Raw genomic sequence first — 72,089 nt, forward strand, 5'->3', positions numbered from 1 at the left:
GTAGCTATGATCAACAACAAGGAATGTTACTGACCTGCTGCTTATGTCCACATAATATGATTTCATCTGCTTCTAGTCTTGGGAAACAGAAAACTTGACATGAAAATTACTTCTCCAATAATCATAGTTTTCACGTTTTAGTAGTGACTATCTGCAATGTCCAAATGGTATAGCACCCTCGATTACAATAGAACTTTCGAGCAGAGTAAAAAAATAAAAAATGAATCAGTGGGAGAAAATGCTGGTGAATTTTTTGCAGTACTACTTTTAGAGAACACTAGCGAATGGTGGACGGAATAAGTTTTTCTTTATATACATAATTCATATTTTGATTCAATGTGTCATGAAACGTGTAATCCAAGAGTCTGAGAGAGTCTAAAAACGTTCAAAACCTTTACTCGATGTCTACGTTTATTGCTGGAAATAACAGCAAAAAACGACCGAATATTTATTATTTCAAACCGGCTATATATATATATATATATATATATATATATATATATATATATATATATATATATATGTTGTTCTCAGTTTCAAACAGATTTTGTTCTTGTGTAGACGTGCATCCTTGAAAAAATTTGAAAAATTAGGACCTTTTTCCAGCATGCTGGGTGCCTCAGACCATATATTTCAATGAGACTGGAAATTCCTAAAGCATGACAATTTATGCTTCTATTAAAACGTATTTTTCGATTAACGAGGATAGAAAAACTGGATAATATTAATACTGAAATTTATCGACAGTATGTGTATTTCTATAATTATGTATTATGTGCTAAACAACCGTGGAAACTATTTCAAACTGTACAGTTTTTCAAACTGTCTGATCTTTATTGGAAATGTAAATGAAGAGCCTATTACATACACGATTTTATTTAGCTTCTTTTTGAAACTTTAAAAATACGTACAAAAACACAAATGGATAACAATGACAACCAGCAAAAAGCTGTAAATATTCAAAAAGTCAGAAACGATAATTAAATACACTGTCAAGAGCATAAGATAAATTACTCTTGCAAAGTTCATCCTACAGTAATCCAGATACGTTTCTACTGATGTCAAACTTTGTTGTAAATATTCTAGCAGCACGTATTAAGTCTATCTGATCGAACAGCAACTTGTCGACACTGCAAACTGTTACGTGAATGAGCCCCTCCCGTGTCAATGTTAAACGCAGCTAGTTCTTCAGTCGTCTTAGAACAGTAAAGTTGTGTTCAACGTTGGCAATTTATCTTCGAATTTCTTTTTTCATAGAGGCGAAACATCTTTTGTGTCTTTGAGGAATTTTACGTCGTATCGTAGATGAAAGAGATCAAATTCTGTTTTCAAAGATTAACAGTCGTCTGCCTTGTTGCCATTCCTGTAATGAACTGCAGGAAAACCTAGCGGATTCATGCTTATCTGCCCCGCTCCTATCGTAGTCGTACCAACACCATTCATTAAAACTTGGAATATTTTCTTTCTGATGAAATACACAGAGGTGACAAAAGTTATGGGATACATTCCATTAGCGCGTCGGAGCTCTTCTTGCGTGGATTAGTGTAGTAACTCGATGTGGCATAGAGTCAAAAAGTCGTTGGAGGTGCACTGCAGAAACATTCAGTCATGCTGCCTCTATAATCGATCCATAATTGCGAATTTGTTGCTGATGCCGGATTTTGTGTGCGAAGTGACCTCTGGATTATGCCCCACATGTGTTCGATGGAATTCGTGTCGGGCGTGCTGCGAGGCCAAATTATTCGCTCGAATTGTCCAGAACATTATTCGATCCACTCGCGAATAATTGCGGCCGATGAATTCCGCATTGTCATTCACAAAAATTCCCTAGTTGTTTGGGAACGTGAAGTCCAACAATGATCCCAAATGGTACCCAAGACAGTGATCAGTTCAGATGGTCCAGAGGACCAGTCTGTTGCATGTAAACACACGCCACACCATTGTGGAGCCACCACTGGCTTGCACAGTACATTATTGACAGCTTGGGTCCATGACTTCGTGGGATCTGCGCCACTCTAGAACCGTACCATCAGCTCCTACCAACTGAAATCGGGACTCAGTTTACCAGTCAACAGTTTTCCAGTCTTCTAGCATCCAACCGATATAGTCACGAGCCCGGGAGAGGCGCTGTAGGCGATGTCGCGCTGTTAGCAAAGGCACTCGCGTCGGTCATCTGCTGCCATAGTCCATTAACGCCAGATTTTGCCGCACTGTCCTAACGCAGACGTCCGTCGTACGTCCCATGCAGATTTCTGTGGTTATTTCACGCAGTGTTGCTTGTCTGTTAGCACTTACAACTGTACGGAAACGCCGCTGCTGTCAATCGTTAAGTTAAGGCCATTGGCCAGTGCGCTCTCTGTGGTGAGAGGTAACGACTGAAATCTGGTATTCATACCACTGACACTGTGGATGTTGGAATACTGAAGTTCCCAACGATTTTTTAAATGGAATGTCCCATGTGTCTAGCTTCTACTATCATGCCGCGTTGAAAGCCTGTTAATTCTTGTCGTGCGGCCAGGCCATAATCCCATCGGAAACCTTTTCATGTGAATCAAAAAATGGTTCAAATGGCTCTGAGCACTATGGGACTTAACTACTGTGGTCATCAGCCCCTTGAACTTAGAACTACTTAAATCTAACTAACCTAATGACATCACACACATCCATGCCCGAGGCAGGATTCGAACCTGCGACCGTAGCAGTCGCGCGTTCCAGACTGAGCGCCTAGAACCGCCAGACCACCACGGCCGGCTTCATGTGAATCACCTGATTATAGCTCCGCCAATGCGCTGCCCTTTTATACCTTGTGTACGCGATAATATCGTTATCTGTATATGTGCATATCGATGTCCCATGTATTATACTAAAATGTAGCGAGCCAGTGTGTGTGTTGGACCTTCCATCAAGCTACGGACCCCCTTGAAGATGTCTCCGCAGTCGGAGACGAAACGTTGGGAATCACCACAGAATTCATCAACCGACCACGGCATAACAGCCCGGATAATTATAATGGACATGACTGGTATTGGTTGGTTGGTTGGGGAAGGAGACCAGACAGCGTGGTCATCGGTCTCATCGAATTAGGGAAGGATGGGGAAGGAAGTCGGCTGTGCCCTTTCAGAGGAACCATCCCGGCATTTGCCTGGAGTGATTTAGGGAAATCACGGAAAACCTAACTCAGGGTGGCCGGACGCGGGATTGAACCGTCGTCCTCCCGAATGCGAGTCCAGTGTCTAACCACAGCGCCACCTCGCTCGGTCATGACTCGTATTACCTCAGCCTAAGTGATTTACTGGCATGTCAGCAAATCCTGTAAATTATTAGTTCTTGCTGGAGAAGAACTTTTAGTATGTATAAATAGCTAAGCTTGAATATATTCCTTCAGCAGTGTTGTTCTCTGTCAAATAAGACTAAAAATCTGAAACTGCTTTTCGAAAAATATTGGGGTGGGGGGAGGGGCTGGGTTATGCCACCTCCGAGGCACCCCTTTCGCCCTCCCCCTCCGGCAGTACCGCGCATACTTAGATGACAGACTTGTTTAGGCCCGCCGGAGTGGCCGTGCGGTTCTAGGCGCTACAGTCTGGAACCGAGTGACCGCTACGATTGCAGGTTCGAATCCTGCCTCGGGCTTGGATGTAACCTCAGCAGTTAAGTCCCATAGTGCTCAGAGCCATTTGAACCAACTTTTTTAGGGCTGACGCGAGACTGCTACAAACCGCCGAGGTGGCAACAAGTAGGTGGGTGTATTGTTGTTGTTGTTGCTGTACGGGGCTGGGGAGTGCGGGCGCGCCGTGGTGGCCTTGTAAGGCCGCGCCGCGTCATTAGGGCGGCTCATTAAGGGCCGAGGCCGGCCCCCCGCTGGGCAGGACAAAGGGCGGCACGGCGCCGCTGTACCTGCCGCCGCAGCCAGCGGGGCGTCCACGTGATGTGATGCGGGGCCCCAGACTGCGCCGGCCAAACCGCCGCTTGCTGGTCGCGGCGAGGGCAGCATCTCACGTACCGGTCCCTACTGCGGCCATACGTTTACTGCTCGAAATCTTAACCACAACCTGGCCACAGAAATGACGGTATAAAGTTCGCTGCAGTCCGTGCGCCAAAATTTAGCGATCATGCAAAGTGTGCCATATTGCAACCCAGTTAACAGCTGTGTCTGATGCCAAATGTGGGCGAATACGCTCTCTATGTTTGAAATCTTGTGTATGAATCGAATGTTAGGTATTATACAGGGTGATTCTGATTGACTTTTGAAGCCCCCTGAAGCGACGTAGATGACGCTGAGAGAAGTAATCTAATACGAGACACTCTGGGTCGCAATAGTCCGGAAACACCCCAAAAAGTGGATGACAAATGTTGAACATGTGAGGTCACCAGATGACGTACCTCTCCGCACGTGCTGTCAGTCGCACCTAGAGAGACTGTAGCGCCTAGAACCGGTCAACCACCCCGGCCGGCTATTAGTGAACAGTTGTTTGATGGACCGTAAAAGTAAAAAATATGTGTCAATATTTCAAGCTTTATCATTGTTGTAATGAGATTTCCCTCACAGAAAATTAACGAGCGGTTCCCACACAGCGGCTGATGGCAATACGTGAGAAAAATGAGTTTCCTGTTTTTCTTGCTGTAAACAATAAAAGCTCATTAACCGTAAAAAAATACTGTATTAAAATGAAGCAAAGCTATATCAACTCCTTAAGTTAGAGTTTCCTTTATACACTTAAAACCCGAATTCCTTCGAATATGCGTGTGCTGTTTACCACAGTATACAGTATAACGTTTAAAAACCCCTGAAGCGACGGAAATGACGCTGACACAAGTAGTTTAATATAAGACACATGGGCCAGCAAATGTCGGGAAATACCCCAAAACTGGTTGAGAAATGTTGAACATCTGACGTCACCAGATGACGTACCTCGCCGCACGTGCAGCGATTAGCCTTAGGCGTGAAGGAATGATTCTTCGATGCAACTCTTGTATTCGAGAAAAAGGTGCAAGTTTCGAACACCTTTTGTAAATGTGATCTGTTGTAAACGTAGAAATCACATAATCGTTGTTCTCGCTGTAAGCAAGTAAATGCTGTTTTTGTTTGGTGTTTCTACTCTTTTGTTTCTTCTGCCTTCATTTACAGACATTATGTAGTAAAGAAAACGTAGGTCGTTTGTTGGTGACGACGCCGTCCGGAAGCTTATATTCATTTGCTTGTGACGCAATAGGTATGTTGTACTGTGCTGCGCAGTGCACTAACGGAGACCGCGATACTGGTATATAAAATAATGCATCTTCTCTTAATGTAAACACATAATTACCTAACGCACCGATATTTACAAAACAAAAAACAATGATTCTCATCTAACAAGGAACCCCCTGAGTGCGGCCGGCCGGTGTGGCCGAGCGGTTCTAGGCGCTTCAGTCTGGAACCGCGCGACCGCTACGGTCGCAGGTTCGAATCCTGCCTCGGACATGGATGCGTCTGATGTCCTTAGGTTAGTTAGGTTTAAGTAGTTCTACGTTCTAGGGGACTGATGACCTCAGCAGTTGAGTCCCATAGCGCTCAGAGCCATTTGAACCCCTGAGTGTGAGTTCGCGAGCGTCCAATGACCTTTCCGGTGTTCGACGCCCCACATATTGTCTACCGTGCAACCACAATATTGCCTGCTAATGGCAACAGAGGGCGGGACTGGAGCACAGCACGAGGCTACGGAGCGTAGTTGAACTGCTTAGTCGACGAGTAATTAGTGCTACAACGCTAGTGGTGTTGATACACAGCACAGCAATGGCAACGATAAACAAAGCAAACATTGCGGTACATCGACAACAACAGTTGCCGAAGCTTGCATTGCGTCAGAAAGTAACCCAGGGAATTTCACGGAGTGAGAAAGAGGTGACAGACGATGAAATATTAGCGTTTCCGTAAGATGAGTTAGTGGAATGTGTGGTGTCGTATACGCTAAATTGTGCAGGCAATGTACATGAGGAGTAAAATGGTGACGATACGTGCTTAACAAGTGAAACTGAGACTAAGCCATGTAGTTCATCCTTGTCGGACTGGGAGCCACAAATCCCGCCTCCAGTGAGTAGTAGAGATAATCGTTGCCCATGGGGCGGGTACGAAACGTAATTACGTACATAGAACATAATCCACAATATAGTAAAACAAACAATGATGAATAGATTTGGAATATGTCCGCAGACATATAACTGTGCACTCCATAAAAAAAAAAAAAACTACGGATATTGAAGGAAGGACAAGGCGTTGTTACAAAACCTGGTGTTTGCGCGTTTCGAAGATGTTCGATACAGTTTACACGATGTGCATTATAGTGCTCAAGTTCAACTATCATCAATGCCGCAACACATTCCTATACTCGTACAATTATGCCGACTCTTAATCTGGATGGAAAACTGGCTGAAAAATTCTTCATTATGCTGCGAGAAATTGGTGGTATTCTGCTCTCTACGGTTCGTTCTTGTGTGCGTGATCTTGTAAGGGCAGGAGGCAGTATTTAAGTGAAATCGAGGAAGAGTGGGAAAATGGGCGTAAAAGAACTATAACTACAGTACGAGCGCCGATTTTGGCCAATAGCTGCTCAAACTAACTTACTTATTTTTATACGTCGACCAGGAATCATAGCCCTTTTGACCAAAGTGAAAAGTGAGTGACATTGCAGTTCATACTACCTGGAACCACTGGAAAAATTGTTATATTGTTGTTTTCCATGTCTTTAAAATATACTGTATTATCGCACTATCTGTAGTACGCCTTAAGGGACATCCAGTTCCACGACAAGCTCCACGACAGCATCGTATTCAGTTGCATTCCATCACATTCACTCAAGTTCTCATCACTCCATTACACCAATATGATTCTATATGCATTCTTTTGGAGCGGATAGCTAGCTGGATGTCCTTCACGGTTTGTAACTGCCAAAGAGTTCACCTTTGATCTTGATGGTGCGAAACTTTGTGATCACTGTGACGCGCCATTCACTGTGACGCGCCATTTTAATTCTGTGTTCATCGTTGAAGTTAATGGTTGGCTCTGAATATTTCTTGAATGTCTAAATGTCCATTGTGTGAAGTGTAATACATACATCCCATAAAATGCAATGCCAGTTCACAGCTTGCACATGTGAACAGTAATGAATATAAAACTTACCTGTTAAATTTTTAACTAAAGATTTATCACAATTTGGTTTATTACCGTTTCCTTTCGAAAATATTTTCATTTAGTCAGTCAGATTAGTTTTGTTTTATAGGACTGTCTGTTTCGAGCCGCAGAAGTAAGCAGCTATCGCTTCTCTTTATTCGGTTTCAATATGCCATCGAGCGCGTTTGACTTACTACGAATCAAAGGAACCGCAATCTGCTTTCCTTTCTGTTTACTGACTGTTGTGGGAACGGACTGTGTTCTCCATATAGTTCATCGGGTTCTAATATATAGAATTTTCGTTGTTCATTGGTGATACTCTGATTACAAGGGATAGTAATAAAGTTTTGGTTACTATAAGGAGTACTGCTGCTCTTGATATTATGACGAAGCGGTACAATAGTCCTTACGTATCGCTAGCTTCTGGAATTTTCGAAGCGCAAATTTGCTAGAAGGAATAATTAAGAGTTGAATGTGTCACGTCGTTTGGCAATAAACAACTGTGTAAGTACATCAACAATTTCGCGGAACTTCGCACGGTATTAGTTATGAAATTTACTGTATATCGCGTTTGTTAATCAGTAAGCTATGTGGAGGAAGATGTGGACAGTAGAAGGTAAATGAAAATGCTTCCATGATCAGTGTTTACCTGTTTAATAAATGTGGAAATACAATAAATCAACGGTTTCTGCACTACGAGCGTGAAATGAGCTTAACTCCTGACACAAGAAGGGTGAGCTTAGGCACTGTTGACAATAAACTGAAGTAATATTAATTTGTACTGTTATTATATCAAACTGACATTTTCCATTTTCAACAGAACAACTTAAATATTTTAAAAGTATAAGAGTCATGTGTTAGTATTAGCCGTATGCTCACGTTTATTTTATAACGGTTCTCTACGTAAAGCTCTCATAACAGAGTCCGATAGCCGGAAAAATTACTAAAGTAACCAAAGAGGGGTGGGGAGCTTCATATCTGTCGCCCAGATAGGGGCAGTAATCTTACAGTACCACCTTGAAAAAGTAAAGTTACCTAATTAATTTTTGTTATGTTGCAAGGAAATAATGGTGGCCTAGGTGCTGATTGAAATACCAGCGTCACACTACCGTAACATGCCGCTAGTGATACTGAAATACAACTTCGGAGAAAACTCATATCCCAGTGTATCGTGCGTAAATTGATGCCGCAGCCGAAGGGGGTCAGCACTGCAGCAGTCCATCCCGAGTCGGTGGAAGTTCCAAGAAGCTCCCGCCTCCACTAAACCTCCAGAAATGACTCAGTTTACCCAGTGAGTCCGTAGAGGATGGTACAAAAGACGTTCAGTATGACTGGTCGTGGCTTTCCGTAGTAGTTTTGCGGAGATTAAGGCAATCCTTCCCTGGGCTGTCTTGGACAGTCGTGTAGAATTCTTTCTACCTGTTTTGCCGAGAAGCTCTCAAAGCTTATGTCCCTCGGATTCTCTGTAAAGCTCTGTTCTACGTCCCATGATTCTAAATGATGAAACGAGAAGCTATTCAGAATAACAATCAAAGTGGATGCCATTACGATGTATTTAATTTAATAACCACTGGAAACTGATAATGTTGACCCATTAATAATGATTAATTGAAAACTAACAATTTCATGAGAGAATGGTCTTAACAGAAAACTAGGTCAGAAGGCATCCTATAAGCGACTGACGACTAACTGGGTGTACCTAATTTTTACACTCGTGATGTTTCGTACATGTTCGTACATTTTCCTTAGCTTAAAAATTATTCATTTATTTCTTAACTTGATTGATTACCGGAATTGTAATATTGTTGTAAGGAAGTAGTAATGACCTGTAGCCCTACCCTAATATTTGCGTTGGAAAAAGCGACTTTTATTAGCAAATATTTGTCGGGCAAAATTAATTGCTTCGCGTCAGAATAACTGTTTTTCCCTGTATATCTCGCTGCTGACGTAAGGAGCGTTCTCAGGTCTAGCCACAGCGCCTCACAGCGGCGTTCACTGGTAACGCCATATGGCCCACGGGCTCCTACAGCTAGCGTGGGAACTGAAATCTTAGTCCCGACTGTGTGCGTTCTGCAGTACCGCTTTACTCACTGAGTGCTACATGATATCTACAAACGCGACAGAAATTTGTGAAACTGGAAACTAAAGAATTAAAATGGGGCTGGGACAGGAAGGGTACCTTACACATATCCTTCGGTAATTTATTTTCAAAATTGCGATATTATTTTAAACAAAGTTGTAATTTTGGAAACACTAGCAATGCAGACTTTTAGCTCTTAGGAAGAACCTGTGCAGTTAGGTCAGTTCGCTTTTTACGCAAGTTGTTTTATGTTAGTTATTTTCATCAACATAATTACAGTATTTCGTTTTGAAATGTTATAAACGCAAAATCTTATTGTTCGTGAGATACTGTCACATTTTTTAGATAATGAACAGCTTCTCTTATCCTACCGATTAATTGTATTAACATAAGCTTTCAATTTTACGTCCGATGTCCTCGCAAAACTAAATATCGTCACTCTTTCAAATAGAAAATCATTGAACACGAATAACATATCAAATATAACATCTGAAATAGAACACAAAAGACAGTAATTGTAAATTTCAGGATACTGAATTCGCTCAGAACATCAGCAAAATACTGTCTTATTTACCATACTTTCAGAAAAATAATAAAAGCATTTCGCTCACATTTTGCAGCGGCTAACTGGCCATCGCAAAGAAATCCACTGAAGCACTTTTTCACGACTTACACTACACACACACACACAATATAAACAAAATCCACAAACGCAAAATGCACAGTGCAGTCAGGAAGTTCACGTCTCTTCGTCTTACTGCCCACCATAACACTTCTTTAAGAGGGGCTTACTACTCAGGCTCGTTCTTTGCGCGAAGTTGTCTCTTGTTTCAGATTGTTCATCTGATTCAGCCCTCAGTGCACTTCGGTTATGAGTTCTCCGACATTTCCCGTGTCCCCATCCATTATTACATTTAGTATGAGGACATGCAACAAAAACATATGTAATGTTGTTGCTTAATTTGTTCTGAAAGCGGTGCTGATAGACAATAAAAGCGGGTTAAAAGCTGTGAGCTGTCTGGGGAAGTTAACCTTGCATTACTGAGCAACTGTTTCACCAGGTTTCCAGTCTAGCTTACCAAATTCCCAACCAGACTAACATTAATTATAATCTTTTAATAGTCATGCGACAACCGGTGATACATATATAAAAAGACAATTTAAATAAAAAGAAATAAATCAGTTTATATTTGGAAATTTATTTTAACGTTGATCATTGAAATTTCAGCATATTAAACTTGATTCATAACTAAACTGGTGCCTTATTTAGGATTGTGAAAATGTGAGTTTGTAATCTTACGGAACACATCAAATATGGATCCAAGATTGGGAGACTGCATACAACACTGCATTCATAAAATAACACACGAAGAACGTTGAAACAAATGAAAGAGGAAATTAACCACAACCAACCGATTCAATTTTCACCCAAAGAAGTTACGTTCGTAGCGCAATCCTGTCCATCATGTAATTACCACACACTGGTATACTAAATTCATACTAACTGTCTGCGAGATCTTCCCGAAAAGAATAGCTGAGGGCTACTTTGATGACTACACAACATGCTTCACGTGGTCAACTTGGTTTACACAAAGAGTGTAACTCCACAATAATTTTGATAATTAAAATAAATTAGATCGAAAAGCAATTTACAAAAGGAAAACCTCGAACTGGTTACTATCGTCTTACTATTAACCTGATGGGTCAAACAATTATATAAGTACGTGGTACTGGTCTCACAAAGTACACCCCACGTGGGTTGAACATAAAGAAAAGTTGCTATATTGAAAAATATTGTCAAGACGAGACGTTATAATCTCACGCATATTCACATTTAAGATTGATAATCTTAGTTAGTTTTACTGATCAACACGTGGTTCCACTTTACTCACAAAGTAGTGACAAAGCAACTACTGGAAGATATTCTGAACTTTACACTCGAATCACACTGCGTTGCAATTTAAGATAACATTAGATATTTTAGATCTAAACCTGAAATAAAGGTGATTAAATTTTCAGTTAGGCTGATCTTAAGAAATCCATTGTCCTACGGACTTAGCAGAGACGCGCTTAGCCGAAGATCTTACCACTTCAGACGCTCGCCACGGACAGACTGACCTGGGCTCCTACCGAGCGTGCTTCCCAAATACAAACGGAAATGACCAGAGACGCAGCTCCCTATACCAGCATGACAAGGGACGGACAGGACCATACTAAGAATAGAAACCTCTCTGCTTTTAGAAAGCGTAGCTACATGTTACGACGTTGGTCCTAATGTTCTGTAGCAGACAGGCTTGTCTGCTACCATCCAGCATGCAACTACAAATACATTTGCTCATTCATCCTATCACACAGAAGGGAAGGGGGATGACAGTATCTTATCATATACAGTATATAAAAGAAAGAGGATGTAGGTTCCGTATGAGACTGTGTGACATGAATTACATATATGAATCACATATAAACTGTGCTTTAAAGTGTAGTAGTGTGACAGATCGTTCTTGTTTATGTGTAGAAGTAACACGTTCCACTGCTCAGTCTCCTCCCAGATAGTCAGAAACACCACAGTAAATTTAGAAGAGGAATTTATGCTGTAAGTGACAACATATTTAAAAAATGAACATGAAAGTAATCCAACAGAGACCTTTCACATATATATTATAAACAAAATAACAATGGTTTGTATTTCTCATACGTCGAGTATTTTGATAATATATTTGTAATTCCGCCCAATTGACAAATCGAAAAAATTTATAAACTGCTATTTTTATTAACTAGTGATTTGTTTTTAAATATGATTTTTTAATTAATTAGTCCATAATAAGCAACTAATCCACTACACAAAACACTGCTATTTTACTATTTCCTTAAAATTATTTTCCAATTGTAATTCTTATTTCATTATATTTGTTCTTCACAACAAATCCCTACAACTACAAATCCCTACATGAAACAGTTGTGTTTACAATTTTTCTGTGTTCCCTTCCTTGGGGTCAATACCCTTCACCTGATCTGTTTACTAACAAACCAATTAGATGCATCCTTGATTACGTCACGACGGTGTCCATTCATTCACTCAGTCGGCCACGTTCAGCTACGCCGTTCAGAGGTCAGTAGTACTGCAGCGTCTGCACTGGTCCCTTAAACTGCTATAAGTCATCCCAAAATTCTTCAAACTATTGTTTCTTTTAATACTCTTACACTCTTACTGTGCTACTATGTAGCGTCGATTTTGTGACATAAATGGGTCTTTTGAGTACGTATCATATCTACGTTTTTTTTACTAAAGATGTCTTCTCATCGTTAGCTCGTATTCACATTTGTCAAAGCCAGCAGGCTTCCCCTTATCTACCACGGTATCTTATATCAGCTGCGCTATATATACCTCTTATTACTTTGGTTTAAGGACGTGCCACTTCCACTGGATTTCGGCAATGTACCCTGTTCATAATCTCCTGTTCTTCAGAATTCTAATACGTTTTTACCTTGTCCTTAAAACACTATGAGTTTTTCCTCATTTTTCATTGATCTTGTACATTTCATAAATACGTCCTTTTTGCAGCTTCGTAAATTAGTTATTCTATCATTAACTTTGTATACATTACAGTCATTCTTTATCATGTCTGTACTATTTGAAAATACATTCTCGTACTTCATAATCGAATTCTTTATTGTTCCTTTCAGCATTTCGTTAATCATATTACTTTTCTTTACTTTAACTCTCATTTCACAGTTCGCTAGTTTTGTTTCACTAAAGTTCTGACTTTCATTTTTTTCTGGTGTGATTTCACCATTACTGGATTCGTATCGCAGACATCACTTATCATCGTCACATAGCATCGCTTATCACTTCTCTGCAAGAAACGTTAATTTTTGCAAATTACGTTAACGGTCATAATGCCCTTCTTCACACTCACGATGGTGTGCCAACAGACACTTTCCCATTATAAAAATGATACACTCATCTGGTTCCGACATGTCAATGATTCTTGTCACCTTTTCTTTATACCTAATTTTCACTGATTCTCGTTTTTCTTCTTTAATAGAATCTACAACCTTAAGTCCTTGCACTAGTACGCTCCCTCTACATGTTATTTGCTCATACAATCCTCCTTTTACAATGGCTATCGCAGTGATCGCTACTGATTCAGTACCACCAGCTTCAACTCTCACAATAAACTAATAATTACATGTATTCTCATCTCTTGACTCTTTCCCATTACCCGTATTTTCTTTGACATTACTATAACATAGGGGTTGCCGTGAAATATTAAACTCCCATCAAGATTCTCTCTGTCAAAATCGTCATTTCGTCTACGGGCATGAAAATGAAAGTTCTCGATGGTGTTTCCTGTGTCATAACCTTTATTTTGTTTACCGTCACAAGAACGTTATCCGCTTCGTTTCGCACCTGTTTCTTTTCTGGGAAAACCATTAACATATCTTTCATTTTCATTTGTGGGTACGCTGCTTACATTATTACTATTTTCTTTCTCATTATTGTTTGATTTCCACCTTCCAACCGTTACCTTTCGTCGATTTCTCTGGCAAATCAACCACCTGACACGAATTCTTCAAAATATTACCAGATTTATTCGTATGATTCCTGATACAGTGTACCTTTCTCTTAAGTACGCACGGAGGCTTTCCGGCAGTCGTTCTTCCCGCGAACCATACGCGACTGGAACAGGAAAGGGAGGTAATGACAGTGGCACGTAAAGTGCCCTCCGCCACACACCGTTGGGTGGCTTGCGGAGTATAAATGTACATGTAGATCTAATAATAACCTTGTTTAATCTACCTACTTACAAATAGTAGCCCTGATTAACATCATTTCTGTCTCTCTTATTATGTCATGTGATAAAAGGGAAGCTGAGTTTCGGACGAGCGATGCTTTCTAAAACCACGCTGGTTCGTGGACACAACCTTCTCTGTCTCAAGAAAGTTTATTATATTGGAACAGAGAATATGTCCAAGGATTCTGCAGCAAACATAAATTACCCTTTATATATACTGGAGTCACTTGCGCTTTTTTCCAGTTGCTTGGGACTTTGCGTTGGACGCGAGATTCATTATAAATGCAAGCTAGGTAAAAATGGCGCTAGTACTGTAGAGTACTCCTTGTAAAATCGAACTGCTCTTTGGTCCTTTAATACATTCTCTGTTTGCTCGTCTACAGTTTTAAAAATTATTTCAATCTCCATAATGTATTTCTCTGCTTTGTAAGTGGTTATTTTGTTAGTTTCCTGAATGACTTTCATTAACTGTTGTTTAGTATCCCTCGAAGTTTCTTCTTACTGTTAGTCGGTTCTAGCTTTTGCTTAGTTTCAACTAACTGTTGTTAGTTTCTTCCATTTTGTTGTTAGTTGCTTCTAGTTTACGTATCAGAGCTGCGAACATTTATTGCATAGTAAATTCTATGCCTTTATTTCTGTTAGCTTCAATTGTTGTAGTTGTGCTCTCACTGACCACTGCCTGAGTGTTTGACTTAGCCATGTTTTTTTACCCTTCAGCTATCTACCGACACTTCCTGCTCCTCGTTTCCTACAGTATCACTCCTTCTAATTACTGGTCCTTTCCTAGATTTTACAAGCGGAGATATATCGGGGGCTATTTGGTTCTATACTTAGGTCACTCACCTTTATTTCTTGACTTACTCTACCGCTTCTAAGTAACATTAATGAACAATGTTAATCAGACTGAATTTAAACTTGATACAGGTAAGTCTCAGCGCTCTGTTGAGCGACGTAACACTCCTGTGTCTCGCCGTGCGTCGAACTCCGGACCTCTGTGTGCATGCCTCCAGCGCACCACTTCTCTGCTGCTGTGCTGTCCACATCTACATCTACATGGATACTCTGCAAATCACATTTAAGTGCCTGGCAGAGAGTTTCTTCGAACCACTTTCACCATTCTCTATTATTCAAATCTTGTGTAGCACGCGTAGTGGAATAAACACCTATATCTTTCCATACGAGCCCTGATTTCCCTTATTTTATCGTGGTGATCGTTCCTCCCTACGTAGGTCGGAGTCACCAAAATATTTTCGTATTCGGAGGAGAAAGTTGGTGATTGGAATTTCGTGAGAAGATTCCGTCGCAATGATGTCCAACCCAAACCCTGTATCATTTCTGTGACACTCTCTCCCATATTTCGCGATAATACAAAACGTGCTGATCTTCTTTGAACTTTTTCGATGTACGCCGTCAGTCCTATCTGGTAAGGATCCCTCTCCGCGCAGCAGTATACTAAAAGAGGACGGACAGGCGCAGTGTAGGCAGTCTCCTTAGTAGATCTGTTACATTTTCTAAGTGTCTTGCCAATAAAACGCAGCCTTTGGTTAGCCTTCCCCCTAACATTTTCTATGTGTTCCTTCCAATTTAAGTTGTTCGTAACTGTAATACCAAGGTATTAAGCTGAATTTACGGCCTTTAGATTAGACTGATTTATGGTGTAACCGAAGTTTAACGAATTCTTTTTAGCACTCATGTGGATGACCTCACACTTTTCGTTATTTAGCGTCAACTGCTACTTTTCACACCATTCAGATATATTTTCTAAATCGTTTTGCAGTATGTTTTGATCTTCTGATGACTTTATTAGCCGATAAACGACAGTGTCATCAACAAACAACCGAAGAAGGCTGTTCAGATTGTCTCCCAAATCGTTTATATAGATAAGGAACAGCGAAGGGCCTGTAACACTACCTTGGGGAACGCCAGAAATCACTTCTGTTTTACTCGATGACTTTCCGTCAGTTACTGACAGAAAATTACAAATCCAGTCACATAACAAACAAGATATTCCACAAGCACGCAATTTCACTACGAGCCTCTTGTGTAGTACAGTGTGAAAAGCCTTCTTGAAATCCAGAAATACGGAATCGATCTGAAATCCCTTGTCAATAACACTCAGCACTTCATGTGAATAAAGAGCTAGTTGTTTTTCTCAGGAACGATGTTTTCTAAACCCATGTTGACTGTGTGTCAACAGCCCGTTTTCTTCGAGGTAATTCATTATGTTCGAACACAATATGTGTTCCAAAATCCAGTGTTGACGGGCCTGCCGCGCGATGCCATAGCGTTGTGTTGTCCGCCTTGCCTTGCCACGCTACAAGCGCTATCATCCCTCTTCTCTGCCACGACGTCCTCTCCACGATCGTTCGTTAAATTTCACTCGCGAATGGTTCGTAATCCTCGACGCGATTTATTTATACCTACAGGCGACACACTTTCTGCATTATGCGACTCGCACGGTTCTAATGCTGCTATGCGAAAATCACAATTTTCATTCACTTTTTACAGTTATGGTTCTCTTTCCTTTTCCTTTTTTGTTGCACTTGCTGTCGAACTGCACGTCTTGTTCTTCACACATATTTGTTATAAATATTTTCTGCCGTCACAAGTTATCCAACTGCAATTTATCCAGATGCGATCAGTTCATCCCTCGCAAGGCGTGCCTAGTGCAAGAACCCACAACTTGTGCTAAACCTCCAGAAATGTCTCAGTTTAGCCAGTGAGTCCGTGAAGGTTGGTACAAGAGGCATACAGTATCAGTAGCCGTGCTTGTCATCCAAGTTTTGCGAAGATTAAGGCAATCTGTCCTTGGACTTTCTTAGAGAGTCGTCGTGTAGGATTCTTTCTACTTATTTCACCGAGAAGCTCTCGAAGATTATGTCCGTCGCAGAAGCAGTATCAACGTCGTCGGCTTCCCTGTGAAGTGCAGTTCTACTTCCAGTGATTCTAATTGAAGAAGCGGGAAGCTATATTATTCACAATAACGTTCAAAAGGGGTGCCATTACGACGTATTTATTTACTAACCACTGTAAGCAGATAATATCCACACAATTAATAACGATTAACTGAAACTAACAATTTCCTGAGAGCATGGTCTTACGGCAGAACTGGATTAGAAGGCGCCCTATCGGCATCTGGCGACTATGGCGCGCAGCCTGTACCCCGTACTTAGCACTCGTGACGTTTCGTATATGTCCGTACATTTTTGCTGCCTGAAACATTATTAATTTATTTGCTAAGATGATCGATTTGTGGCGTTGTAAAGTTGTTGTGAGAAAGTACTTCTGACCTGTAGCTACTCCTAGTATCTGTATTCCTAAAGCTGCCCGGGGTGGCCGAGCGGTTCTAGGCGTTACAGTCTGGAACCGTACGACCGCTACGGTCGCAGATTCGAATCCTGCCTCGGGCATGGATGTGTGTGACGTCCTTAGGTTAGTTAGGTTTAAGTAATTGTAAGTTCTAGGGGACTGATGACCTGACAAGTTAAGTCCCGTAGTGCTCAGAGCCATTTGAACCATTCACACCAAGTGAAGAAGCCTGTAGAAGAGAGGCAGCGACGGGAATGTTGCAGCTGTGTCAGAACCACCCATACGCGTTCTTTAGCCGCCTGATCACTCTGCGCGAGAGCTGGGTGAATCACTACGACTCTGAGACAGAGGAGCAAAGTAAGCAGCGCATACAGGTCACCGCCGTCCAAGAACAAACCATGATCGGGCAAGACAATTTTGAGTGTTTTTTGTTGCTAACGCATTACGTTCCCAATGGGTGCACCGTCACACGAGCGTGTAAGGTGTCAGGCAAATCCAACACCTTCCATGAAAACCCTGACATGATAAGCAAATACAGTAGTATGTCACATAGCTCCGAATAAATCGTGACATTAAATTAACCAAAGTAATACGAGTAACAAGTGAGCAAATGGAATACCCTAGCCCTAGCCCATGTTAAAAGATAGAGCCCTCGAGAAGAACAGTATAGATCTTACGATAACACTAAAGGACCACAACAGCTGCAAGTTTAAGCGTGAGACTTTTTCGCGTCTCTGTTACGTTGCAAACTTTAAAAACATTGCCCCACCACGAAAAGTATAACGTTTCTCATTGGATAGACAGAACTTTTGTAGGCGGAGTTTAAGATTAACATTGAGACCCTGATTGGTCAGATGGAAACACAGCCAGATAGTGTTTTTAAACCAACTTCGGTAAATTGTAGTAAGGAGAAGTTAGGGGAGAGTTGCTTCTGAGATGGCGAGGTGAGCGGAGCTGTGCTGTCCGCCGCCCCCTGACGAACACCGACAAGGTATTGAACGCACGCGATGCCGCATAACAGTGCATAAAGCTTCACTCAGAACTGCAGAAGTCTCATCTTTACACCCCCTTTTTGCGTAATACTAGTGTCGATCGTCAATTGAAGCTCATGGTGTTCACATTTGCCACTTGAAGTAAAAATCTGAAACGCGAGGATTTTTCTGTTATATAGTTATTGAGAAGCCACATCAGCCACTGTAATTTACGACAAGTTAGATAAGTAATTGAAGATAATTGAGGGTCACTGTAGACCATTTTGATAGTTTTCTCTTTTGTGAAACTTAATTTAAACCTAGATTATAGATGTGATATGGCATACGTCATCCTTCGATAAAATGTAGAACTTGGAAACCCACTCAGGGAATATTCGTTCACATTTTTGTTGAATGCAGTTGGTTTTTACCATCCTGTATTAAAACATTTCCTTTTATCAATAGTGCAATTTATCAACAATGTTTTCTGAGTAGAATAAAATTAACAATGGTAAACTTAACTGCTTTTTCGACGTTATTTTACCAGCTAACTAAAAATAGGAAAGCCTTGAACCCCTTCCACTAAATTTAGTTAGTATTAAGGTTCTTTTACAGGGAGTGTAGTGGAGCTGACGCTGAAGTCATTAAGTATTTGGTCATATCATCGCTAGTCTCACTGAACTCTTCAGAATTCTACATGTCATGTGTGGTCTGGCGTCTCCTTACCAGCAGCAGGTCCCAGGTTCAAACTAGTCAATTCCCTAAAAAAAACACGCTCAGAGCGTCGTTGCGCGAAAGTGGTAGGGAGACACGATATAGAACAAACAGACACCACGCAGAATGTTAGAAGCGTACTACTGTAAGTTCATCACGAGGTTGCGGCAGGCTGTCAGTACGAATCATCGCTGTAGACTGTTCAGGGGGATATTTCTGGTGCCCGACCACATACCATCTCGCAACACATTACACATGCTGCTTCTTGGCGCTGTCAACTTATGGCTCACCTTCCGTATTCTCTCAGTTGGCTCCCACTCGCTTCTTTCTCTTTCCTTGGATGAAGAAGTCATTGCCTAGCCAGCACCTCCAGAAGTCGGTCAGTTGATTTTCCAAGTGGTCTGTTACCAATACTGCCGAAACGCTTTCTGCAACCAAGCTCTCTGCCAAACTACCAATCACTGTCGTAAAAAGTGTGTTACGCTGAAAAAGGCATATGTAGAAAGGACTAACGGGTCTTGCACACGAACGTCGGATCGCAGCGATCCATCTCATGGGGTGTCACTGCAGTCGGTCGCCCGCCGAGTTCGCGCCACACACGACTTATCTGCCGAGCAGTCTCAATCAGTACTAGAAACGTCATTGTGTGGAGAAGTTCAGCTACGCAAAATGTACTGCTATGTTTGGTAGTAGTTGCAGTTTATCTCCGTATTCCCATGGGTACTTCAAAAACGTATATTTATATAACAAAGAACAGGACTGTAATTTACTGAACTTGTTGGGAAACGTTTTTTCTTGGTAACTATAGGTTACTTTAGAGAATAAACTCAGTTTTGTGGGATCCTCTAGAGATCGCTGTGCCAGATCCAAATTAGCAATGCACGTTGATGTCACAGAAGCTATTGAGGTCTCGCTGCAATCTGCAACGACGGATGGGAGAGGCTGAAGGAGGTCACACCCTCTCTCTCTGCCAGCAGTGTCCTCGCACGGAGGTCAATATACAGCGCTCTGCCCCAGTTAGTGACCTCAGCTGAAAGAGTCAACATCATCGATTAGGACTAAAGAGTTATTCTAGTAACAGGTGCAAACTTACTTTTGTAAATGTTGAACGTTGTAATTCCAGAAATCAGCCTGTTAGTTAGTGCACAAAGTGACGCCTTCATAGTCATAGTCAATTCATAGTAAATTAGCAACGACTCCTGTGGCAAAGGATGGTATCAAGTTAAGTAAATCGTTTCATTCATTCATGTAATAAAGTTAATTAAAAATTAATGGGCCAGTCAGAAAACCCACATTTACGGCTAGACGACTGTACGAGTAATTTCGTCTGGTTATAACCGATTTGCCACTGACGCCAAGAGCGTTGTACACATCTTTTCAGTGTGCTAATAATAATAATTTATTAGTTCTCAATTCTTTTTTCACTCATTAGTCTTATAGTTTAACTGTAGTTGTTTAAACAATTTGTTTCGCAATCTCCACGTATGTAGAAATAATGTCATTAGCACCAATGCTGAGTGCCATAGATCTTGTTACAAGATGTACGACTGGGAGTTGTATTATGTGAAGTCACAAGAGACTTCAGTCTCACTTAATACTTTGGCAAGTCATTTCTTCAGAAGTAAAAAAACTTTAATAATGCTTGTAATTGTTTCATAAATAACACAGATTCGTTAGATGGTGCCCAGTGCATCATGATTCTTAATACGAACTTCTTATCAGTTCTACCGTTACAACACGAGCTCGAAAATGGTGATCACTACAGACTCCGAGGGCCTCAGCTTCACTTCTCAGAGTGGTTCGCTCTCCGTGAATAATTGTAAATTTCTTATCCGTCGTGGGCAAACCACACTGTGCATCCGTGCTTGACAATGAGGATAATAGATCGCAACCAGGCAGCCACAAAGCCACAGTTCTATTGCGATTCATCAGATCCCTGAGATTTTCATTCTATGAGCGATCAGCGCTGATCTCTGCAATATGCACAGAGACTATGCTATTGCGATCTATGAAGTGATCCCATGCACATGCCGATGATAGCTGCAACCGTCCAGCAACTCAATTACAGTGTGTTTATGATGAAACATTCGCTATTTGAGGGGGATACCCTGACAAACGAGTAATCTTACTTCAATGAAACTTTGTGGAAATGCTTTTAAGGACATGCGGAAGGGAAAATACAAACCATTAAAAGAGAAACATTTTAATTTGCACATGAGAAGATAATAATTGTTAATCCGTGTCATTCTTACGTTGTAGGTTACAAACATTGCTTAGTACGACAGACATCTGCGACAACGACAGCCAAGAACCACACCAGAGATTTCTCACCTGCTGCTCGGAACAAGGGTGCACCACGGAACGTTCAGCTGGCGTGACACAGCTCACTGCTTGAAGACTGCACACTGCGTAGAGAGTTCTTCGTCATGGCAGTAATAACTCCAACAGTTGTGGCTCTCTCAGGAGGACAGGTGGACAGGGAAATCCAGAGGCTCTGTCCAGATTTAATATGTTCATGAAATGAAATGGAATGAAAATGAGGATTTCTGGTCAGACGAGTGTGGGGTGAAAAATCAACACCAGCAGAAGAAAATGGTGTAACGGGAGAAATATTCTTTATGAGTTGGAAGGAAGAGCAGGGAGTGTGTTATTGTGAACATTTAAGTAATAGATTTGTTCTCATCAACATCGAAAGCAGACGAACGTCAGAGACACTACTTCACACCAGCTTACCGGACAAAAGATTAGTCACCCTATACAAATCACTACAACCGTCATTTAATACCGCGTAATTCAGCCGCTGGACTTGATAACCGCCTGGATTCAGTAAGGAAGTGAGTCCATAAGATTGTGCACGTACATCCGATACAGTAACAGCCAATGTTGAGGATTTGATCGCGCAGTTCCACCAAATTGCGGGGATGCTGATGGCGTTTTATCCGCTGTCCCCACAGATTTTCTGTGGGGTTCAAGTCAGATGATTTGGGAACCCATTCGAGATGTAATAGTGTGGGGGATTGTTCACAAAAGCAGTCACATATTCTTCAAGCTCGACGAACTTTGCTGTTGTCGTCTTGAAAAATAATGGTACCAATACATACTCATCATGCGGATGTTGACTGAATGGCAAGACTTGATTATTTGGATTGTCCAAATAAACGTGCTGATTCATGATGTCATCTACGAGAGCGGACCCAATTCATGGTAAGAAAAATACCCCCAGAACATTAAAGACACACCGCCGACTTGAACCTGATCTTGCACAGATTCAAGACGTAATGCTTCATTTGGCCTTCGCTGGTCTCGATGATGTGTGTCGTCTGATTATAGGCAAAAACATGATTCGCCAGACCACACCGCCAGTCAGCTACAATCCACGTTCGATCATTTCCATTCCACTGAAGGCTCGCAGGTTTATCTGCCTGTTTGCCCGTCGATGCCGATTTTTAGGAGCGCAGTATTCTCGCTCTTGTTCGTCGTGCACAAGTGTATAACGAATGGTGGTGGCTGTTGGGGTTGGTCGTAACGATACGATTTACTCATCACATCGAAAAAGCCAAGCATGTGCCACCAAATTTCGTGATCGTGTTAGTTCTCCTCTACGCACTCATCGTGCAATGCGACACAGTTTTTCAAAACATCTTAGAATTGGGGGAGATTTTAGTTGTGGAAGTCTGAGTTTTGGCTGATCAACAAGCGGCCAATCGGGATGAATATGATGTATATATTGAAAGGCGAAAACATATTTTTTTCTTTTTCAGAGAAGAAGTTTGAGGTAAGACCGCAACACTGAGCACCTGATCTGTCAGAATGATTATTGTCAGCTAATTAACGCCGTTCACTCCCTCGGAGCTGAGAGAAAGACCACCCCACTTCCCTCAGTCATGCGTTCAAAATGTTCAAATGTGTGTTCAATCTTATGGGACATTGGGACATTGTACTATTTTTAAATCATTGTTCACTTTGTTAAGCATAGTATTTTTCAAACCAATGCTATGTGTGAAGAGCATGCTAAGTTTTACTCTGTCTTCTTGAATACATACTTCATTTCAAAATCACTACCTTGAAATAAAATTATATTGGGAATAGTTCCTTTCCCATCCCACTGCTTAAAGAAGGTCTATCTTTACGCCTTACCACATTGCACCATATGGTAACCAAGTTTGAACATTGTTTGGAAAATTTAAACCTAACATAGCCACTACCTGATTGGTATTTGCTGTTGTGCTTTCGAGCAGTCTGCAACAATGTTGTCAAGACGCGATGTTAGTGGAAATCTTGATTAGTGACAGATAACTATTTTACTTAAGTTGCGCCGGCCGCGGTGGTCTAGCGGTTCAGGCGCTCAGTCCGGAACCGCGCGACTACTACGGTCGCAGGTTCGAATCCTGCCTCGGGCATGGATGTGTGTGATGTCCTTAGGTTAGTTAAGTTTAAGTAGTTCTAAGTTCTAGAGGACTGATGACCACGGATGTTAAGTCCCATAGTGCTCAGAACCATTTACTTCAGTTGCGCATTTAATGTAAAGACGTGTTCAGACCAGTTACAGTTCAGTTCAAATTAGGTTCTGTTTAGTGAAAGATTAGTATACGAGTCTGTGGGTACATAGTGTGGGTAATCTGTAAACCTTTTATAGAGTGGAAGGTAAATTTGGGACAAATTTCATACAGAAACACGAAGTGGGGAGCTTACAAACACGAAAGTCACTCAGGAAGAGGTCACTAACTGCAACTTCAGGACAATACTGAGAGTGCGGCAAAAACGCGACATCCGAGAGAAGCCGCTGTCACGACTGTGCTACGCACAAGCAGCTACGGCTTAAGTCTGTAGCAAGCAGCGGCCGCGGACAGCTTCAGATTGACAGCCTCTCGTCAGTGCGTCGTGAGATTTCAGTAGTATGCTGCTGTGACTGTTCGCCTCATGTCCAGAAAGTCGTTCAGGATGTAGGGGACGGATGCACGACTGATATTCACTTTTCTCATCTTTGGTTCGATTTGTGTCGCCCCGGTCTTCGGGCGCCAGGGCCTCGATTTTCTGCCGTTTCTCGGTTCTTTAAAGAGGGGCTGTTTCTCACACTGTTCTCGGGCATTATGACCTGTTTTCTGACAACGGAAGCGTCTGTGGCACATACTGAGCCGTATGATGGTGCATTGTTGCTGTGGACCTCCACCAACTCAGCACTGACTGTTGCAGCATTGTTACCCTTCAAACTCAGACAGCGCGTTACCGCACCATACAGCAGCTAATTGCTTCGTTCTGTTCTGCCGCCTGTGGTGGCGTGTTGCGGCGCAGTGACGCGAGCGTTTCAGTGTGTCCTGCAGACTCATTCCTGCAAACACACAAGAAAACTGTTGCATACCGTTATTTTTTCGGTGGTTGGTTCCTTGATTTGGGGGAGGAGACGAAACAGAGAGGTTATCTGCCCCATGGATTAGTGAAGGATAGCGAAGGAAGTCGGCCGTTAACTTTCAAAGGAACCATCCCGACATTTGCCTGAAGCGATTTAGGGAAATCACGGGAAACCTAGATGAGAATGGCTGCACGCGGGTTTGAACCGTCGTCCTCCCGAATGTGAATCCAGTGTGCTAACCACTGCTCTATTTTTTCTATGTGAAAGTTAAATGCTTATGACTGTCCAACTTACTCCAGTTAACTATGCGATCGTGCCTTCCGTATACTCTCTAAGACAAAAAAATTAACGCACCACGAAGGAGTTGGGCTAATCGGCCTCAAATGGATGTTCTTACAGGTATCGACGTAAAATGCAAAACTGAAAACTATAGCTGCCAGTGGATGAATTTGTGACGCTAGGATAGTAAACAAACGACATGCTCATACCAGGATACAAAGTCTTTGTGAATTTCATTACGTGTAGTTAGCTGGACAGTAACTGTGCCTGGCCGACACGAATGTGAACAGTATAAGCAGACGTCAGCTTTCGAGAGCGGAAGAGTAGTTGGCTCAAAGAAGGCAGTTGGAATAATTGGCGAATCTCTCGACACTTGAATAAGAACGATGCAACTATTCGACGATGTTGGCAGGAGTGGGTGAATCACAGCCGGTCACGGCGTCAAGGAGGAAGTGGTCGACGTAGGGAGACGGCAATACGAGAGGACCGAGCAGTCGTCAGAGAGGCACTAAAGAGCCCCGGATTCGTCATTATCACCGATCCGACGTCCACCTGGCCCTTCAGTGACCGCAAGGAACAGAAAGGGGGCTGAGCTCACGGTGGCCCTATGCGCCGGCTACCATTGACTTGTGTGAATCAATAACCCTGTATACCGTGGTGACGTCCTGGAACTTCATTGACTGGAGTAGAATTGTCTTAAGCGGTGAGTCGCATTTCGAGCTGATCCCCGTTGACCAGAGAGCAGGTTTCCGGAGATGTCTCAGACAGCGGTGGAATGTCGCCTGCCATACGCCACGACAACCGGCAGTAGATGTTCTGAGGTGCCACTTCATTTCATAGCAGGACCCGTTTGGTTGTCATCCGCAGCACGCTTACAGCACACTGGTAGGTCGACCATATTCTACATCTCATTTTGTTGCCATTTATAGCAAATCGTCTACGACTTACATTTCAGCAAGGTAATGCCCGCCCACATACGGCTAGATTTTCTACTGCTTGTCTTCGTGTTTTCCAAACCATACCTTGGCCAGCAAGGTCACCAGATCTCTCCACAATTGAGAGCGTTTGGAGCATTATGGGCAGGTTCCTCCAACCAACTCGCCATTATGACCGTCTAACGCAGCATCCGAAATCCAACTGCTTCAAAATGGTTCAAATGGCTCTGAGCACATAACTTCTGAGGTCATGAGTTCCCTAGAACTTAGAACTACTTAAACCTAACTAACCTAAGGACATCACACACATCCATGCCCGAGGCAGGATTCGAACCTCCCACCGTAGCGGTCGCGCGGTTGCAGACTGAATCGCCTAGAAGCGCTCGGCCACACCGGCCGGTGACCAACTTCTCTATCAATCAGTGTTAAACCGGAAAACATCCTGCATAAGGGCCAGAGGTGGACCAACACGTTACTGACTTGCTCAATTTGTGAAGCTCTTTTTCTTGAATAATTTATCCAATTTTTGTGAAATGGTGAGCATTTGGTTATCTTTAAATGGACATCACATTGTAAGTAGACCGTTTAGGTTTTTATGTTGGTAACGCCACGTAGCGCTCTGTATGAAAATCACTGAGTGTGCTCTGTGCAGTGTGTGGCTGGTCTGCATTGTTGGAATATCTGCTACTGTAGTGGTGGGCAGTTGGATGTGAACAACGCGTAGCGTTGCGCAGTTGGAGGTGAGCCGCCAGCAGTGGTGGATGTGGGGAGAGAGATGGCAGAATTTTGAGAGCGGACGATCTGGACGTGTGTCCATCAGAAAGAGTAAATTTGTAATATTGGGTATCATGAACTGATATATACGATGACTTCTGAACATTATTAAGGTAAATACAGTGTTTGTTCTCTATCGAAATCTTTCATTTGCTAACTATGCCTATCAGTAATTAGTGCCTTCAGTGGTTAGAATCTTTTATTTAGCTGGCAGTATTGGCGCTCGCTGTATTACAGTAGTTCGAGTAACGAAGATTTTTCGTGAGGTAAGGATTCATGATAGGTATAGGTTATTGTTAGCCAGGGCCATTCTTATGTAGGGATATTTGAAAGTCAGATTGCATTGCGCTAAAAATATTGTGTGTCAGTTTAGTGCAAATGGCTCTGGGCACTATGGGACTTAGCAGCTGAGGTCATCAGACCCCTAGAACTTAGAACTACTTAAACCTAACTAACCTAAGGACATCACACACATCCATGCCCGAGGCAGGATTCGAACCTGCGACCGCAGCGGTCGCGCTATTCCAGACTGAAGCGCCTAGAACCGCTTGGCCACTCCGACCGGCCGTCAATTTATTGATGATCAGGATAAGTAAAGAGAGAAATGTCTGAGCACGTTCAGTTTTGCTCAGCTGTTTGAAAATCAAATAACGTAAGAGGTTTATCAGCACAGTAATTCATTTATTTTTTAAAGGGGATGTTTCAGCATCTACTGATTTCCTTTCATTCGGATAATTCCTTCGTGGTACGTAGTTCTTTTCCCTAAAGTGCATGTTGTAATTTCAGTGAAAATATATATGAGGCATTATTTGTGCAACGTTACTCGTAAGTAAGAAGATGGGAGGAGAAGGAAACGATACTGATAGCCGTTGATACTGTTACCTCATCTCACACAAGTGCATAGGAGGGAGTGTATATCCGTCATCAGGTGATATTTCAGGGCCGGGGAGAAGATGAGACAGTTGAGCGCAGTGTGTTGACGGGGTGAATGCACGAAGCACCCTTACTTACACGGGCTATGGCTCCGGGGCACTGTGCTGCGCGGAAGGGAAGTGAAGGGACCCTGTGGAACGCACCGCTGCGAGTGCGGTAACAAATTTCCGTCACTTATGCTCGGACACAGCTTCGATGGCGCAGCGGAGCCCCTCGACGCAGAATGGCCGAGAGCGCTGATGAAAGCGAGAAGAGAGATGGGTTCGCGCGAGGAGATGAAGGACACACATTTTCCTTTCGTCCTCTTTTTTTTTCTTTTTTTTTTTTTTTTTTTTTTTGCTCGCCCCTCCGTCCTTTTTGGCGCGTCTCGGCGGAACGTGCGCGGGATGCTGGCAGAGTCCGGCCGCGTTCTGCGCCGTCCAGGTGCCGGTCGGCCCGGCCCGCCGCTAAATTACTCCATCTGCGTGCTGCGGGCGAGGGCCGACTCATTCCGCGCTTCTTCCATTACCCCGCCTTCGCGGCCGCTCTCGGCCGCCCGCTTCGCCGCCTTTTTCATCCCCTCCGTCCTCTCCGCACCCCGCACCCGCGCTGCCCTGGAAATTATTCCGCCTGCGCCGCCCCCGCCGCTGACGCGACGCCGGCCACCTCTGCCGTCTCCACCCCGCACCAGCTCCGCGGAATTGTCCAAGTCTCCCTTTTGTCTTCCAAGTTTATTCCGCAAATTTTCGAATCGGCTCCACCTCGTCCTTCGCTCGCACCTTACTCTTTCTCTCTCTCTCTCTCTCTCGTTCCTTCGTATTTCCTCTTTTTTTTGCCAACAGTACCACAGTACGAAACTTCGCATGTTTCACTCCCCCTTTTTTTTTTTAGTCTCCCGAGTAAAACCATTTTTTGCGGTCCTGTGCCAAAACGAAGTGCTGCAATATGCAGTCTGTTCGGCAGCGCTGCGTTTTGACGTCCTGTTCTCGGCTCTAAGCTTCTCCCTCTACAGCAGATGCTGTGATCAGCAGTAGATGTGTAGATAAACCCGCAACTCAGAAAAAAAATGTAATACAGGATTACCAAAATGTATAACACGCAACGCTGTATAGCACAACACGGAGAACTTTGGGAAGGGGATTACATTTCAGACAAAAAAATATATATATATATTGAACCGTAGAGGTTTGCCGATAACATTGTGATTCTCCCGCGGACGGAAAAGGACCTGGAACATCAGTTTAATGGAATGGTTAGAGTCTTGAAAAGATACGATCAATATCGAGGATAGTACCGGGTGATCAAAAACTCAGTATAAATTTGAAAACTTAATAAACCACGGAATAATGTAGAAAGAGAGGTAAAAGTTGACACACATGCGTTTCATGACACTTTATGCGTTTTATAGTTTAATTAGAAAAGAGAACATCTGTTTCTATAATGTGAACGAGATAATATTTAACACTATTTAATTTTCAAATTTATTGCTATCATTCACAGTGAGTACAGTGAATCAGTATTTAAAAAAACAGTAAATACAATATTTATGTGCTATCTTACTATCACTTAATAGAGATACGAGATTATAAAAAACTTCAGACCCTAACCCAGATGTGCCTATTTTTGTCAGAGGAGATAATCGAAAAGAAGGCTGAACAGAACGAGGAAGAAAATCGTGTATTTATGAAAGCAAATGTGGAGAAGAAGGAGAAGTAAGAGAAGGAGATGAATGTGATAAGGAGGTTGATGATGATATTGATGAAGACTCAGGGTGTAGGAAGAAAAAGTGTATTTATGAAAGTAGAAAGTTGAAAAGAAGCAGAAGAAAGTGAAGCAGAAGAAGAAGAAGTTGATGATGATGAATACGATAAAGATTATGTTAATTATGTTGACGAATCTTCAAAAAACGAAAATTCCCAGGCCTAACAATGACTTTACACAAAGCTATTTCTGCTACAGAGCATTACATCCAAACATACGCTATAAATACGTCCAACTCTTTAACACCGCGTTAAATACAGTGGTAGATCATTATTGAGATATGATGACATACATTCCTCTTTTGGAGGGAATAAAAAGGCTCTTATGTTCACAACTGACATAATCCAAATCAGTTGACGAACTGATACGTTACCTTGTTAACTTCAAAAGCGGTAGGCGATAATTCACACGATATTGAAACAATATCCATTGAAGAAGAAATTAGAGAAACATTGATTATTGTTTTAAGGTAACAATGGATGTGGAAAAGAAAGATAATGACTCAGTTGCAGAATGATAAGTTACATAGGAGAACATGTTACTTCGAGGATTGCAGTGCTTAGGGAATAATGACGAATTTGCTGGGTTGCCAAATGTACCAAGACTGGGTAAGACGGTGTTAATGGGAGAAACGCGTTTCAGGGGCTCCATTTTCGCAGAAATTTTTGTTGGACAATCGTCGTTCGACGTATAACTAAAAAGGATTGACTGGAAGTAAGTATTCCTATTATATTCCTATGCTAAAAGCTTTCCAGGCCTGGGGAAGATTTATGGATGAATGGTAAACTAGCTGAAACGGCTTTTTGCAAGCTTGAGATATTGTACACGCCCAAAATTTGGGAATAACATTGTTTATTCTGCTAATTCTCATGGACAAGTGCACTTTAAAATGTAGTTTAGATCAGCAGCAGTGCCCTTGTGTGACTTGGAATGTTGTAGCGAAAGTTTTTATGTATTTTGATGAATTTAATGGGAGTTCAAAGATTAAGTAGTGGTCACCAATTACATTATAATTTATTTCAGTAGTGCCAATAAGGCAGTGTGGTGGGACGCGAAATTGAAGCGTCACCCATCCACTAGTGTCAGCCCAATTTGTAGGTGAATATAAGTTTAATTTAGTGGTTTGTTTCTGTATTTTTTTAATCTTTGTAATTGTTGTGAATTATCTAAAGTTTTGCATTTATTTTTTATGTTTAAAGTACGGAGAGGGCGGCGCAACGAACGGAGACAGCATCTTCACTGCCGGGGCCAGAGAGAAAATTGCTGGCCACTATACGTCGCGGGTCGACAGCCAGAGAGCAACATAAGATCCTGAAACCGAGTTGTTGCGTCGTGCTTCTAAAAACTGAAAAAAAAAAGAATTTGTAATGTTTCTACAACAATGGCGTCATAGAAAGTTTAATCATGTTGCAAATGTTCAGTCATATCTGGTCAAGGCTCAGGTTCACGTCTATATGTAGGAAGATAACAAACTAGTGGATGCTACTAAAGTTTAAATACGTGTTCCGAGAATTTATTTATGAAGAATTATGTTAATGAATTGACAAGATTATTAATTTTGACAACGTTCATCGCGAGTTTGAGTCTTGAAAGTTTATTCAATGTGGTTCTAATATTTATTAAAGCCGATAACATGCATTAATATAATTTCCGAGAAGAAACAAACGACATCTAAATTGGAAAATTTTGCGCAAACCAATAGGACTGAGTGACGTAATTCTGCGCATACGACTCAAATGATGATGTTTTAATTACAGTTTCGTTCAAGAACCATTCAGAGACAATTTTAAAAATAATTGAAATAATTTTGAAGTGTTTTGTAACTGATGTAGGTGACGAAGTCTGCACATGGTCATATGTCAATAGAAAATCATTTATACAAAACTTATGTCGTTACACTACATCAGCCACGTGTATTTTAATATGTAATACGGACACTTGAGTTCATTTTATGAACTGCCAATAACGTAGCCTCAGACTGAAATTCTAATATCCTTTTCGTATTTTAGATGTGGAGATACCATTGTAACACTTGACAAGCATCATAGAACAGTACAGTCTGAGGACCCTTTAATTTGAAGATCCGCTGTTCATTACACCAAATGTAGCTCTAAAGTTTATTAATTGACTGTGTTATTTTTTATCTGTATGCGTTTTATAGCTCTTTAGGAATAAAACTGCATTGTGGCGTTCAATTTTAGGGTACCATTTGAATTTTAGGCACCTTTGTAAGTGATATATATATATATATATATATATATATATATATATATATATATATATATATGTGTGTGTGTGTGTGTGTGTGAAAAATAATATTGTTACCCTTAATATAACATCGCAATTTTTTGTATGTTGGCGCCTTTTTGCAAAGATTTGAGATGTTCAATTAACATTATAACTCTTGGAAAGCACCATAGTATAATTTGGATGTGGAAGGTAGATAACTTGAGGATCTGTTGAACTATGAAAGCTGCCATTTATTGTAATGACAAGCAACAGGAACATAAACAACGGTCGATTTTATTTTGCATTTTGAAGTCTTCCAGGACAGTAGCTGAAGTGTAACTCATCTTCAACACATGTGTGATGTCCTTAGGTTAGTTAGGTTTAAGTAGTTCTAAGTTCTAGGGGACTGATGACCATAGATGTTAAGTCCCATAGTGCTCAGAGCCGTTTTATTCAACACTTGTTTATTTCGAATTTGTTAATTACGTTGCCTAAACGAATGTTGGCTAATAATTATTTATAAAACTGTTAATTACACTGCATAAATGGATGTTGGCTATTAATTATTTATGAGTAGTATGTTTTATTTGCTTGCCGAGTGTGTGGAATACCTTGGTGTCCATTCCGCAGCTGTGGTAATGGTTTTGAGGAAAATATACACACCAGTTGCACTATCTCAGTAGACATTCTATGACCTCTCAAGACGCCTGACACGTAAGTTCAATAGACGTATCTCGATTCCTAAGAGTGTAACGGACTTCTTACGGTATTTATCATGGTGTTTTTATTATGATCGTTGACAAAAGTTGTCTTTCAACGCTACTTAATTTACAAACCTTACAACTATTTTAATAGAAGACAAGTTCATACTCCATTATGTTAGATTATTGCTTTTATGACGTGAGTAGCCGAACTATTTTGAACATTTATGTATTTTAGTTGCTGCTGATGCTTATCCCTAACATCTGATGAATTCTGTTCTATTTTACTGTTTGATAATATGTAGCACTAGATAATGGCATTGGGGGCACAAGCCGTTGGTTTCTTAAACAAACTGAAAAATGCAACTGGTGCAGACATTGTCTTGTAAGTGTGTTTTATACTCTTTCTCACATTCCATGGAGAATGCTACATTCCAATGATACTTCTTAATGTAACATGAAATTTACTGACGAGGCAGTAGAGTATATAACATATGTGTTATAGTGAAGTATGAAAATATAGTTGGCATTTTTAGATGACGTCATTTTACGCAATCTAGACAATGGTTAAGTATTTTTAAGTGTGTGTGTGTGTGTGTGTGTGTGTGTGTGTGTGTGTGTGTGTGTGGTGTGTGTGAGTATGAGTAGATGACCCTCTCTTTATAGAAATTTTTGGATGAATACTTTTGAATGTAGCTAAAGAAAATTGAGATCATTCAGACAGTTTTGGGCACAGCGAACTGAATGCGGTGGGGCTATACTGTGATTGACTGATTCATTTTAATGACTACCATAATTCTGTACTGCGTTCGTCTGTTTCGTTTTAAGGGCCACCGCCATTCTAAGAGAATGAGTTGTGCAGTCTCTGAACGTGAATAACGTCATAGATTAGCAGGGTGTGACATATCACGTGATAATGATGTCTTCATCCATAAGTGGACGTTGCTTGTGTCGTCATAGGTAGGGCACTGACTGGCTCATGTAACCTCGCAAATGGAAACAACCTGGACGCCCCAGTGGTCCTGTAGATATAGCACTTAATTGTTAGCAATCTATTTTAGGAGCTGTTTGTCTGTAAGTGAAGCGTGAACGACAAACGCTTCATACGAGGGTGGATGGAAGCTATTGCTGGAAAATATTGAAGGTTAAATACGTAGGTAGGATACTGATGAGGAGGAACTGAATCAAGTTAGGAAGAAAATAAATTTATGGTGTAACTGGACTAACAGAAGACATCAGTTAGTAGTACACATTGTGAAGCATGAAGGAGTCATCAGTCAAGTAGTGGAGGGTAGCGTGTGGGGGTAGAAGCTGAAGAGGGAGGATGTGGCCCGACCACAGGAAGAATGAAGGTTGCAGCAGTTGCGTAGAAATGAACAGATTTGCGCGGAATAACCTAGTGCGAGAAGGTGCATCAGATCAGTTTTGAGACTGAGGCGCGCGACTGCTACGGTCGCAGGTTCGAATCCTGCTTCGGGCATGGTTGTGTATGATGTCCTTAGGTTAGTTAGGTTTAAGTAGTTCTAAGTTCTAGGGGACTGATGACCACAGATGTTAAGTCCCATAGTGCTCAGAGCCATTTGAACCATTTCTTTGAGACTGAGGACGACAACGACAACAGTTCAAAACAGTATTGTGGTGTGGTCGCCGTCACTGCGGTATCAGGTCAGTCAATATAGGCGCCGTTGCGCCTCTCTTGCATTGCACACACACGGCTCATGTAACATCACAAATGGAAACAACCTGGACGTGCGTGTTTGCCATCTCCCCACCAGTAAATCTATCCGCACCTCTGTGTAACATCGCCGGGAAAAACAAACCGATACAGGGCCGAGCAGTACCGCATGCGAAGAATAGAGTAGGTGCTTTCGTTGTCAACATGGATCACCGGGAGCGAATGGAACAACTTTGTTTCCAACTAAGACACACAGCTCATACTGTCGATACTTGCTTTCTCGTCTAACAAGGAGAGGTTCCCAGCGGCGGGTCGACATATACGATGATAAGGGTTAAGGTCCCAGGTGCCACACCCTGCAGCCATGCCCTTGGTGGATCCTTGTTTGCAAATAACGGACGAAAAACAGTTTTGGAATTTCGCATGATCGTGTACAATTTCGTAAAAAAGATATTTCGCAGAGTAATGTTTAAGGCATGATCCTCACGTGCGAAAGGTCGTAGATTCGAATCTTTTCATGTACTGACTTTTGTCATTGTATTTATTCGATCATTTTTAATTGTGTTCCTTTGTCGCACCATTGTAATCACTGTATAATTTGTTCGTTTTCTTTTATTTTTCTTCCAATTGGAATCTTTGTTTATCTGATTTAAACTACAATTATATATTGACCTCGATTTAATCTCTTCCGTTTACAATCTAGTGTTTCTGGCCATGTTATTGCATTCATTCTTTTTACTTCTCATTTTGTCTGGATTTCGTTTTATTTATATTCCTTCCTTTCGTTCAAATCTCCCTCGGCATTACTTTGCCCATATTGCAATAAGAATTTATGTTTTAAATGTTTTTGTGACGATTATCATAAAAAAGTACATCCTGTAAAGGAAAAAATGTGTTTGACACCAGTGTACAGTCAATATAGACAGATTTTTTCGTCTCTTTCTTTTTTTCTTTCTTTTTTTAGTGATACATAGGTAGTTTCAAATGTTTGAATATAGTCAAAGATAATTAAAAAGAATTAAAACACATGCGTAAATCATCCAACTGAAAAAAGAATGGCAGGAAGAAAAAATGAGAGCGATTTAAAAAATTAATACGGTGAGCATAGTAGTGTGACAAGGTACAAAACTTAAATAAAATTTAACCCAATTACTTGAATAAAAATAATGACCAAAGTCATTTCGAGAAAGATTTAAAAATAAAAAAAATTCGAAGCTCCAGATGATATTCGAACCCACAGTTTTTTGTAGCTGACGCCTTTAGTTAATCATTACGCTGGGCAAACTGTCTGTTAAATATCCCTGTTCCAAAGCTAAAAAAATGACCATAATGCAAACTTCAGAACTTTATTCGCCGATTACTCGGACATGAGGACACGCCAGGATGAATAGCTGCAGGACGTGCGACTTCGGACCTTAACCTACATCATCGTGTAGCTGTTTTTTTTTTTTTTTTTTTTAAAAAAAAAAAAATATCGTTCCCATGACTGGCGACCTCTCCTTGTAAATATTTTACGAGGAATACACAATCAAAGGCAAATATGGGTAATGAATCACAATAAATGCATTTACTCTGTAGCAAGCCATCAGAGACCGTGGCTCCTTTATTCCAAAATACTCAGAAGGTATTCCTGAACAACATCCGAAAGTTTACCAATGGAGTTCGGGTTCACCATGGACATCTTTATCTGCACTCGGAAAAGCAATGAATGTAGGGTACAAACTGCACCAATCGCAACGTCTCTATACCTCTTCCTTCGCCTACGATAACGTTTGCCTTTGAAGGAAGGAAGAAGGACGATTAGAGTTTAACGTGTCGTCGATAGCTAGGTCATTAGCGCAAGCTCACATTACGAGAGGATGGGGAAGGAAATCGGCCGTGTTCTTTCCTCAAAAGAACCATCCGTGCATTTCTCTGGAGCGATTTAGGGAAATTAGTGAAGATCTACATCAGGGATTCAGCTATGTGGCAATTTTATCATTCGAGAAGTGCCGGTATGTTACACCAACGGTATCTCATGCTGTATAAACTTCGTCTCTCCCAGTGCATGAACGAGTTGTAATTTTATGAATGATAACAGTTTGCCATACCCGCTGTTACTGGCAGCATTAGAATACACCTTCTTTAGGTTCACAGTTACTCTGCAATATCGAATATGTAGGGATTCTCATGTCCAGTTCCGAAATAGATGGCAGACATACAGTATCATAGCCCAAGGACAAACTATTAAACTACTGGGCCTTTAGTTACATGAATAAAAGCAGGATTTGCGTATCAAAACTTACTAAATACTTGGATTACTGTCATAATGTTCGTGAATTCATATAACACCGTAAGAAACGTTGGAAATTTACCTATTATACAACAGCATTAAACACAAATTAAGTCGAATAAAAAATGGTAGGTAGATAGTAAGAGGGAACATCATATAACAAAGTATTTTACCGCATTACCACATTTTACAACTACTGACAAGACACACACACATTTCCTAAATACAGTAGCTGTGCTGCAGTACTCCGCTTGTAAGTGTAGAAGCATTTTGATCCGTGTACAATGACATCTCGCAATCACCTGATGAGAGTAACAGCTGAGCGTCCGAAAGGTACAGCACAGGTCTGTGCAGGGAACTAGGGATAGTAACTGCTGCTTCCCAATATGTTTGTCCCTTGGTGAAATTTGTCATTAAAATATATCTCTTTATCAGGCCAACAGCTCAGGTCCTGTTATAAACAATAGAAATAAGAAAAATCTTCACAAAGATTTGCTTTCACCCAGAAAGAAGACCATTATGCTGGAACACACATTCTCGACATCGACCCAGCAGCCATAAATAAAGTTCCGTTCTAGAGGAACCTATAGGATTTATTGGTGGACAACCTCTACTTTGTTTGCTGTTTGGTGGTGCACGGCTACAATGGCCTAAGAATTATAATACGCACGTCAGTCTATTGAACATTTATAAGTTTTGTTTGAAGGAGGGGGAGGGAAAGGATTACGTGGGGCTAAATTATGAAGTGGGTGGAGCCGTATGAAAGGGGATCATGACCTTTTAAATGAAAATGTATTTAAGAATTTTTTACTTATACTACATCCATGAGCACCATTTCATTTGAGACCTATGGAAGGTGCACTAACATATTTGTTGTTATATGAAAATATTTATTGGATATTCTAACTTTCTAACATGTTCTGCATCCTGCAGAATCTAGTCACTATCGACCTGTTGCAACGAAGAATAGCCTACATCTAATTTAATCTGATCTATGTTGTAAGTGTCTTTCTAGAAACATTGTAGTAGTCTTTATTGACTTATGAAAGTGAATGTCAGGAAGAGAAAATGATCAACAATTCTTTATGCTTTGTGCAGGGTACATACGCCATATGAATAATTTGGATACAACCTCAACACAATAGCAGAAATAATGTCCATCATAAAACATTCAAAATCAAAAAATTCGAGTATTTATGATAAAACATCAACAAACTTAATTAAAGAGTGTCCTTGTGAACACCGTGAGTTATTAAGTTACTTTTGTTATCAGTCATTTATCACTGGAACATTTCCTGATTGGCTGAAATATGCTGGAATTAAGCCACTGTATAAGATAGGAGATAAAGAAGTAACATCCAGCTTCCTTCCAGTTACAGTTTTCTTGGAATTTCAGTTCGATGATAATACATATGAGAGAGCATGTCACATAACTGCTGAAGCACATTAACAAATTTCAGCTCGAACAGCGAATGTTGTCAGACATATGGGATATAAGAACAAAATAGGTGTCATGTTCCCCTTATTTTCATTCCATAATGTAACACTTCAACATTTTTTTGGCGTAACTCATTAAGTCAAGCGAAGTTTTCTGCGTCAAAAAGCTTATAATATGAATTATGTGTTGCATGGAATCAAGAAGATGCTATTCGGGGAACTGGGTATACTAACTACTGCTACCATATGTTTATTCTTTAATAAATTTTGTCAAAATTAGTAAGTTTTGACAAGAAGTATGATGTGTACGGGTCGTCTGTGTAGAATGGCTTACACCTGTCGTATTAGGTTTATGTGCTCCGAGACTGATGGTGGAACTGTGACAGAGCGGACTACTTAGTGACACACAAAGATACACTTTACTGTGCCGCGACACTCAGGATGTTCAGCAATTCGTTGGATGTGCGAGTGGACAGATACAACCAAGCAGTTGGCTATCAAGGCGTGTGCTACTGAATACAGTGTCAAGTAGACTACGTCCCCCCAGGGCGCCTCACTGTCAATCACTGTAGTTAACACTTGTCCCTATGCGACTCCACTTCTAGGCTGCCTCGCAGGCTGATCTCCACTGGGAACTGTAGCTACTACCAGCAACCCTGGAACTCCGTACTAGAACTGACGGACACCAACGCCGATTATGAAACTTCCATTGCTGCCTGCGGCCGCCGCTTGTCACAGCGCAGAAGTCCATCTCATTGACGGCGGCGCGGAGGTTGCTGGTTGGGCCGAACTTGTGGTTGGCGGAGAACTTCCAGCGCCACCGATGGCGCCAGTCGCAAACTGTCTCGGCGCGCCAGCCCCGGTTGAGTCCATTCGCGAGAGCACAACGTGATGTAAATGTTACGCAAAATCTGACTTGTGCACTATTCCGGTGAAGTTATGTTACCAAGGCAAAAAAGTGTTGTAAACCGTTTTTCTCTCTGATGACGCGTGGCTACAATAGCACAAGAATTATAATACGTACCTCAATGTATTTACACATTTTTGGCATGTTTGTAATAACTTCTTAAACGAAAACGTGTTGAAGATTTTCTGACTTCTTCCACATCAATGAGTATCATTTCACGCAATGTATATCAGGAAGGAGCATCAAATATATCTTTTAAAAAACTATCGTGTATTTTAGTTTTAATACATGTTCTACGTCCTTGAGCATCTCCACTCTGTGGTTCTATGGAACAAAAAATACTAGTAATCTAATGTAATAAGATCAGCATTAAGCTTAACACAAAGATACTGGATGATACAGTAAGTGCAAGTTGTTACAGCAAAGGAAATTTAGGGAAAAAATTTGTGCACTCGTAAATCTTTGTTCAGTGGTAGGAGGGAGTGCGGTGAACAGCATACTGGAACTCCCGAGCTATGGAGGAGGAGGAGATTAGTGTTTAACGTCCCGTCGACAACGAGGTCATTAGAGACGGAGCGCAAGCTCGGGTGAGGGAAGGATGGGGAAGGAAATCGGCCGTGCCCTTTCAAAGGAACCATCCCGGCATTTTCCTGAAGCGATTGAGGGAAATCACGGAAAACCTAAATCAGGATGGCCGGAGACGGGATTGAACCGTCGTCCTCCCGAATGCGAGTCCAGTGTGCTAACCACTGCGCCACCTCCGAGCTGTGGAGTTTTAGCTTAAGGGTACGGGCGTTTTCACGTCACTTTTTAACGTTTTTCTTGAATAAGTGAGGATCTCTGCACTGTAGCGTCCTTCTAGGAAACGAAATTTCTCCCATTTTCAGTTTACAGTCGAACTTTATCTCCCCACCATTCTCTTTCCCGTTGTATTGTGTGAATAGATAAAATAACTTCACTGAGGAAGTGTTCATATAGCGGAGCTCTTTCCAATTTATTAAATGAGTATTTATATGCAGTTGTTAAGGGAGTTTTTATATAAAATATGTTTCTATAAACAGTGGCTGAGAAGTGATTAATTTTTAAGTGTGATGTTGTCAGTGATGTATTTAGTGCTCGTGAGGAAGGGTCCGGATAAGTAAATATGAAATGTTGCTGCTGTCTGTCTCTGTCAGCCTGTGGTAAAGCCGTGTATCTCTGTTGTAATCACTTGGCTATGAATAAACGAAAGACCAGAAAGATATTGCATTTCTCTCACCAGTAACTTTTTTCCATTCAGGAATTTTTGGTCCCTGTCAAGTAGGCTGACTGACTGGAACCACTTAGAACACATCCACAGAATATCTGCCAAGGAGAGTGTGAATATATCTGGTGGAACGGGACGCATCATGTTCAAGTGTAGAACAGTAACCTGCTAAAATGCACTGCTTGGCTAGTGTTGAAACATCTGATGTCCATAGCGTCTATGCGTCCTACTTCTGTTGCAGAGGGAGACAATTTAAGACTCTGAGCCACTTCAGATGTTGGAAAAGCTGAGGCTGGGGTGATGCATTTCATAGCACTCGTGCTGTGAAAAGTATTTCGGCTTGTGACAGTGAAGACAATGATATCAAGATTGACGAGTACATACTGAATGCATGTTACACTCGTGACAGGCTCTTCAGTGTGTAGACAGTTGACACCCTCAGCTGTTGAGACTTTTTACATAAAAGCTCACTCAACAAGTGCAAACAAGTACTCAGTTAACATCCCAGCTACAGCTGCAGTACAGGATCACTGAGAATCGGTTTCTTCTCTATCAGTGCAGAACAGTGTGCAGAGATTTACATAGATTCTGCCCATATGCGTTTCTTGCATTGGTATTGCAAGTGACTCATATGTGTCTTCCATGAAGTTAGTGTTAATGCAGCACGTAGGAAAAAAGACACCCCCAGGCATGTCTGTGCACTCTGTCGACGCTGATTCGTAAGGCGCAGTGCAGAGAGTCTGTGTAACTTTCAGAGAAATCCTGTAGCTACTCCATATGAAGTAGTGTGGCAGCCAGGGCGAGGAATCCTAGAGAGAAGATGAATGGCACTTTTTGCACCAAATTTAATGTAATTGCATTTTATACTGGGAAACGTTGCCTCCAGAAAGCGATATTTTCAAGATTTTCAAGAAAAACATAAAAAAAAGATCCTTAAAAGACAGATCACCTGTAAGGTGTCACGCAAATTCAACACCTTCCATGAAAACCCTGACATGATAGCAAATCCGGCAATATGTCACATACCTCCGAATAAATCCTGACATTAAACTAACCAAAGTAATACGATCAACGAGTGAGCAAATGGAATACCACAGACTAACAAAAGAATGTCTACATGCATGTCATACCTTCCCACCGTGAAACAGACGCAGTTCCGAAGGGAGAAACGAGAACAGAAGCCGAGAGCAGAGCCGCGTAGGCTAGAAGGCCCTACGATAAGAGCTGGACAATGGGACACCCGCATCGCCAGCCGATGGTCAAGAGGTCCATCCCCGGCCCACGTTAAAAGATAGAGTACTCCAGAAGAACAGTTTAGTTCTTACGATAACACTAAAAGGGCCACGCGAGCTGCAAGTTCTAGGGTGAGACTAAACGCGTCTCTGTTACGTAGCAAACGTTAAAAACATTGCCCCACCACGAAAAGTAGATAGATAGAATTTTTGTAGGAGGAGCTTAACTCTAGCAGTGAGACGCTGATTGGTCAGCTGAAAACACAGCCAGATACCTTTTTCTTAAACCAACTTCGGTAAACAGTAGTAAGGATAAGTTCGAGAGAGTTGCTACCGAGACGGCGAGGTGTGTGCAGCAGCGCCACCAGCCGCCCCTACTGCTGCCTAACCACCGACAAGGTAATGAACGCACGCGATGCCGCATAAGAGTGCATAAGGCTTCACTCAGAACTGCAGAAGTCTCATCTGTTACATCCCCTTTTTACGTAATACTAGTGTCGATTGTCAATTAAACTTCGTGGTATTCACATTTGCTACTTGAATTTAAAATATAAAACGCGATGATTTTTCTGTTACATAATTATTGAGAAGCCACATCAGCCTCTGTAACTTACGACAAGTTAAATAAGTAATTAAAGATAATTGTGCGTCACTGTGTACCATTTTTGATAGTTTTCTCTTTTATGAAACTTAATTATAGATGTTATATGGCATAGGTCATCCTTCGATCCATTATAGAACTTGGAAACCTATTCATTGAATATTCGCTCACATTTTTGTTAAACGCAGTTGGTTTTTATCATCCGGTATTAAAATATTTCCTTTTATCAATAATACAATTCATAAACAGTGTTTTGTGAGTAGAATAAAAATTCCAATGGTAAACTGGACTGCATTTTCGACGTTATTTTACCCGCTAACTAAAAATAGGAAATCATAGGAATCTTAATACTAACTAAAAATAGGAAAGCACTAAATTTAGTTAGTATTAAAATTTCTTTTACAGGGAGTGCAGTGGAGCTGACGCTGAAATCATTAAGTATTTGATTATATCATCGCTTGTCTCACTGAACTCTTCTGAACTCTACATGTCATGTGTGATCTGGCGTCTCCTTACCAGCAGCAGAGCTTACACGCTCAGAGCCTCGTTTCGTGAAAGTGATAGGGAACCACGACTTAGAACAAACAGACACCACGCAGAATGTTAGACACATGCCCCCTTGCACTTACCCCAGCTGTCGGTATTTTTAACTGCCTCGGTAAAAATATAAGCAGCCATTTGGAATTTTTCCAGTATTCAATCCTTTTCTGATCTTCTATAACTTGGCTACAATAACAATCTGATAACATCTTTGTGACAGTTTTTTTGTATAATGCGTTCTAAAGCAAAGTATGAGACAAATCCATGGGTAGCTTCTCAACTTCTTATTAGCAATGGCAGTGATGAAAAAGCATCTGGATAAAATGGTGAACTGTAGTAAGTAAACACAGCATTATTTTCGTAACAGTTTTTTTTAACATTGTATACTGTAACAGATGCTATATAAAGCACGTTCATTCTTCTATCTTCCTTCTTGAGAAGAGCAGCGATTACCCTACATACAAAAATTTGAAAAGATATAATTATTAAAGTTTGGAGACGAATCAGCCGCATAATTAGTTGTGCAAATCCATAAAATAAAAAGTTGTTATGTGCAAAGTCTTACTAAAGACCAGTACGCTACAGTAAAATATGAAACAATGCGCGTACGCAACTTCTGCTGATTTCCTTGCGAAACTTCGTGTGAGTATGAGAGGAAAGTGAAACCTATCTGAACCTAAGATTAATCAAGACTCAGCCATATCCTTGCGAGCCAACACTAAGTTTACTGTGCACAACTGAATTACTAATGCTGTAACCTAGCAGTGAAGCCGTGCGGTTAAAGGCGCTGCAGTCTGGAACCGCAAGACCGCTACGGTCGCAGGTTCGAATCCTGCCTCGGGCATGGATGTTTGTGATGTCCTTAGGTTAGTTAGGTTTAACTAGTTCTAAGTTCTAGGGGACTAATAACCTCAGCAGTTGAGTCCCATAGTGCTCAGAGCCTAGCAGTGAATCTGAAGATTGAGAATTGGCATATTATTATCATTTAAAGGTTATGATAATGAACTCAAAATTAAAAAAAAAAACACTACAGTTTATTGTCAATTGGCAATTACATTACAGCTACGTTCACTACTGTATATATTGCTTATCAGCGCCCTCATCTGGCACAGTTACTGAACGAGGCCAGGCCGTAACAGTCCACACGTCGTCAAAGTCACCTGTGTCAGTAGCTTTCCCACCTGCATCCCGTGTCGTCACCAGGATTGTTACCCCATTCATCTCTGCTCCACTTGTGTACTTTCCTTACCACGTACTACCCGACCACGATATCACTGCACTTGGCCTCCTGTGGCCATTATCGGAAACAGACGTGACGTCACAGTAAATAAGTACAGTGGTGCCTGAGGGAAACACATCGCACTGCGATTGATTTCAAGAAGTTTGTGAATATACTATCCAGTGCTTCAGCGTATCCTCGTGAAATATCACGATCTTAGTTCACTATAAGGAGACTGCGGCACCCTCACAGCCAAGTCGACTGATAAACGAGCCCACAGCGTCAACTGGTGGCATTCTGTCTCGCCATGCCCGATTTCTCATAATGTTTCGGCCTACAAGTGTCATGCAGATGTAGATATAAATGAAGGTGTAGTGCACAGTCGTCCAAAGTACGATTGAGTGGAACAAACGAGGGTGTTAAACGGAGAGTATGTTTCTGATTTGTTCATCAAAGCTTCTAACACCATAACTGATGCGCGTTGTGTAGACTCCTTCTTAAATGTTATTCTGTCATTGAGGCCTTATTTTTGACAGTACTTTGAAGAACAGAGACCTGTTCCGACTGTCACATTACATGTGACGTTCTGCCATTAACTTTCTACGAAGGACAAATACTATATGATGCGCTCACACGCCAAGTCACGGCATTCTGAGAATTACCGAAGATACTGTTCACCATTTTCTTACCAATGTTGACCAGTTAAAAAAGGCTTGCGCATCGCAGCACAAAGGAAACATAGTACGTAATCATAACCACTATCCATGTGGTAAACTATGACTGGGTATCGATCAAGAGCTGGCCTATTTGAAGTTTAGTTTAATGATGGCGAATTATCACTCGCATGTACCCCATACCGCTTTTAACACAGATTTCTCTACACAAAAACTCTGAACTAATTCATACCCAAATTCACCAGTAAAGTGCACACAGGGGCAACGCATCACACTCACCAGCACAGCGACTTGTCTCAGATTCGACAGATCCGCGCCTAGCTAATTTCTGCGTGAACTCCAAGAGAAATTTTCAGTTGGTTCAACGTCTGAAATTTGCACGAACATATCCGTCACTCGTGTCGTAAAAGAGCCAATCGCAAGGGCACCTGTAACGGGAAACCCGCATAAATCACGTCCCGACGTGCGGCCCGAGTGACGCTACAGGTCGGCTTTGAATGTTGATCTCCACTGCCGTTACCAGGCTTCTGCCGCAAAGCTAAGCCATGAAAGTCCACCTGAGATCATCCAGTTGCATACGTTTGCAATTACACACACACACACACACACACATACACTGTACGTAGCCTCTTTGTATGTTGGCAGCGCTGTAGACTGTGTTAATATCGCTGACAGCGCTCTGCGCCCTGGCAAGAGATTCTGTGGTTGAACGGAGTAGGAGTTAGTGAGTCGATAGAGATGTGTATGAACATGTTTTTCTTAGTGAATACTGTGTTGGTAGGACACGTAAAGTGAAATGAAATTTCTTATAAGAAAACATGCAAGTAAAGGTATGTTAATGGATGTATGGTTGATAATGTTTGGGTAGTGAAATTATTGACAATTATATAAATTTTGGAACTCGATGCCACATTAATAAAGTAAAATTTTCTAAATACGTTGTTCGCTCTGCAACAAAACCTTTCGTTTGCTAACCATATGCCTCCTCGTAGTTAGAGTCTATAGCAGGGAGAATCCTTTTATTTAGCTGGCTGTTGTTGCTACTTGCTGTAATTGCTGTAGTTCGTGTTATGAAGATTTTCTGTGAGCTAAGTGACTCATGATAAAGAATGGTGTTTACACTACCGTGATGCGTGATGGAAATGAGTTTAGGCAATTAACAGAGTTCGAGGTAGCTTCATATTTCTTTAATTTCATGTTTTTTGCATTTTTATTATTGCCAGGATTTATTGCAATTCAGGGCATTTCTTTTGTGTTAATTATTGGATGCCATGTTGTCAATGTATAGCAGTCAGATTGCGTTGGGCTTGTATATTGTGGGTAATAAATGAATATGTTAAGTTTGAGTTGTCTTTGTCAGGGGAAATTCTGTTGGTCAGTGTTTAATAAAAAAAAAAAATTAATTAAAGGGTTAGCGTCACACACATTCATTCAATACAGCAATGGTTTATTTTAAGGAGAAACTGTTGCATGAAAATAATGTACTGAATACCAAATGTCATAAAAATGAGAATAAATATGAGACAATACACCCAGAGAGAAGATACTGTCCCGAACTTACAAAGCACATAATTTAAAAACCACAATATTATATGAAAGCTAGATTGACTGCCACTTTTCGAAACGTATACACAATGCGATCAAAAGTATCCAGACACTGGGCTGAAAAAACTTACAAGGTAGTGGCGCCCTCCATCGGTAATGCTGCAATTCAATATGGTGTTGGCACACCCTTAGCCTTGATGACCGCTTCCACTCTCGCAGGCATATGTTCCATCAGGTGCTAGAAGGTTTCTTGGGGGAATGGCTGCCCATTCTTCATGGAGTGCTTCACTGAGGACAGGCATCGACGTCGGTCGGTGAGACCTGGCACGAAGTCAGCATTCCAAAACATCCCAAAGGTGTTCTATAGGATTCAGGTCAAAATTCTGTGCAGGGTAGTTCATTACAGGGACGGTATTGTCATGTAACCACTCCGCCACAGAGCGTGCATTATGAACAGGTACTCGACCGTGTTGAAAGATGCAATCGCCATCCCCGATTTGCTCTTCGATAGTGGGAAGCAAGAACGTGCTTAAAACATCAATGTACGCCTGTGCTGTGATAGGGTCACGCAAAACAATAAGAGGTGTAAGCTCTCTCCGTGAAAAACACGACCACACCTAACACTACCACCTCCGAATTTTACTGTTGACACTACCCACGGTGGCAGATGGCTTCACCGACCATTCGACACATTGTGTACCGTGATTAGTCACTGCAAACAACGTTTTTCCACTGTTCAGTCGTCCAATGTTTACGCTCCTTACACCAAGCGAGGCGTCGTTTGGCATTTACCGCTGTGATGTGTGGCTTATGAGCAGCTCCTCGACCATGAAATCCAAGTTTTCTCACTTCCCGCCTAACTGTCATAGTACTGCCAGTGGATCCTGACGCATCCCTGTGTGATGGTCTGATTAGATGTCTGCCTATTAGACATTGCGGCCCTCTTGGGCAACTGTCTGCAGTCTACGTCAGTCAAAAGACGAGGTCGGCCTGTACGATTTTGTGCTGTACGTGTCCTTTCACGTTCCCGCTTCACATTCACATCGGAAACAGTGGACATAGGGATGTTAAGTGGGGGGGGGGGGGGGGGGGGATATCGCTTACAGACGTATGACACAAGTGACACCCAATCACCTGACCACGTTCGAAGTCCGTGACTTCCACGGAGCGCCCCATTCTACTCTGTCACGATGTCTAATGACTACTGAGGTCGCTGATATAGAGTACCTGTCAGTAGGTGGCAGCAAAATGCACCTAATATGAAAAACGTATATTTTGGGGGATGTCGGGATACTTTTGATCACATAGTGTAACTCCGGACGTACAGGAGGAGCACTTTTTAAGTGCTTTATCTGAAAACTACGTTGAGCAGTTAAACAGAGAACCGACTCGTGGCGATAACATATTAGACCTTCTGCTGACAAACAGACCCGAACTATTTGAAAAAGTTAACGCAGAACAGGGAATCAGCGATCATAAAGCGGTTACGGCATCGATGATTTCAGCCGTAAATAGGAATATTAAAAAGGGTAGGAAGATTTTTCTGTTTAGAAAAAGTGACAAAAAGCAGATTTCAGAGTACCTGTTGGCTCAACACAAAAGTTTTGTCTCAAGTACAGATAGTGTTGAGGATCAGTGGACAAAGTTCAAAACCGTCGTACATAATGCGTTAGATGAGTATGTGCCAAGAAAGATCGTAAGAGATGGAAAAGAGCCACCGTGGTACAACAACCGAGTTAGAAAACTGCTGCGGAAGCAAAGGGAACTTCACAGCAAACATAAACATAGCCAAAGCCTTGCAGACAAACAAAAATTACGCGAAGCGAAATGTAGTGTGAGGAGGGCTATGCGAGAGGCGTTCAATGAATTCGAAAGTAGAGTTCTATGTACTGACTTGGCAGAAAATCCTAAGAAATTTTGGTCTTATGTCAAAGCGGTAGGTGGGTCAAAACACAATGTCCAGACACTCTGTGACCAAAATGGTACTGAAACAGAGGATGACAGACTAAAGGCCGAAATACTAAATGTCTTTTTCCAAAGTTGTTTCACAGAGGAAGATTGCACTTTAGTTCCTTCTCTAGATTGTCGCACAGATGACAAAACGGTAGATATCGAAATAGACGACAGAGGGATAGAGAAACAATTAAAATCGCTCAAAAGAGGAAAGGCTTCTGGACCTGATGGGATACCAGTTCAATTTTACACAGAGTACGCGAAGGAACTTGCCCCCTTCTTGCAGAGGTGTACCGTGGGTCTCTAGAAGAGCGTAGCGTTCCAAAGGATTGGAAAAGGGCACAGGTCATCCCCGTTTTCAAGAAGGGACGTCGAGCAGATGTGCAGAACTATAGACCTATATCTCTAACGTCGATCAGTTGTAGAATTTTGGAACACGTATTGTGTTCGAGTATAATGACTTTTCTGGGGACAAGAAATCTACTCTGTAGGAATCAGCATGGGTTTCGAAAAAGACGGTCATGTGAAACCCAGCTCGCGCTATTCGTCCACGAGACTCAGAGGGCCATAGACACGGGTTCACAGGTAGATGCCGTGTTTCTTGACTTCCGCAAGGCGTTCGATACAGTTCCCCACAGTTGTTTAATGAACAAAGTAAGAGCATATGGACTATCAGACCAATTGTGTGATTGGATTGAGGAGTTCCTAGATAACAGGACGCAGCATGTCATTCTCAATGGAGAGAAGCCTTCCGAAGTAAGAGTGATTTCAGGTGTGCCGCAGGGGAGTGTCATAGGACCGTTGCTATTCACAATATACATAAATGACCTTGTGGATGACATCGGAAGTTCACTGAGGCTTTTTGCGAATGATGCTGTGGTGTATCGAGAGGTTGTAACAATGGAAAATTGTACTGAAATGCAGGAGGATCTGCAGCGAATTGACGCATGGTGCAGGGAATGGCAATTGAATCTCAATGTAGACAAGTGTAATGTGCTGCGAATACACAGAAAGATATATCCTTTATCATTTAGCTACAAAATAGTAGGTCAGCAACTGGAAGCAGTTAATACCATAAATTATCTGGGAGTACGCATTAGGAGTGATTTAAAATGGAATGATCATATAATGTTGATCGTCGGTAAAGCAGATGCCAGACTGAGATTCATTGGAAGAATCCTAAGGAAATGCAATCCGAAAACAAAGGAAGTAGGTTACAGTACGCTTGTTCGCCCACTGCTTGAATACTGCTCAGCAGTGTGGGATCCGTACCAGATAGTGTTGATAGAAGATATAGAGAAGATCCAAAGAGAGCAGCGCGCTTCGTTACAGGATCATTTAGTAATCGCGAAAGCGTTACGGAGATGATAGATAAACTCCAGTGGAAGACTCTGCAGGAGAGACGCTCAGTAGCTCGGTACGGGCTTTTGTCAAAGTTTCGAGAACATACCTTCACCGAAGAGTCAAGCAGTATATTGCTCCCTCCTACGTACATCTCGCGAAGAGACCATGAGGATAAAATCAGAGAGATTAGAGCCCACACAGAGGCATACCGACAATCCTTCTTTCCACGAACAATACGAGACTGGAATAGAAGGGAGAACCGATAGAGGTACTCAAGGTACCCTCCACCACACACCGTCAGGTGGCTTGCGGAGTATGGATGTAGATGTAGATGTAGATATGCACATGACTTCTCCTATAAGCTCACGAAGGTTAGCGCTCCCCACAAGACTGCCTGGACAGAGAGAGCAACAATTGTATCATCACTTCCAAGTGTACAGGCCCTGTCATCAACAGATTATGCTACTTGAATTATCTGCTGCCAGTCGTTCTTGCTACAAATCCGAACTTTCGTACCATAGTATTATTCACAGATCAAGAACGTTTCACAGTAGGTGGCGTTACGAACTATCAGAGCTAGCGTATACACTGAGGTGACTGCAGTAATGGGATAGCGATCTGCACATACACAGAATGGGGGAGTAGCGAGAACACAAGCTGTGAAAGGGCATTTCATAGTCGGAACTGTGACATGTACTCAGGTGAGTCATGTCAAAAGGTGTCCGACGTGATTATGACGGAACGGCGGAAATTAATACACTCTGAACGCGGAATGGTAGTTGGAGTAAGACAAATGGGACGTTCCATTTCGGAAATCGTTAGGGAATTCAATATTCCGAGATCCAGAGTGTCAAGAGTTTGCTGATAATACCAAATTTCATGCACTATCTCGCACCACGACTGAGAGCAGTAGCGCCTGCTTAGAACTGTCTGTGTCAACAGACAACCAACATTGCGTGAAATAACCGTAGAAATCAATATGAGATGAACGACAAACACATGCAATAGAACAGTGCGGTAAAATATGGTGTTAATGGGTTATGGCAGCAGTCGACTGATGTGAGTAACTTTGCTAAATGCTTACAGCGCCTCTCCTGGTAAGTATTGGGACAAAGCAGCTTTTGGCACACTCTGCATTGTTGCCAGATGTATCCAAGATGGCAGCTATGATGTCATCCAAGATAGTGGCGTGTAGACTTGGCAACAGCGCATGATGTCATTCAAGATGGAGGCTTAACGTCACCCGAGATGGCAGTTTTTGACAGGAAATTTGAATTTTGGTGGGAAGAAGGTCAATTGGGCTACGTCCACTAAGCTAACACCCCTCCCCTCCCCTCCCCCAGAAAATGGTGGGAAGTTCAAATACCAACAGGATAATGCATCACATCTCTACCAACGTAAGAAAATCGTGGGAAGATAGGTCGCGAGGGCTACCCCCACTAACCTAAGTCATCCGACCGCCACATCTTCCTACAAACTGGGGCAAAGTTTGAATTTTGGTGGTAAATAAAGGTCAATTTGCGTATCTCTAAATAGCTAAGAAAATGGTTCGAAAGAAAGGACACTTGGACTACCTCCACTAACCTAAGTCACCCGACCGCCACCTCCTCCTAAAGATTCGTGTGAAAAGAACTCGACCAGTGCTGGGCATAAGTCTTTATTTTTCATGCACCAGTCTTTATTTAAACAAATTCATGCAGCACAGTCATCCAGTATGTTCACCACGAGGTCCAGACTCCAATTGACCTAGTACACAGTACCACTACCAGAGGTTGCTCGCATCTGTAACATAATCCAAGACGATGGGGTGGAAATGGCGGTAAACAGTGTGTTCACCATGAGGTGACATAGTCCAAGATGGTGGGTGGAAATTGCAGGAAACAGTCTGCTCGCCACAAGGTCTGGACTTAAACTGACCTAGTACAGAATACTGTCACTATAGAGCGCTCCCCAGCATGTGCATACTGATGCCACAGATCGTGTTCTAGAAATATGCTAGCGTTTCTAACAGAACAGACATGGTGAGGCAGTGGCATTGTACAATTAATGTAGGTTAATTCTTAGAAAGAAGAAGACCCAAACCAGCCACTATTAATACTGGTATTTGTTTAGGTAAATAAGTTTTAGACAAAATAGCACTAGGCATACCTCGCCAGGTACTGAGAAATGTTCACGATTTCAAAATATGCAGAAGAGACCTAACAAAGACAATCCTCAACATCAAATAAAATGTATCTCGAAAATCATGTGAACAGCCGTCAAATGGTGAACTTGACAGTTCGAACCCGGTAACAGCGCTATTTATCTAAATAAATAGCAGTATTAATAGCGGCTGGTTGCTGTCTTCTCCTTTGTAAGAATCTAACAGAACACATGTGACACATCACGCATCTAGCGTATGAATTACCTAAGTACTTAATTCCAGTCCAATTTTAATGATATTTGATAATTTAATGTATCACTTGGAGATTCGATGACCAAATGAGAAGTTCGAGGTTTTCCCACTAGGAGCGCAGTCATCACTCATACATGACGTAGCACCCCCACCCATAGAATGCTGCCATCCTATTGGCTACTGCATCAGTGACATGATTCGACGTCATAGAAGCTATATAAGCCAAGCCACACCCGAACTCGCCCTCAGTCTGCTTCTGTACTTCTACGAGTTTCTCAGAAGTCAATCATTGTACTTTCATCATCATCATCATGAAGCGTACCAACAGCACTAGCAGCGACAGCAACAGCAGTGGCAAGCGCCGCCGAGGAGATGAAGATTAGTTACCTAGTAAGTACTTTTTCGGTGTTCAAATATATGTTTGAGCCACAGCCCACACAATGCCGCGCCCTTTAACGGATCTGTGTCTGTGTTATGTGTTTTCTGTGTTTATCAAATATCTGTTTTGGACACATTCCATAGACTACTGCGCCCTTTAACGGACTGTGTGTGTGTTCAATGTCTATATGTCATATCTGTTTTTGACCATAGTCCACAGACAGCTGTGTCCTTTAACGGATTGTGTGTATGTTCAATGTCTGTATGTCATATCTGTCTACACAGACTGCTGCATCCTTTAACGGATTGTGTGTGTTATATCTGTTGTGGACCGCAGTCTACACAGACTGCTCCATCCTTTAACGCGTTGTGAGTGTTATATCTGTTTTAGATCGCAGTTTACACAGACTGCAGTCCACTTTAAAGGACAGTATGTATATCTGTTTTGGATCACAGTCTACACAGGCTGCTGCGTACTTTAACGGATTGTGTGTGTTATATCTGTTTTGGACCACGGTGTACACAGACTTCTGCATCCTTTAATAGATTGTGTTATATCTGTTTTGGACTGCAATCTACACAGACTGCTATGCCTTTTAATAGATTGTGAGTCTCTGTTATGTGTTTTCTGTGGTCGTCAAATATCTGTTTCGGCCGCATTCCACCGACTGCTGCGCCCTTTAACACATTCTATGTCTGTGTTACGTGTTTGTTTGTGAAATATCTGTTTGGGCCACAGTCCACAGACTGCTGCGCCCTATAACAGATTGTGTGTATGTATGTGTATGTGCATGCAACAGAAATTTTTGTCCATGCTGGATATTACACTCGGTCTTTTCTGTCTTTCTAGAATTCATCCACCGTATGTTAGCTGAGCTATCCCATTAACTAGAGGTCGAGAGGGCTGGCGCACAGTGCGAATATAAGTAAATTTGTAACATGTAGTTCTTAGATAAAATAATTTGACCTAGTAGATAGTGTCGGAAGTTCCATGCGGCTTTTCGCGGATGATGCTGTAGTATACAGAGAAGTTGCAGCATTAGAAAATTGTAGCGAAATGCAGGAAGATCTGCAGCGGATAGGCACTTGGTGCAGGGAGTGGCAACTGACCCTTAACATAGACAAATGTAATGTATTGCGAATACATAGAAAGATGGATCCTTTATTGTATGATTATATGATAGCGGAACAAACACTGGTAGCAGTTACTTCTGTAAAATATCTGGGAGTATGCATGCGGAACGATTTGAAGTGGAATGATCATATAAAATTAATTGTTGGTAAGGCGGGTACCAGGTTGAGATTCATTGGGAGAGTGCTTGGAAAATGTAGTCCATCAACAAAGGAGGTGGCTTACAAAACACTCGTTCGACCTATACTTGAGTATTGCTCATCAGTGTGGGATCCGTACCAGATCGGTTTGACGGAGGAGATAGAGAAGATCCAAAGAAGAGCGGCGCGTTTAGTCACAATGTTGTTTGGTAACCGTGATAGCGTTACGGAGATGTTTAATAAACTCAAGTGGCAGACTCTGCAAGAGAGGCGCTCTGCATCGCGGTGTAGCTTGCTCGCCAGGTTTCGAGAGGGTGCGTTTCTGGATGAGGTATCGAATATATTGCTTCCCCCTACTTATACCTCCCGAGGAGATCACGAATGTAAAATTAGAGAGATTAGAGCGCGCACGGAGGCTTTCAGACAGTCGTTCTTCCCGCGAACCATACGCGACTGGAGCAGGAAAGGGAGGTAATGACAGTGGCACGTAAAGTGCCCTCCGCCACACACCGTTGGGTGGCTTGCGGAGTATAATTGTAGATGTAGATGTAGAATTTCGTGTAATATATATTGGTTTTCTAAATGCCTAGACTGAGCTGTCTGAGACATATTCTTTTCTGTTCCTTCTAGATGATTCTATGCATAGGGAGGGAGTCGCCGAGGGTGTCATGCAAGCAGAGCAAGGCGGGGCTGAAATCTCAGATTGGATTCATGAGATGGCGGCCACTGTGAATGAAGAAGAAGAATCCAAATGATGCAAGCGTATGGCTTTTTTAGATAAGGCATAGGATATACCTGAGTGCGTGGGAGACCTCACTGAATGTGCTGATGAGTTCCTCAAGCCATGGAGCCAGAGTGGAGAAGGTGAATGCTTTTTAACATTATCATTACAGCATATAATTGCTATTATTTAGTCTTATTATTTATTGTTTTAATTCCATTAAATTATTTATTTTATTTATGTTATAGGCATATCACACGAAGTACATTGTGTATCTAGAGTGGTGGTTGCAGGGCCGGGAATTACCCACACACCACAGAGAAACGCTGTGCCGTGTATAACGCTGATCACAGCTGCGTGAAGGGCGGCAGCAGAACCTGCCCCCACACCACCACAACACCTCTGGCACACATGGGCATCTCTGCTGGCAGAAGAAGACGAAGATGGGCATCTGTCTCCCACCTTACCAGTCAGTAATGGGACATCAGACCCCAGGAGCCATTGCTGCAGACCAGTTGTTCCCACTGACAATCACCGCCTCCACCTCCTCAGACTGTTCACTCCGCCATCAACGAAAGGTGTGTGTGTACCAAGGCACATACCCTCCCTACAGCTGACGCTCACCAGCCTCGTCATCCTAGTTGTAGTAGTAGTAGTACTAGTAATATTGATTACCTATGGCCAGCGGTAGTGCTCTCCACCATCCTATTGATAGTAAAGGACTTCAGAATAATGGTATAACGAACAAACACGAGGAAGCATTAGGCATGGACGAAGCTGTGAAAACTTTGAATAATAATAATAATGTGAATCCTCAGGTTTTGGTGGCGCAAAGACTGTTGCATTCAGTTTCGGGTGTGCAGCCGCAAGAAATCTCCTTCTTCTTCTAATATTTCGGCTATGTAACTTTCAGCCACCTTCAGAGTGAGCCGCAAGACTTAGAGCCATGGCTTGAGCAACTCATCATTACACTCACTGAGGTCTCCCACACACTCACATATATCCTCTGCCTCACCTAAAAAGGTCACCCTCGGCGACTCCCTCCCTATCCATAGAATCATCTAGAAGAAAAGGATAGAATATGTCTCAGACAGCTCAGTCTAGACAACAATATACATTAACGAAATTATCTTATCTAAGAACTATGTTTTACAAAAGTACTTACATTCGTGCTGTGCTCCAGTCTTCTAGACCTCTAGTTGATGGGCTAGCTCAGCCAACATCTGAGGGATGAATACTAGAAAGACGGAAAAGACTGACTATAATATCCAGTGTGTAAGAAACTCCCTGTGACATGCACATACACATACATACACACAATCTGTTATAGGGCACAGCTGTCTGTGGACTGTGGCCCAAACAGATATTTGACAAATGAACACGTAACACATGTATAGAATTTGTTAAAGGTCAAAGCAGTCTATGTACTGTGGCCATAACAGATACTTGATATATACAGAAAACACATAACACAGACACAGAATTCGTTAAGGGACATGACAGTCTGTGGGATGTGCCTCAAACAAATACTTGAACACCGAAAAAGTACTTACCAGGTAATTGATCTTCATCTCCTCAGCGGCGCTTGCTGCTGCTGCTGTTGCTGGTGATGCTCGTGGAATCATGATGATGATGAAAGTACAACGATTTACCTCTGAGAAACTCGTAGAAGTACAGAAGCAGACTGGTGGCGAGTTCAGTTGTGGCTTGGCTTATACAGCTTTATGATGTCGAATCATGTCACTGATGCAGTAGCCAACAGGAGCACAGCATTCTAGAGGTGGGGGGTTCTATGTCATGAATGAATGATGACTGCGCTTCTAGTGGGAAAACCTTGAACTTCTCATTTGATCATTGAATCTCCAAATGATACATTCAGTTCTTAAATATTAAAAAAATTGTTCTGTTAGAATTGCTAGCATATTGCTATAAGATGATCTGTGTCATCAGTATGCTCATGTGAGCTAGAGGCCATTACATCAGCATTTGCAACTCGTGGGCTACACACGTGGCATATTCCCTATTAGAATCGCATGAGAGGGATGCATTGCAGTCCGTCCCTGGTAGCTGAGTGTTTAGTCCAACAGCATGTCAAATCTACAGGCCTGAGTTATTCCCAGCTGGGTCAGAAATTTTCTCAGCTCAGGGACTGGGTTTTGTGTTGTCCTAATCATCCTCATTTCATCCCCATTGACGCACAGGTCACCAAAGTGGTGTCAAATCGAAAATGCACCAGGTGAATGGTTTACCTGACAGGAGGCCATTGTCACATGACATTTATTTTATTTAGCATCTCTCTCTCAGCAACTGACTGCAGGTACAGTGGAGGTTATGGGACTTTCACATACTTCTAACGATAATCTTGGATTATGTAATGGCAGCGCACTCTAGTGGGAGTAATGTGTACTAGGTCAATTTGAGTCCAGACCTTGTGGCAAGCAGACTGTTTCCTGCAATTTCCACCCACCATCTTGGACTATGTCACAGATGTGTGCAACCTCTGGTGGCAGTACTGTGTACTAGGTCAGTTGGAGTCCAGACCTCGTGGTGAACACACTGGATGGCTGTGCTGCATGAAATTGTTTAAATAAAGACTGGTGCATGCAAAATAGAGACTTATGTCCAGCGCTGGTAGAGTCCTTTTCCCACGAATCCTTAGGAGGAGGTAGCAGTCAGGTGACTTAAGTTAGTGGAGGTAGTCCAAGTGTCATTTGTTTCGAATCATTTTCTTAGCTTTGTAGACATATGTGCATTGGTCCTTCTTTACCACCAAAATTCAAACTTGGTGCCAGTTCCTAGGAAGAGATGGCAGTCGGATGACTTAGGTTAGTGGGGGTAGCCCAAGTGGCCTATCTTCCTGCGAATTTCTTAGGTTAGTAGAGGTGTGATGCATTATCGTTTTGGTATTTGAACTTTACGTTATTTTCTGGACGAGGGGAAGGGATGGGGCTTAGGTTAGTGGAGGTAGCCCAATTGACCTTCTTCCCACCAAAATTCAAACTTCCCACCAAAAACTGCTATCTTGGATGATGTCACAGCCGCCATCTTGGATGATGTCATGCGATGTTGCCAAGTCTACACACCACTATCTTGGATGATGTAGTAGCCGCCATCTTGGATACATCTGGCAAAAATGCACAGTGTGCCAGAAATTGCTTTGTCCCAATACTCTTGTATTCTGACTATATGTGTTGATCCTAGACAACTGGAAAATCGTGACCTAATCAGATGAGGTCCGATTTGAGTTTGCAAGAGCTGATGGTAGGGTACGTGATTGGCTCAGACCCCATGAAGCAATGGACCCAAGTTGTTAACGAGGCAAAGTGCAAGTTGGTGGTGGCTGGATAATGGTGTGGGCTGTGTTTACATGGGGCCTCTCGTCAAACTGATCATAGCTACTTGAAGCCCATTTTCAGCCAAATCATCGATGGAATTTTTATGGAAGACAATGCGCCATGTCACCACACAACGACTGTTCGCAGTTGGTTGGAAGAACATTGTGGACAATTCCAGCGAATGATTTGGCCATCCACATCACCCGAAATGAATCCCATCGAACTTTTATGGATGATAGTCAGGAGGCCAGTTCCTGCACAAGATTCTGCACTGGCAACAGTTTCGCAATTATAGACAGATATTAAGGCAGCATGGCTCAGTACTTCTGCAGTGGCTTCTGACGACTTGTCGAGTCCATGCCACGTCGAATTGCTGCACTACACTGGGAAAAGGAGGTCTGAGACGATATTACGAGGTACCCCATTACTTTTGTCACCTCAGTGTATACGGGCATGCGAAAATCCACGAGCAGTATTATTCCATGTTGTCAGCAGGTGCGCATCTCCCTCAGTATGTGGTCAGGACACAAACTTGGTGGATGACACCATACATCAGGTCTTTGAACACGTCTTGCATCATGGTGCTCCTGCACACTTTAGCCATATGGCTCACCTGTATTTGGATTGAACTTTTCTTGTATGATGGATAGGTGGAAACAGAGCAGTTGCTTCCTCTCGGCCATCACCTGATTTGAATGTTACTGATTCCTCCGTGGACAAATTCGGTGTGGTTCTTCCCTTACCATCTGCAACAGTGGTTCGCTGCAGCTCTGGAATCTAGGAACCATCCACATTGAGGCTTTCTTCTTTCTCATTGAAACTGTTCTCATGCTTGTGCATTTCTGTAATTTCTCTAAATAAGTGGGTGTGATAGGTCTTCTCTACAGCAACAACTTGTGTGTCGATGAATCACTGTCAAATCACCATCTGAGCCCAGAACAGGTATGATTAATACTATCGTGACGCTAGCAAGACGATTATGTGAGCCACAGCAGTTCAGGCGCGATATGTAACACCTGAAAAGCGTTCTGAGGGGTGTAGAGCCTTGTATCGCAAGAAAGAAAGGGAGAGGATGTTGTTATGAGTGAGCGGTATCCTCTTTTTACGACACAAATGCACTCGTGCATTAATACTGTTCTTTATTTACATGTACTCGAACATTTACTTAACTTGAATGGAGTCAATGTTTGTGGTACAAGCCAGTTTAGTAACAGTCTCGCTATATTCACTAATCTGGTCTCTATGTACTGTTGTAGTCTGTGATGCACGAAACCTGTTCTGTGAGTAAACTGGCAAACACCCAACTGGATAAGTGAGTGAGTGAATGTGTGAGACCCTCTGGTCAACTGCGGCGGCCTAAATACATGTTGAAGAGGGGGCGTTGGCGGCGTGTTGCTTGTAGGTGTGTCTCTGGCCACTATCATGATAAGTATGCTTCATCCAGCGCTTAGTAATCGACCTTCATGCTTCATATTTGCTGATCGGTGTGCTGGCGCCAGCTTACGCCAGCACAAGGAGCACTGGGTACTCCACCAGTTACACAAGAAGTGTCACAGAATCAGATACTCCACAAAGTGACATATCGGAAAACAAATGTCACATACAGCCTTTCTGCCAGAATGACGGACAAAATCGGCCGTATATTGCGTGACCGGGGAGCAAAGACTATTTTTAAACCGACAAAGAGCATCTCAGGTCAGCGAAGGAAAAAATATACAGGAAAGTCTGTGTTAAAATGACAAGACGATTAGTTAACACCAGAATCACTGAACACAAGCGGCATCGCAGGTTCGGGCAGATGAAGAAATCGGCCATGGCGGAGCACGTGCTGTGGGAGACCTACCACATAGTAAAATTCGCTGACAAGGAAGTTCTTGCTGTAGGGAGGAGTTATTGTAGAGGACAAGGGTTTATTTTTAGGAAATATGGTGCGAAATTGTGATTTAGTGTGTTTCAGTGCGCGATGCACCAGCCTCACGGCAGACGGTGGACGAAGGCTGGCCGGCGCGTTATGCAGGTGACACAGTTTTGCAACGAGCGTCGGTATGTATGTACATGTGCGGCAGCCATCAACAGCCAGAACAGAGCATTAGCAGAATTACGCAGGCAAGGGCCGCGTGTGGTGCGGTTGCGTTAGCCAACTCATTGAGAACATTCCAATAAAGACGCTGCCGCATAATCGGCGGATTCAGCAGCGGTCTGCAGTATTTAAGGGCATCAGAGGTGGGCGTCGGCAGCGGTTCAACCGACTGGGCGTTCGGTCACTGTTAAGTCGTCGTCATCTGTGACGCTGTCCCTGAGGACCGGCTGGCGGATTGCATTGCCCGCTGCTGCACCGGCGACTCCCGGCGTCGTCACGAGCCGCCGCGTCTGCAGGAGGCGAGCCTGGCCGGGCCTCGTGCTGCTAGCCTCCTACCACCTGCACAGGCTCTGACCGAGCATGTCGTCGCGTTCCCCGGGCTGCGTGCATCAACATGTCTCCACCGCGACACCAGCGGTGGGGCTGAGCTACTGGAAAATGTATTGGAAGAACCAAGAATGAAGAGGAAGATTGCTAAAAACAGCCACCATCTTCTACCCAGCCATACCCTACAACCCCATGTCACCTGCTCCGGTCATGCTATTACACTATAGAAATACAGAAACATGAAAACAGCTTCAACAAGAAAGAAGAAATCCTGCAGGTGAATGGTCCTTGGAGTCTTGTGCAGCAGCAAATGACCATCGCAGGTAGCAAGGGGAGAACCGCACTGGAAATAACCTCAGAAAAGCCCTCAGACATTAGGCCATCAGGTACGTGTAATCTGTGGCCGCGAGCTCGACTCCAGGATTCAATGGAAGGTGAAGCTTTGACTGTGCCAATCACTTTTGCTCGCGAAACGTCAGAAAAATCATCAAACAAATGTCGATCAAAGAACCTGAGACAGAAGCAGCAGGCAGTTGGCCGACGTGTTGAAACGTTTCCTGCAGTCTACGTGTGGGGAACGTATTTCTGAAATTACGCCCTCCATTCACGAAACTCTGCACATGTGGCACGCTGCAGCCGCCAGAAGGCCTGCCCCGGCGCCTTTTCCGCGCGGCCGGCCGGCAGACGCGCGGGGTCACCCCCATTTCCCCCCACCCTACACACCACGCCCGTGTGTTCCGTTGTGTTCCACCGAGCCGCGCCGCCCTCGCGCGCCCCACGCCGCCCTCGGCTCCCCCGTTCCCTGCCGTCCTGGGGCCGCCGCCACCCTCGCCGCAGCCGACCGCGGGGCGGCTCTGATTAATGACTGATAGCCGCTGATCATGCATTTAGATTGCCTCATTAATTGGCTATATCGCGGCTGGTGGCTGGCGCACGCCGCGCACTCCGGCACAGCACGCGTGCGACAGACTCTTCCAGCAAGCCGGCACACTCGCCGAGGTGCCGTCGGTGGTTTTCGCAGCCGTTCGCCGCGCCTGCGGCATTAAATAGAAATAGTCCTCCTAGTTTTTCCTTCTAGTGAGTTGCGTCGAAAGACGACCGCGATGCAATCACGTCTTCCTCTACTACAGTTCATAGGGCGAAAGGAGATCCCTGAGAGCTCGCATTGTTGCTGGCAGCTTTCGATTCTCAAGTGCTAACGGCTGCAGGCGAAAACTGTAGCCGTCTACAGAGCTGTGACAACACTGAGGGATCGCCGTAGACGCGTTTACAAAATCGCATTACGTAGCTGGTACGCCTGGTAAGCTGCCGCGGCCAGCCCACTGCAAACTGTCAGGGCTCCACTTACACAGATTCTGCTACAGGCAATTCGCAGAACCGAGTGAGGTGGCGCAGTGGTTACCACACTGGACTCGCATTCGGGAGAACGACGGTTCGATCCCGCGTCCGGCCATCCTGATTTACTTTCTCCGTGATTTCCCTAAATCGCTCCAAGCATATGCCGGGATGGTTCCTATGAAAGGGCACGACCGACTTCCTTCCCCATCCTTCCCTAATCCGATGAGGCCGATGACCTCGTTGTTTGGTCTCTTCCCCTAAACAACCCAGCCCCAAACAATTTGCATGGTAGTGACTGCACTAGAAACTTATCACAAAACTTTGAGAAACTCGCAGGTATGCACTGTGTGATGGAAAGAGTGCCAGCTGCCCCTCAAGATTAAACAGTGTGTAAAGGCTTTATGTATACAGACTGAAGCGGCGAGTGAATTTTTTTACCATGACTGGGAATCGAATCCGGTTTTCCATCTTACTACCCACGGGCGTTAGCCACTAAGCAACTTTGGCTCAGCATTTCACAACTGGACAGGTTACCATGGCACGCCTCTCTCCTCGATCCAATCTCTTACTGGTGCCCCAGTCTAGTTTAAATTGCTGTTTACACACGAACAGAATTGCTGAGGCTCCCCATGTTCTGGAATAACACCTCACCATCGAACGTATCCAGGAGACTCGGATTCGTTTCTTGACCTTGATACAAATTTTCACTCTTCGCTTCAGGCTATGTACACTACTGGCGATTAAAATTGCTACACGACAAAGATGACGTGCTACAGACGCGAAATTTAACAGACAGCAAGAAGATGCTGTGGTATCCAAATGATTGGCTTTTCAGAGCATTCACGCAAGGTTGGTCCCGGTGGCGACACCTACAACGTGCTCACATGAGGAAAGTTTCCAACCGATTTCTCATACACAAGCAGCAGTTGACCGGCGTTGCCCTGTGAAACGCTTTTTTGATGCCTCGTGTAAGGAGGAGAAATGCGTACCATCACGTTTCCGACTTTAATAAAGGTCGGATTATAGCCTATCACGATTGCGGTTTACCGTATCGCGACATTTCTTCTCGCGTTGCTCGAGATATAATGATTGTTGGCTCTGAGCACTATTGGACTTAACATCTGTGGCCATCAGTCCCCTAGAACTTAGAACTACTTAAACGTAACTAACCTAAGGACATCACACACATCCATGCCCGAGGCAGGATCCGAACCTGCGACCGTAGCAGTCGCGCGGTTCCAGACTGAGCGCCTAGAACCGCTAGGCCACCGCGGCCGGCATAATGATTGTTAGCAGAATATGGCATCGGTGAGTCCAGCAGGGTAATACGGAACGCCGTGATGGATCCCAACGGCATCGTATCACTAGCAGTCGAGATGACAGGCATCTTATCCGCATGGCTGTAACGGATCGTGCAGCCACGTCTCGATCCCTGAGTCAGCAGATGGGGCCGTTTGCAAGACAAGAACCATCTGCACAAACAGTTCGACGACGTTTGCAGCAGCATGGACTATCAGCTCGGAGACAATGGCTGCGGTTACCCTTGACGCTGCATCACAGACAGGAGCACCTGCGATGGTGTACTCAACGACGAACCTGGGAGCACGAATGGCAAAACGTCATTTTTTTTGGAAGAATCCAGGTTCTCTTTACAGCATCATGATGGTCGCATCCGTGTTTGGCGACATGGCGGTGAACGCACATTGGAAGCGTGTATTCGTCATCGCCATACTGGCGTATCACCCGGCGTGATGGTATAGGGTGCCATTATTGGTTACACGTCTCGGTCACCTCTTGTTCGCATTGACGGCACTTTGAACAGTGGACGTTACATTTCAGATGTGTTACGACCCATGGCTCTACCCCTCATTCGATCCCTGCGAAACCGTATATTTCAGCAGGATAATGCACGACCGCATGTTGCAGGTCCTGTACGGGCCTTTCTGGATACAGAAAATGTTCGGCTGCTGCCCTGGCCAGCACATTCTCCAGATCTCTCACCAATTGGAAACATCTGGTCAATGGTGGCCCAGCAACTGGCTCGTCTCTATGCGCCAGTCACTACTCATGATGAACTGTGGTATCATGTTGAAGCTGCATGGGCAGCTGTACCTGTACACGCCATCCAAGCTCTGTTTGACTCAATGGCGAGGCCTATCAAGGCCGTTATTACGGCCAGATGTGGTTTTTCTGGGTACAGGTTTCTCATGATCCATGCACCCAAATTGCGTGAAAATGTAATCACATGTCAGTTCTAGTATAATATATTTGTCCAATGAATACCCGTTTATCGTCTGCATTTCTTATTGGTGTAGCAATTTTAATGGCCAGTGGTGTATTACTGGTTGTTCACCCACCAAACGCGGCGGAATAAGGCATGATGCTTTACATTCCTGTTCCTTTAGAACAGTGACGCCACGTCTCGGAAGAAAGTTCTCACTCAAATAATCTGTTGGTTAAAATTTCATTCTTATACGAGCTTATTTTCAGTACAGGGAGAAGTCATCCACACAGATTAAGTTCGGTGTGACTACATAATTAGCACTCTGGGTATTCAACGTTATTAGAACTTTTTAAGTGGATGGGAAGCATCATGCCGACAGACCTTTCACACAGTTGGCTACAGTGCGACGGTATGAACTCAGGACAACTTTGCGAGAAGAGTGGACATAGGTCCTTTCGCAAGGACTACACCGTTCGGCTGGCACTTACTAATAGACAGAGTGCCAACACGAACCGTCGCAAACACTTTACTGGAAACTGGGTGGTTCCTCGATTTGCCATGCGTCGTTTACAACCTTCACCATAGCACAGGTAACATAAGTGTAGAGCCAGAGACAACTGGAACACTGAATGGCACTACGTGGAGTTCAGTGACGGATCTCTCGTGCCCTCTGGCGGCAGTCAGATCGATGTCAACGAATCCTAGACGACCCACAGAAAAAGCAGAGGAAGTAGCGATTCTCCACACTCAGACCTGTTCGTCTCCTAGAGACGTACGGTCGAGAGGAATTCTCTACGAAAACGGTATAGATTGTCCTGATGAACACCCACAAAATGCGACAAACACGGAACTGGTGCTTCTCAGTGCGACACTTTCCGCTGCCATCACTGTATTTTATGAACAAAAGTCTGTCAAGTATCTGTATTTCGATTTTCATTAGGGAGCGAAAGCTCTGCCATGATGATCTCCTCGTTTAACTTGCGGTTTTCACAACGGATTGGTGAAGTAGCCCGCTCCTATAACCTGCGAGACGTTGTTCATTGCTACATGGTGAAAATTTTCTAAGCTGCTGGATTTTTATTATACACATATCCTCAAAACTGAAACTAAAGCTCCCGTCATAACGGCATAGAAATGCTCAAATAACCTTCGTTTCACGAAGGAATTTATCTTCGCGTGTTTATGATTGTTCAAATGGCTCTGAGCACTATGGGACTTAACATCTGAGGTCATCAGTCCCCTAGAACTTAGAACTACTTAAACCTAACTAAGCTAAGGACATCACGCAACACCCAGTCATCACGAGGCAGAGAAAATCCCTCACCCCGCCGGGAATCGAACCCGGAAACTTTATGATTGTTCAAATGGTTCAAATGGCTCTGAGCACTATGGGACTTAACTTCTGAGGTGATCAGTCCCCTAAGAACTACTTAAACCTAACTAACCTAAGGACATCACACACACACATTGCCCGAGGGAGGATTCGAACCTGTGACCGTAGCAGTCGCGCGGTTCCAAACTGTAGCGCCTAGAACCGTTCGGCCACTCCGGCCGGCTTTATGATTGTTCTTCTTCTTTAATTAATCTTATTATGTGAAATGATGAACGTAAATTTTATATCTGTGCAGTCAGAGTACACGTATTTCTTATGATAGTTAATTACTGTGCCCAGAGAATGTAATATTAATGTAAAAATTGGAAAAACAGAAGAGATAGAGGCCGCTGAAGGACATGTAGTTGAGACAGAAATAATGGCGCTTGTGATAAGGGCTGGTGACACGTTGCACGAGATATACGGAAAGATACAGTACAATATGCTAAAAATTAATCCCCTCTGTGAAGTGCAATGTAAAGTGAGCTGACAGTCAGAGTCTGAAGGATAATTTTTCTAATTAGAATAGAAACAGGAAAGAGTGTTACAGTTTGAAAGGCCATTTATACCAATAGTGATGTGGAAAGAAGAACAACACAGTACAAGTATCGAAATTGTGAGAGTAGGCCTAATTGTGTGGTTCTCAATCAATAAACAAGTGAAAAGTGCCAATTTTATTTAAGAAAAAGTGAGTTTAGAAGCTGTACAAATGTAAACTATTGTCTATGTGAATTTAATGCCTCAATGAAAACTGTTAATGAAATTACCCGACTAACAGTGTAGGTAAACCAGACGTACCGCAGAAGTAATTTAAATGACTGCCGCCTACACACGTGATGCGCCAGATTTAAATTGGTCATCGGTGGTCGTAAGTGTTCCCAGATCAGCCATTGTGAAAGAACTAAAATAGAATTGGCGTTAAGACCACCTCGCAGAAAACGTTGAGGGGCTGTCTGCGAAGTAAAAATATTACAAGCCGTTCATTGGAGGCGTCACTGAACGCATAGGCAAGATAGAAATGAAAAAAAAAATATATATATTGCCATATTCTACAAACCCTCTAGAAACATACAGGAACATCTAAGATTGGCCAAGGATACTCATAAGCAGCTGCAAAAAGCATAAATTTGCAGAATACTCTGTAGTTATGGAGACGTGTCTCTGGGTGCTACAAAACGACTGAAAGAACAGAAAGACAACTGTGAAAGTGCACGAAAACATCGATCGGACGTTGCTGAACACGCTTTTGCAACCACGAGGCCATCAGATTCGATTTGATAAGGCTCGGGTACTGGCTGCCACGAGCGCGTACTACCGTAGACTACGTAGTGAGGCGATAAACTTTGCTAAGCACGACAGTCTGCATACACATCCGCAGGAATACTCTGCAGTTCACTTTAAGTGCCTGGCAGAGGGTTCGTCGAACCATTCACAAGTCATTTCTCTACCGTTCCACTCTCGAACAGCTCGGGGGAAAAACGAACATCTAAATGTTTCCGTGGGACCACTGATTTCTATTATTTTATTACGAGGACAACTCCATGTTTAGGTAGGCGGCAGCAAAATATTTTCGCATTAGGAGGAGAAAATTGGTGCCTGAAATTTCGTGAAAAGATCGTGCCGCAACGTAAAACGCCTTTCTTTTAATGGTTGCCGCCCTAAGTGGCACACAAATCCGTGACACTTTTTCCTCTGTTTCGTAATAACTCAAAGCAAGCCACCCTTCTTTGAAATTTCTGTATGTTAGTTTTAATCGGAAAGAAGATGGCGCGTAACTGAATGACTGAGTAGTGCCAGTGTTGAAATGTCAGGCGACAGCAGTAGCGGACGTCACGCAACTATGTGAGAACAATCATGAAATGAGCTTTTAATGCAGCCATTAAAGAGCCTGAAGGTGTATCTGATGACGTAGACGCTACAACATTCGACTGAAGATGTCCTACGCAGGTGAGGACGAAACGATGGGTATGTCATAGGAATTCTTTCGACAAGAGCACAATAGCCCGTAGTATTTTAACAGCTGAAGAACTGTTATCCAGTTTACCCGAATGCTTGGAGCAGCTCGAGACTATTAATTAAGCTACAACATTCGATTGAAGATGTCCTCCGCAGGTGGGGACGAAACGATAGGTTTGTCATAGGAATTCCTTCGACAAGAGAACAATAGCCCGTAATATTTTAACAGTTGAAGAACTGTTATCCAGTTTGCCCGAATGCTTGGAGCAGCTCGAGACTATTAATTAATCAGCCGCAGTTTTGAGAGTGTTTCCTCTGCGCTCAACACAATTTACTGTGTTGCTTCACGTGCATTTCCAGTGAGTTTTCTGTAGACAATGAATATTATTTATTGGATTAGTGCTTGATTTAGTGTGGATGACCTTATAGAAGTTAAGCTGCTTCCTTTTAGTTTAGAATTTAGTGTTTACTATTTAGTATTTAGTTTAGTATTTAGTATCAGCTTGCTCGTGTTTCGTGATTACGCAGTGTCAACTGTACAACTCATGTTTTATTAATTTTTGTAACACTTCTTAGACTAATGCATACTTCAGCATACAGTAACTATTCACTGATGAGCGTAATGAGATAAAATAGATCATTGACACATTCACCATATTTCACTGTCAGTGGCTACCATCGATAATCCTTCGAGATTCAATGCCTGTTTATTTATGATTCGCAAACTTGCCTTCATGAGTAGACCAACTGCAGTGTCCTTTGTAACGTCTTCTTCGTTTCTGGGAGAGGAGCTAATAGCATGAATATGTGGATGCGCGACCACCCCAGAGACGTTATGAATGAGCCCACACCTCAGAAGGGCGTTCACTAACCCGACCTGTTTTCACGGGAAACTGGTTCCGCTTATTGTCTGGGGGCGGTCAGGGCAGGTATAGGCCCTGTCTGATTAACACACTCATATACCAGGTAGCTGTGACGTTACACCGTTTTAAAAAGAGCGTCACTAGTTTTGTAGCCTGCTGTGTTACTGCAGATTAAACATAGGTCCAGTACTTCACTCAGTAAATGAGACAGATGATAAAAGCACTGAATAGTACAAAGTAAAACAATGCCTGGCACGTTGTGCCTATGCAGTCTACATCCGACGGACGAGAACTGATCTTGAATGAGAAATAAGAATATTGTCCATCACCAGCACAATACACGTATCCCCCTCTACAACTGTAAAATGTTATAGGGTCTTCAAACACTTGTGACTTACAATAGTCGTGCTAGTTAACTACTGGATGTATTATATTTTAATTTCCATCTTATGCATTGGATGCGCTTAAAATACGAGGGAAAACTTAAGTTTTTTGAATTACAATGAAAGCCTTGTACCCTTTTCTTTGAAGCGAATTGAGTACATGAAATACCGTATGTGATTTCGGTTAATTCCCCTGAATATTACACGTTTTATACAATGATTAGTCCCAAGAATTATTATTAGCGCTATGTGTCCACAGTTTACTTGGAATATTCAAGATGCTTCTATTGTGAAATGCGGAAGAAAACGGGGTACTAACGAATGTCTGAATGAATGTAGGATCGCAGTTACATCTGGTACTATCCTCTCATGAACCAGAACTGTGAGTGCGACCTGCCTTATAGGCAGATTACGTGCTATAAGGATGTACAACGTCATGTTGGAAGTCTAACGTTTATCTACAGAGAATATGAAATATAACAGTCACCCCGAACATAATCTCAAGAAAAAAGACGTCTCAAAGTCTCGGCAACCTTGACTTACCTTACGAGCTGTAAATGCATGCAAGGAATGCAAACATTCCTGCTGAAGGCACTCGCTTTCGCTTTCGCTAATAATTCCACTGAAGTGATGAGACATTGAAAAGTTCCTTCTAGACTCAAGTCTGAATGAAATATGAATATACGAGCACATGTACGCCTTTCAAATATTGTACAGTGTTCATAAATTACCGGGGAAGGGATACAGAACAATGATGCTGTAGATAAATTCTTAATAATTAATAAGAAATTCAATAAACAGTAACAAACAAAAAATTGGCGCTTGTCCTGTTTCTAAGTCCACGATGTATCAACGACAGAACAAAAGAAAACTCCATACACAACAAAGTCCTTTAAGCAATGTTAAGTCGGTGGGAACGCAATGAAGCCCATACAGTAACCTCACTGATGGGCGGTTTAAACATTGACACTTTTCCGCTAGTAATGAACAAGATCTGTCTCTTCCAATAGCCGAAGTTAAGTCTAGACACGACTGAAAGTACCTCTATAGACCTGAAAGCGGCGCAAACAAAATAGGATGCCAAACGGCACGAGCATGCCGCGACCTCACCGTAATCGCCATCGGAAAGCATCCTCAACTCAAAACACAGCGTCGAAAATAGAGGTCCGACAAGCGCTGTAAAGCAGGAAACAGCAAGTCGTCAGGCGAAAGGCGGAACTGAGAAGTGGTACGGCTGTGTGTCGTGTCCCACAAATCTGTTGTGCCAACGTCCCATTTGTCAGGTCACTATACCTCCAAAGTATCGCCTAGAGACGTACGTTTCCAGCAAAAGACTGTAGTATGCTTAGCAGTCGATAACCTGGATGCAGAACGTTTCTGCTACAACTTTGCGCCACAGAAAACAATGTAAGTTTCTTTTCACTTTCACTACTCCACAGTTTTCATTGTGCAGCTACTTTCAGGTGTGTGTTATAACACCGTGCACGGACTTATTTCTTTTAGGGATAAAATTGTCGTTGGTCACTCATTATTAAAACAATGTAAGTTTGGACCCTAACACAAATTTGTCCGTGTGCGGCGTTATATCACACACTTGAAAACAGCTACACAGAAGAAACTTTACGGTAGTGAAAGTGAAAATAAACAGATATCCTAATCAAAGTAATGACAATGTGGCTGCTTGTTGTTCTTCGTAAACTTATTTCAGCTGTGGATCCAGTTGCAACTAAAATCGTAGCAAGGGTTGCAAAACACACAGCACATTTATTATACTCGCTGCTGAGCCAAAACATTATGATCATCTGCTTAACCCTGGATTACAACACTCGTAAAATTTACGATTGCAGTTGTCGTAGCGAGACTGAATATAGTAATCCCCAAATCTTCGAAAAATAAGCGAAAAATATACCTATTCAAAAAAGCAGATAAAAATTCAGTTCACGCCTTCCTAAGAGACAATCTCCACTCATTCCAAATTAATAATATGAGTGTAGATCAGATGTGGCTTATATTCAAAGAAATAATATCGGCAGCAGTTGAGAGATTTATACCAAATAAATTAACAAAAGACGGAACTGATCCTCCTTGGTACACAAAGCGGGTTAGAACACTGTTGCAAAAACAACGAAACAAACATGCCAAATTTAAACAGACGCAAAATCTCCAAGATTGGCAACCTTTCACAGAAGCACGAAATTTAGCGCGGACTTCAATGCGAGATACCTATAACATTTTCCACAACGAAACTTTGTCTCGAAACCTGGCAGAAAATCCAAAGAGATTCTGGTCGTATGTGAAGTATGTTAGCGGCAAGAAACAATCAATGCCTTCTCTGCGCGATAGCAATGGAGTTACTATCGAAGACAGTGTTGCCAAAGCAGAGTTACTAAACACAGCCTTCCGAAATGCCTTCACAAGAGAAGACGAAGTAAATATTCCAGAATTCGAATCGAGAACAGCTGCGAACATGATGAACGTACAAGTAAATATCCTCGGAGTAGTGAAGCAACTTAAATCACTTAATAAAAGCAATTCTTCTGGTCCAGACTGTATACCAATTAGGTTCCTGTCGGAGTATGCTGATGCATTAGCTCCATACTTAACAATCATATACAACTGTTCGCTCGACGAAAGATCCGTACCTAAAGACTGGAAAGTTGCGCAGGTCACACCAATATTCAACAAAAGTAGTAGGAGTAATCCACTAAATTACAGACCCATATCGTTAACGTCTATATGCAGCAGTGTTCTGGAACATGTATTGTGTTCAAACATTGTGAATTACGTCGAAGAAAATTGTCTATTGACACAAAGTCATCATGGGTTTAGAAAACATCGTTCCTGTGAAACACAACTAGCTCTTTATTCACATGAAGTGTTGAGTGCTACTGACAAGGGATTTCAGATCGATTCCGTATTTCTGGATTTCGGAAAGGCTTTTGATACTGTACCACACAAGCGGCTTGTAGTGCAATTGCGTGCTTATGGAATATCGTCTCCGTGACTAGATTTGTGATTTCCTGTCAGAGAAGTCACAGTTCATAGTAATTGACGGAAAGTCATCGAGTAAAACAGAAGTGATTTCTAGCGTTCCCCAAGGTAGTGTTACAGGCCCTTTGCTGTTCCTTATCTGTATATACGATTTTGGACACAATCTGAGCAGCCGTCTTCGGTTGTTTGCAGATGACGCTGTCGTTTATCGACTAATAAAGTCATGAGAAGATCAAAACAACCTGCAAAACGATTTATAAAAGATATCTGAATGGTGCGAAAAGTGGCAGTTGACCCTAAATAACGAAAAGTGTGAGGTCATCCACATGAGCGCTAAAAGGAACTCGTTAAACTTCGGTTACACGATAAATCAGTCTACTCTACTGTAAAAGCCGTAAATTCAACTAAATACCTAGGTATTACAATTACGAACAACTTAAATTGGAAGGAACACATAGAAAATGTTGTGGGGAAGACTAACCAAAGACTGCGTTTTATTGGCGGGACACTTAGAAAATGTAACAGACCTACTAAGTAGACTGCATACACTACGCTTGTCCGTCCTCTTTTAGAGTGCTGCTGTGCGGTGTAGGATCCTTACCAGACAGGACTGACGGAGTACATCGAAAAAGTTCAAAGAAAGGCAGCACATTTTGTATTATCGCGAAATCTGGGAGAGAGTGTCACAGAAATGATACAGGATTTGGGCTGAAATCATTAAAAGAAAGGCATTCTCACGAAATTCCAATCACCAACTTTCTCCTCTGAATGCGAAAATGTTTTGTTGACACCGACCTACATAGGGAGGAACGATCACCACGATAAAATAAGGGAAACCAGGCCTCGTACGGAAAGATATAAGTGTTCATTCTTTCCGCGCGCTATACGAGATTGGAATAATAGAGAATTGTGAAGATGGTTCGATGAACCCTCTGCCAGGCACTTGAATGTGATTTGCGGAGTATCCATGTAGATGTAGATGTACTATTTCGTGATTCACGACAATCTGGTAATGTCAGTAAGGGGTGTAAAACAGGTCATTTTTTACTTATTTTGTATGCGATAAACCACTGGAGACCTTTTAATTATTGTTAACTTGTACATAAACTGAAAATGATGGCTTCCTTTGAATAAAACACGAAGTAGTAAAATTAACAATGTTTTATTAACAATGTAACTTTTCCCACCTTTAGAGTTTTAGGGCTAACAGCGTGTTGGCCAACCTAAGGAACGCAGTGTACATAATTTCATAAAGTATCTCCGAAAGGCACAGGCATCCTGAAAGAAGGGAAAAAGGGTTGGGAGGGGGGGGGGGGGGGAGGATGAATTGTGTATGGTGAGTGCCAATAAAAAAAATTTGTTGTACTGAGTTCGTTATCGTATTATTCATAACTTCGCTATGTCCATTATTTTATAAATACAGCGAGTTACTGTACTTCACACAAGAGCAGGAACACCCTCATACTAGCTTATCGAACCTTCAGATTGTCGGAGGAACGGCCGCGGTTCTACATCAGGTCCACATTTCTGCAGCGTTTCCTTCCGGCATTCCATTTTTTGACCCATTTTTTCTTTCGAGAAATATATCAGTACTTATCGTACTAATCGCCTACGACTGCCGCAGGTTTCTTCCTAGTATCGTCCGTACTAACTTCCCTTCAACAACAAAAACAAGCTACAAACTATAAAAACGTATTACAATAAAATAATGTATAAAACGCAGCCGCACTGTAACAACGTACTTTCGGTGATACACGGTCGCAGCTATCGAAATTGGTCACCCATCGCGTTTAGCCTGTCGAGCACGCACCGCGGTACCGGGTCCGCGGATAAACCACGACAATCCGCCGATTT

At 42.6% G+C, this 72,089-nt stretch overlaps 1 protein-coding gene across 1 annotated transcript; it reads left to right on the forward strand.

Annotated features, from left to right (window-relative positions):
• The first annotated feature begins 27,671 nt into the window (after window positions 1-27,671).
• On the forward strand, window positions 27,672-59,966 carry LOC124545515 (formin-like protein 5). The gene is made up of 2 exons (XM_047124461.1): window positions 27,672-27,973; window positions 59,672-59,966. Exons 1-2 carry the CDS (start codon window positions 27,672-27,674, stop codon window positions 59,964-59,966), a joined length of 597 nt encoding a protein of 198 aa, XP_046980417.1.
• Window positions 59,967-72,089: the final 12,123 nt, after the last annotated feature.

The sequence above is a fragment of the Schistocerca americana genome, chromosome 8 (genome assembly GCF_021461395.2).
Source record: "Schistocerca americana isolate TAMUIC-IGC-003095 chromosome 8, iqSchAmer2.1, whole genome shotgun sequence".
NCBI lineage: Eukaryota > Metazoa > Arthropoda > Insecta > Orthoptera > Acrididae > Schistocerca > Schistocerca americana.

Coding starts and splice junctions, on each gene's coding strand:
- LOC124545515 (XM_047124461.1), top strand. CDS start 27,672: ATGCTGGCAGAGTCCGGCCGCGTTCTGCGCCGTCCAGGTGCCGGTCGG. Junction 27,974..59,671: donor AGCTCCGCGGAATTGTCCAA/GTCTCCCTTTTG, acceptor CGTTTCCTGCAG/TCTACGTGTGGGGAACGTAT.